The 71,900-nt window shown below is 44.6% G+C and overlaps 2 protein-coding genes, 1 non-coding gene and 3 pseudogenes across 4 annotated transcripts; 1 reads left to right on the top strand and 5 right to left on the bottom strand.

The window, feature by feature from the left end:
* Positions 1-22,318: 22,318 nt before the first annotated feature.
* On the bottom strand, positions 22,319-24,363 carry LOC123153910 (vegetative cell wall protein gp1-like; annotated as a pseudogene).
* A 237-nt stretch (positions 24,364-24,600) lies between these two features.
* LOC123153908 (tryptophan decarboxylase 1-like) lies at positions 24,601-28,658 on the bottom strand (annotated as a pseudogene).
* Positions 28,659-34,657: 5,999 nt separating this feature from the next.
* Positions 34,658-41,640, bottom strand: LOC123149797 (ent-copalyl diphosphate synthase 1, chloroplastic). 2 transcript variants are annotated; one of them, XM_044569538.1, is made up of 14 exons: positions 41,289-41,640; positions 40,062-40,166; positions 38,550-38,936; positions 38,258-38,441; positions 37,965-38,179; positions 37,735-37,855; positions 37,513-37,625; positions 37,171-37,397; positions 36,782-36,897; positions 36,595-36,693; positions 36,273-36,515; positions 35,788-35,914; positions 35,447-35,692; positions 34,658-35,029 (listed from the first exon to the last, which is right to left on the bottom strand). In XM_044569538.1, exons 3-14 carry the CDS (start codon positions 38,806-38,808, stop codon positions 34,805-34,807), a joined length of 2,175 nt encoding a protein of 724 aa, XP_044425473.1. In that variant the 5' UTR covers positions 38,809-38,936; positions 40,062-40,166; positions 41,289-41,640; the 3' UTR covers positions 34,658-34,804. The 2 variants fall into 2 exon arrangements, with proteins under 2 accessions (XP_044425473.1, XP_044425472.1); XM_044569537.1 differs by lacking the exon at positions 41,289-41,640 and adding an exon at positions 40,481-41,036.
* A 4,389-nt stretch (positions 41,641-46,029) lies between these two features.
* On the top strand, positions 46,030-50,997 carry LOC123153907 (probable LRR receptor-like serine/threonine-protein kinase At3g47570; annotated as a pseudogene).
* Positions 50,998-59,431: 8,434 nt separating this feature from the next.
* Positions 59,432-59,503, bottom strand: TRNAT-CGU (transfer RNA threonine (anticodon CGU)). Its single transcript has one exon. It is a non-coding gene; the product is annotated as a tRNA-Thr (tRNA).
* Positions 59,504-60,594: 1,091 nt separating this feature from the next.
* On the bottom strand, positions 60,595-62,767 carry LOC543333 (HMG1/2-like protein). The gene is made up of 8 exons (NM_001405788.1): positions 62,589-62,767; positions 62,427-62,480; positions 62,209-62,322; positions 62,020-62,077; positions 61,800-61,844; positions 61,596-61,676; positions 61,372-61,494; positions 60,595-61,136 (listed from the first exon to the last, which is right to left on the bottom strand). Exons 2-8 carry the CDS (start codon positions 62,468-62,470, stop codon positions 61,116-61,118), a joined length of 486 nt encoding a protein of 161 aa, NP_001392717.1. The 5' UTR covers positions 62,471-62,480; positions 62,589-62,767; the 3' UTR covers positions 60,595-61,115.
* Positions 62,768-71,900: the final 9,133 nt, after the last annotated feature.

Raw genomic sequence — 71,900 nt, 5'->3', positions numbered from 1 at the left:
TAGTTTCGCAACTCACGCCACCCGGAACACCACAGTGCAATGGTGTGTCCGAACGTCGTAATCATACTTTACTAGATATGGTGTGATCTATGATGTCTCTTACTGATTTACCACTATCGTTTTGGGGTTATGCTTTAGAGACGGCCGCATTCACGTTAAATAGGGCACCATCAAAATCCGTTGAGACGACGCCTTATGAACTATGGTTTGGCAAGAAACCAAAGTTGTCGTTTCTTAAAGTTTGGGCCGCGATGCTTATGTGAAAAAGCTTCAACCTGATAAGCTCGAACCCAAATCGAGAAATGTGTCTTCATAGGATACCCAAAGGAGACTGTTGGGTACACCTTCTATCACAGATCCGAAGGCAAGACATTCGTTGCTAAGAATGGGTCCTTTCTAGAGAAGGAGTTTTTCTCAAAAGAAGTGAGTGGGAGGAAAGTAGAACTTGATGAGGTAACCATACCTGCTCCCTTATTGGAAAGTAGTTCATCACAGAAACCGGTTCTTGTGACGTCTATACCAATTAGTCAGGAAGTTAATGATGATGATCATGGAACTTTAGATCAAGTTGTTACTGAACCTCGTAGGTCAACCAGAGTAAGATCCGCACCCGAGTGGTACGGTAATCCTATTCTGGAAGTTATGTTACTAGACCATGACGAACCTACGAACTATGAAGAAGCGATGGTGAGCCCAGATTCCGCAAAATGGCTTGAGGCCATGAAATCTGAGATGGGATCCATGTATGAGAACGAAGTGTGGACTTTGGTTGACTTGCCCGTTGATCGGCAAGCTATTGAGAATAAATGGATCTTCAAGAAGAAGACTGACGCTGACGGTAATATTACTGTCTATAAAGCTCGACTTGTTGCGAAAGGTTTTTGACAAGTTCAAGGGATTGACTATGATGAGACCTTCTCACCCGTAGCGATGCTTAAGTCTGTCCGAATCATGTTAGCAATTGCCGCATTTTATGATTATGAAATTTGGCAAATGGATGTAAAAACTGCATTCCTGAATGGATTTTTGGAAGAAGAGTTGTATATGATGCAACCGGAAGGTTTTATCGATCCAAAGGGAGCTAACAAAGTATGCAAGCTCCAGCGATCCATTTATGGACTGGTGCAAGCCTCTCGGAGTTGGAATAAACGATTTGATAGTGTGATCAAAGCATTTGGTTTTATACAGACTTTTGGAGAAGCCTGTATTTACAAGTGAGTGGGAGCTCTGTAGCATTTCTGATATTATATGTGGATGACATATTGCTAATTGGAAATGATATAGAATTTCTGGATAGCATAAAGGGATACTTGAATAAGAGTTTTTCAATGAAAGACCTCGGTGAAGCTGTTTATATATTGGGCATTAAGATCTATCAAGGCGCTTAATTGGACTTTCACAAAGCACATACCTTGACAAAGTTTTGAAGAAGTTCAAAATGGATCAAGAAAAGAAAGGGTTCTTGCCAGTGTTACAAGGTGTGAAGTTGAGTAAGACTCAATGCCCGACCACTGTAGAAGATAGAGAGAAAATGAAAGATGTTCTCTATGCTTCAGCCATAGGCTCTATCATGTATGCAATGCTGTGTACCAGACCTGATGTGTGCCTTGCGATAAGTCTAGCAGGGAGGTACCAAAGTAATCCAGGAGTGGATCACTGGACAGCGGTCAAAGAACATCCTGAAATACCTGAAAAGCACTAAGGACATGTTTCTCGTTTATGTGGAGGTGACAAAGAGCTCATCATAAATGGTTACATTGATGCAAGCTTTGACACTGATCCGGATGATTCTAAATCGCAAACCGGATACGTGTTTACATTCAACGGTGGAGCTGTCAGTTGGTGCAGTTCTAAACAAAGCATCATGGCGGGATCTACGTGTGAAGCGGAATACATAGCTGCTTCGGAAGCAGCAAATGAAGGAGTCTGGATGAAGGAGTTCATATCCGATCTAGGTGTCATACCTAGTGCATCGGGTCCAATGAAAATCTTTTGTGACAATACTGGTGCAATTGCCTTGGTGAAGGAATCCAGATTTCACAAGAGAACCAAGCACATCAAGAGACGCTTCAATTCCATCCGGGACCTAGTCCAGGTGGGAGACATAGAAATTTGCAAGATACATACGGATCTGAATGTTGCAGACCCATTGACTAAGCCTCTTCCACGGGCAAAACATGATCAGCACCAAGACTCCATGGGTGTTAGAATCATTACTGTGTAATCTAGATTATTGACTCTAGTGCAAGTGGGAGACTAAAGGAAATGTGCCCTAGAGGCAATAATAAAGTTAGTATTTATTTCCTTATATCATGATAAATGTTTATTATTCATGCTAGAATTGTATTAACCGGAAACATAATACATGTGTGAATACATAAACAAACAAAGTGTCACTAGTATGCCTCTACTTGACTAGCTCGTTAATCAAAGATGGTTGTGTTTCCTAACCATAGACATGAGTTGTCATTTGATTAACGGGATCACATCATTAGAAGAATGATTTGATTGACTTGACCCATTCCGTTAGCTTAGCACTTGATCGTTTAGTTTGTTGCTATTGCTTTCTTCATGACCTATACATGTTCCTATGACTAAGAGATTATGCAACTCCCATTTACCGAAGGAACACTTTGGGTGCTACCAAACGTCACAACGTAACTGGGTGATTATAAAGGTGCTCTAGAGGTGTCTCCGAAGGTAATTGTTGGGTTGGCGTATTTCGAGATTAGGATTTGTCACTCCGATTGTCGGAGAGGTATCTCTGGGCCCACTCGGTAATGCACATCACTTAAGCCTTGCAAGCATTGCAACTAATGAGTTAGTTGCGGAATGATGTATTGCGGAACTAGTAAAGAGACTTGCCGGTAACGAGATTGAACTAGGTATTGAGATACCGATGATCGAATCTCGGGCAAGTAACATACCGATGACAAAGGGAACAACGTATGTTGTTATGCGGTCTGACCGATAAAAGATCTTCGTAGAATATGTGGGAGCCAATATGAGCATCTAGGTTCCTCTATTGGTTATTGACCGGAGACGTGTCTCGGTCATGTCTACATAGTTCTCGAACCCGTAGGGTCCGCACGCTTAAAGTTTTGATGACGGTTATATTATGAGTTTATGAGTTTTGATGTACCGAAGGTTGTTCGGAGTCTCGGATGTGATCACGAACATGACGAGGAGTCTCAAAATGGTCGAGACATGAAGATTGATATATTGGAAGCCTATATTTGGATATCGGAAGTGTTCCGGGTGAAATCGGGATTTTACCGGAGTATCGAGGGGTTACCCGGAACCCCCCCCCCCCCCCCCCCCCCCCCGAGGGATTAATGGGCCTTAGTGGAGAAGAGGAGAGGCGGCCAGGGCAGGGCCGCGCGCCCCTCCCCCCCCCCCTAATCCGAATAGGACAAGGAGAGGGGGCGGCGCCCCCCCCCCCTTTCCTTCCTCTCTCCCTCCTCTTTCCCCCTTCTCCTAATCCAACAAGGAAGGGAGGGAGTCCTACTCCCAGTAGGAGTAGGACTCCTCCTAGCGCGCCTCCTCCTAGCCGGCCGCACCTCCCCCCCTTGCTCCTTTATATACGGGGGTAGGGGGCACCCTAGAGACACAACAATTGATTTGATCTTTTAGCCGTGTGCGGTGCCCCCCTCCACCATAGTCCACCTCGATAATACTGTAGCGGTGCTTAGGAGAAGCCCTGCGTCGGTAGAACATCATCATCGTCACCACACCGTCGTGCTGACAAAACTCTCCCTAAACATTCGGCTGGATCGGAGTTCGAGGGACGTCATCGAGCTGAATGTATGCTGAACTCGGAGGTGGCATGCGTTCGGTACTTGATCGGTCGGATCGTGAAGACGTACGACTACATCAACCGCGTTGTGCTAATGCTTCCGCTTTTGGTCTACGAGGGTACGTGGACAACACTCCCCCCTCTCGTTGCTATGCATCACCATGATCTTGCGTGTGTGTAGGAAATTTTTTGAAATTACTACATTCCCCAACAGTTGGATGATCCATGACAACATAATTTATCTCAGATGTAAGAAAACATAACCCATTACATTGTCTTCCTTGTCCAACATCAACTTTAGCATGTCATACTTTAATGAGTGCTCACAATCATAAAAGATGTCCAAGTTAGTATATTTATATGTGAACCTCTCTTTCTTTATTACTTCCTATTCATTGCAACGATGACCAAAACTATGTTTGTCAACTCTCAACAACTTTTATTCATCATACTCTCTATATGTAAGCTCATTACTTTCCATAAGATCCATATGATCTCTTTGTTTCTTTTTATTTCTTCTCTTATTTTATTCCCTCAAGATCATAACAAAATAATAAAGCTCTTGACTCAACACTAATCTTTATTATATATATAGCTCATGGACTCGATTACATAGAAGGATCATAAAGCAAAACTCACAACTAGATCATACTAAAACTTTATTCTACTAGATCAAGGTATTATCAAAAGGATCGAACTAAAACAAATGGTAAAGATAAAAGTTGTGATGGTGATACGATACCGGGGCACTCCCCCAAGCTTGGCAGTTGCCAAGGGAGTGCCCATACCCATGTGATTATGTCTCCTTTTTCGGGGGTGGTGATGTGATATTCTTGGCGATGATGCCCCTCAGGATACGATTCTCTTCCTCGAGCTTATTGACTTGCTGCTTGAGGTTCATTATTTCCTTACGGAGCTTGCCAGTGATGGGTAAAGCTCCTTTCACCCAAGGATGTTGCATAGCTGCGGGAGAACAAGTGACACTCATTTTCATATTTTCATAAGAAAGAAATCTAGCATTGGAAGGGATGACCGAGTTTGGAATAGCTGAGCTCTGTAGTTCACCCATCGTGAATCCTGCCCGGAAACGAGAAGTAACTTCTTGGTCCTCCTCCATGGCAGCTATCCTTTTCAAGTCAGCTTCCATCTCTTCCTCCGTTGAGGGCCCAAAGTGATAGGCATCGCTGTTTTCCCCTGGACCTGGTGTCGGATGAGACACCCGACTCTCCCCGACTGACTCTTGAGAAGACATCTTGCGCTAATCTGTGGCAGAAACAGCTCGAAACAAGAACTGGGGATAATTGTGTGATACGGAGGTCAAAACCTTCGGGAGATTATATAATGAATTTTTACAGACTAAAAGAAGTATCGTGCAAGAAAACGGAGTCCGGAGAGCACACGAGGTGCCCACGAGGCAGGGGGCACGCCTAGGGGGTAGGGCGTGCCCTCCACCCTCGTGGAAGCCCTGTGTCCTTTCCGGTCTACTTTTTATTTTCCTATTTTCTTAAATATTCCAAAACGAAGAAATATTGCCATTAGAATGGTTTTGGAGTCGGTTTACTTACCGTACCACGTACCTATTCCTTTTCGGAGTCTGAAACGTTCCGGAAAGTGTCCCTTATGTATTCCTCCGGGGTTACGGTTTCAATAATATTAGTTTCAACATTTATAGGATTACCTGAGATATAATGTTTGATTCTTTGGCCGTTCACCACCCTCAGAGTTGTGCCTTCAAAGTTGTTGATTTTTATGGCACCGAAAGGATAGACCTCCTCGATAACGTAAGGACCTTCCCATTTAGAGAGAAGTTTGCCTACAAAAAATCTTAAACGAGAGTTGTATAGCAATACATAATCACCTACATTAAACTCACGCTTTTGTATCCTTTTATCATGCTATCATTTAACTTTTTCTTTAAACAGCTTGGCATTTTCATAAGCCTGGGTTCTCCATTCATCAAGTGAGCTAATGTCAAAAAGCCTCTTCTCACCAGCAAATTTGAAGTCATAGTTGAGCTCTTTAATAGCCCAATATGCCTTATGTTCTAATTCAAGAGGTAAGTGACATGCTTTACCATAAACTATTTTATACGGAGACATACCCATAGGATTTTTTATGCAGTTGTATAAGCCCATAATGCATCATCAAGTTTCTTGGACCAATTCTTTTTAGATCTATTACAGTCTTTTGCAAAATTAATTTGAGCACTCTATTACTTAATTCTACTTGACCACTAGAGTGTGGGTGATAAGGAGATGCAATTCTATGATTAACATCATACTTAGTAAGCATTTTACGAAGCACCATGAATAAAATGTGAACCACCATCAGTCATTAAATATCTAGGGACTCCAAACCTAGGAAAAATAACTTCTTTAAGCATCTTAATAGAGGTGTTATGATCAGCACTACTAGTTGGAATAGCTTCTACCCACTTAGTAACGTAATCAACAGCAACTAAAATATGTGTATACCCATTAGAGGAAGGAAAAGGTCCCATATAATCAAAGCCCCAAACACCAAATGGTTCAATAACAAGTGAATAATTCATAGGCATTTCTTGACGTCTACTAATAGTACCAATTCTTTGACATTCATCACAAGACAAGACAAATTTACAGGCATCCTTGAAGAGAGTGGGCCAATAAAAACCGGATTGCAATACCTTATGTGCAGTTCTATCTCTAGCATGGTGTCCTCCATAAGCCTCGGAGTGACACTTGCATAGGATCTGTTCCTGTTCATGCTCTGGTACACAACGTCTAATAATACCATCTACTCCTTTATAAAGATGTGGGTCATCCCAAAAGTAATGTCTCAAATCATAGAAGAACTTTTTCTTTTGCTGGTATGTGAAACTAGGTGGTATAAATTTAGCAACAATGTAATTAGCATAATCAGCATACCAAAGCAGTTCGAGAAGCATTTATGGCATTTAATTGTTCATCGGGAAAGCTATCATCAATAGGTAGTGGGTCATCAAGAACATTTTCTAACCTAGACAAGTTGTCTGCAACGGGGTTCTCGGCTCCCTTTCTATCAATAATATGCAAATCAAATTCTTTTAGCAAGAGAACCCATCTAATAAGTCTAGGTTTAGCATCTTAATTTCTTTTTGATAAGATATTTAATAGCAGCATGATCAGTGTGAATAGTTACTTTAGAATCAACAATATAAGGTCTGAACTTATCACAAGCAAATACAACTGCTAAAATTCTTTTTCAGTAGTAGCATAATTTATCTGGGCATTGTCTAGAGTTTTACTAGCATATTGAATAACATTTAATTTCTTATCAACTCTTTGCCCAAGAACAGCACCTACAGCATAATCACTAGCATCACACATAATTTCAAATGGTAAATTCCAATCAGGTGGCTGAACAATAGGTAAATTCCACCCTCGTGTCCTCGTCCGAGAAGATGGCTTATGATTTTTTTCCCATCGAAAGACTCCATATAGCAAAAGATGTCCACCGGAGGGCCACCAGGGGGCCCACGAGGTAGGGGGCGCACCCAGGGGGGTAGGGTGCTCCCCCCACCCTCGTGGGCAGGGTGTGGCCCCCCTGGTTAAGTTCTTGCTCTCAGTATTTTTTATATATTTGGAAAACATCTTCCGTGAAGTTTCAGGACTTTTGGAGCTGTGCAGAATAGCTCTCTAATATGTGCTCCTTTTCCAGCTCAGAATCCCAGCTGCCGGCATTCTCCTTCTTTATGTAAACCTTGTAAAATAAGAGAGAATAGGCATAAGTATTGTGACATAATGTGTAATAAAAGCCCATAATGCAATAAATATCGATATAAAAGCATGATGCAAAATGGACGTATCAACTCCCCCAAGCTTAGACCTCGCTTGTCCTCAAGCGAAAGCCGAAATCGAAAAATATGTCCACATGTTTAGAGATAGAGGTGTCGATAAAAATAAAATACGGACATGAGGGCATCATGATCATTCTTAGAACAACAACTTATATAATTCTTGTCATATGATTTCTTATGCTAGAGTAATAATTTCAATCACAATTCCAAGTATGAATCGTAAACTTCATTGAAAACTAGCAAACTATAATCTCGGTCATTGGAGCAATTGCAATTTATCATAACGTAGGAAAGAGACAATATATAAGAGCTTTTCAGCAAGTCCACATACTCAACTATCATATAGTCTTTCACAATTGCTGACACTCACGCAATACTTATGGGTATGGAGTTTTAATCGAACACAGAGAAAGATAGGGGCTTATAGCTTTGCCTCCCAACATTTTACCTCAAGGGTAATGTTAACAATAATAGTTCATGAAAACTCACATCCAATTAGCCATATATACCAGGATCTTTCCAACATACTGTGCTTGGCAAAGGATAAAATGTAAAAAGGAAGGGTGAAGATCACCATGACTCTTATGCAAGGTAGGAGATAAAAGTAAAAGATAGGCCCTTCGCAGAGGGAAGCAGAGGTTGTCATGCGCTTTTATGATTGGATGCACAAAATCTTAATGCAAAAGAACGTCACTTTATATTGCCACTTGTGATCTGGACCTTTATTATACAGTCTGTCGCTTTTATTTCTTCCATATCACACGATCGTATGAAGTTTATTTTCTCCCACACTAATAAGTCATACATATTTAGAGAGCAATTTTTATTGCTTTGCACCGATGACAACTTACTTGGAGGATCTTACTCAATCCATAGGTAGGTATGTTGGACTCTCATGGCAAAACTGGTTTAAGGGTATTTGGATACACAAGTAGTATCTCTACTTGGTGCGATGAATTTGGCTAGCATGAGAGGGAAAGGCAAGCTTAACCATGTTGAATGATCCATGACAATATAATTTATCTCATATGTAAGAAAACATAACCCATTATGGTGTCTTACTTGTCCAACGTCAACTCTTTAGCATGTCATATTTTAATGAGTGCTCACAATCATAAAAGATCTCCAAGATAGTATATTTATATGTGAAGACCTCTCTTTCTTTATTACTTCCTATTAATTGCAACTATGACCAAAACTATGTTTGTCAACTCTCAACAACTTTTATTCATCATACTTTTTCTATGTGAGCTCATTACTCTCTATGAGATCCATATGATCTCTTTGTTTCTTTTTATTTCTTTCTCTTTTCTTTTATTCACTTAGGATCATGGCAAAATAATCAAGCCCTTGACTCAACACTAATCTTTATTATATATAGCTCACAGACTCGATTACATATAAGGATCATAAAGCAAAACTCACAACTAGATCATACTAAGAACTTTTATTCTACTAGATCAAGATATTACCAAAAGGATCGAACTAAGAAAAACAGTAAAGATAAAAGTGCTGGTGATATGATACCGGGGAACTCCCCCAAGCTTGGCAGTTGCCAAGGGGAATGCCCATACCAGATACTCAATTCTTCTTTGTTGGTGGAGAAGGTGATGGTTTTGTTGATGGCGTAGGCTTGTCGTCCTTCTTCCAAGGCATAGGCTCACCATCATAGAAGGATGATCGAGTCTCCTGAAACCTCAAATCTGCAGCCAAACTCATCCTCTTGAATCTATATTCATACTCACAGTTTTGATTTTGCAGGTCATAGATCTGGGCTTGGAGGTGCTTGTTTTTCTCATGAAGCTTGAAGATGGCCTCCCCAATGTCCTTGACGTCCAGCTTGTGGTTGTTGGTGAACTCCGTGATCAGAATGTGATTGGAATCGAGTCCACGCTCCACCATCTCTTGACACTTGAAAACTTCTTGCTCCAATGCCTTGAGCCTTGCCTCCGTGCTTCCGGTCTTCCTTGGTCCCTCAACATCGCGGATGTGCAACAACCCCTCGCACATCTCAATGGTTTGAGGGTGTTGCAGCACCTCCGCGAGGTAGGGGTTGATGACCTTCTCGAAGAACTGGTCCTTGGGGGCACTTGAAGATGACATGACGACCTAGATCTGTCAGAAAAACAGCTCGAAACAAAGACATGATATTTTTGCGTGATACGGGAGTCAAAACCTCCGGGAGATTATATAATGAATTTTTACCGACCAAAATACGTGTCGTATAAGAAAACGGAGTCCAGAAAGCGCACGAGGTTCCCACGAGGTAGGGGGCGCGCCCAGGGGGGTAGGGCGCGCCCTCCACCCTCGTGGAGCCCTCGTGTCCTTCCCGGACTGCTTCTTATTTTTCTATTTTTCTAAATATTCCAAAACGGAGAAATATTGCCTTAAAACTATTTTGGAGTCGGTTTACTTACCGTACCACATACCTATTCCTTTTTGGAGTCTAAAACATTCTGGAAAGTGTCCCTTATGTATTCCTCCGGGGTTACGGTTTCAATAACATTGGTTTCAACATTTATGGGATTACCTGAGATATAATGTTTGATTCTTTGACCGTTCACCACCTTCGGATTTGTGCCTTCAAAGTTGTTGATTTTTACGGCACCGGAACGATAGACCTCCTCGATAACGTAAGGACCTTCCCATTTAGAAGGAAGTTTTCCTGCAAAAAATCTTAAACGAGAGTTGTATAGCAATACATAATCACCTACATTAAACTCACGCTTTTGTATTCTTTTATCATGCCATCTTTTAACTTTTTCTTTAAACAACTTGGCATTTTCGTAGGCTTGGGTTCTCCATTTATCGAGTGAGCTAATATCAAATAACCTCTTCTCACCGGCAAGTTTAAAATCATAATTGAGCTCTTTAATAGCCCAATATGCCTTGTGTTCTAGTTCGAGAGGTAAGTGACATGCTTTTCCATAAACCATTTTATACGGAGACATGCCCATAGGATTTTTATATGAAGTTCTATAGGCCCATAATGCATGATCAAGTTTCTTGGACCAATTCTTTCTAGACCTATTGAAAGTCTTTTGCAAAATTAATTTGAGCTCTCTATTACTCAATTCTACTTGACCACTAGACTATGGGTGATAAGGAGATGCAATTCTATGATTAACATCATATTTAGCAAGCATTTTACGGAAAGCACCATGAATAAAATGTGAACCACCATCAGTCATTAAATATATAGGGACTCCAAATCTTGGAAAAATAACTTCTTTAAGCATTTTAATAGAAGTATTATGATCAGCACTACTAGTTGGAATAGCTTCTACCCACTTAGTAACGTAATCAACAGCAACTAAAATATGTGTATATCCATTAGAGGCAGGAAAAGGTCCCATATAGTCAAAGCCCCAAACATCAAATGGTTTAATAACGAGTGAATAGTTCATAGGCATTTCTTGACGTCTACTAATATTACCAATTCTTTGACATTCATCACAAGATAAGAGAAACTTACTGGCATCTCTGAAGAGAGTAGGCCAATAAAAACCAGATTGCAATACCTTATGCAGTTCTATCTCCAGCATGGTGTCCTCCATAAGCTTCGAAGTGACACTTGCGTAGGATCTGTTCCTGTTCATGCTCAGGTACACAACGTCTAATAAAACCATCTACTCCTTCTTTATAAAGATATGGGTCATCCCAAAAGTAATGCCTCAAATCATATAAGAATGTTTTCTTTTGCTGGTATGTGAAACTAGCTGGTATGAATTTGGCAACAATGTAATTAGCATAATCAGCATACCATGGAGCAGTATGAGAAGCATTTATGACATTTAATTGCTCATCAGGAAAGCTATCATCAATAGGTAGTGGGTCATCAAGCACATTTTCCAACCTAGACAAGTTGTCTGCAACAGGGTTCTCAGCTCCCTTTCTATCAATAATATGCAAATCAAATTCTTGTAGCAAGAGAACCCATCTAATAAGTCTAGGTTTAGCATCTTTCTTTTCCATAAGATATGTAATAGCAGCATGATCAGTGTGAATAGTTACTTTAGAATCAACAATATAAGGCCTGAACTTATCACAAGCAAATACAACTGCTAAGAATTCTTTTTCAGTAGTAGCATAATTTCTTTGTGCATTGCCTAGGGTTTTACTAGCATATTGAATAACATTTGATTTCTTATCAACCCTTTGCCCTAGAACAGCACCTACAGCATAATCACTAGCATCACACATAATTTCAAAGGGTAAATTCCAATCAGGTGGCTGAAAAATAGGTGCAGAGATCAATGCTTTCTTAAGTATTTCAAATGCTTCTACACAATCATCATCAAAGACAAATGGTATATCTTTTTGTAATAAATTAGTCAGAGGCCGAGAAATTTTTGAGAAGTCCTTAATGAACCTCCTATAAAATCCGGCGTGACCAAGAAAACTTCTTATACCTTTGATGTCCTTGGGACATGGCATCTTTTCAATAGCATCAACCTTGGCTTTATCAACCTCAATACCTCTTTCAGAAACTTTATGCCCCAAGACAATACCTTCATTAACCATAAAGTGGCACTTTTCCCAATTCAAGACAAGATTAGTTTCTTCACATCTCTGCAAAACTCGATCAAGGTTTCTGAAGCAATCATCAAAAGAAGATCCATAGATGGAAAAATCGTCCATGAAAACCTCACAAATCTTTTCACATAAGTCAGAGAATATAGCCATCATGCATCTTTGAAGGGTAGCAGGTGCATTACATAAACCAAAAGGCATACATCTATAAGCAAAAGTACCAAAAGGGCATGTAAAAGTAGTCTTTGATTGATCTTTGGCTGACACTGGTATTTGAGAGAAACCAGAATAACCATCTAGAAAGCAAAAATGTGTATGTTTGGATAATCTTTCTAGCATCTGATCGATAAAAGGTAAGGGGAAATGATCTTTTTTAGTAGCTTTATTTAATTTGCGGAAATCAATTACCATCCTATAACCTGTAATAATTCTTTGCGGGATCAACTCATCTTTGTCATTAGGAACGACAGTAATGCCTCCCTTCTTAGGGACACAATGGACAGGACTTACCCACTGACTATCAGCAACGGGATAAATTATACCTGCCTCAAGAAGCTTTAGTATTTCTGCCCAGGTTGAAGCGTTACAATTGCCGGTCATGACCTACTCAGGCTGCTGAAGTTTCAGATAGTATGACCTGCACCTTTTCATCCACGGTACAGCCAGCTAGGAAATCCCGTGCCAGAAAGCCCAAATCTTCAGTTGTTCAGGTTGCCTCTGGCTTTTCTGACAGAAGGATGACCAGGAGTGTAGCCAAATCTAAAGGTTTTAAACCTATATCTCCTCTGTCACCCAAGCCCAAACCCCTCAGGCGGCCCAGAGCAAAGAAGTTGAAGGCTGACAACCAAGCTTCCACTCCAAATAGTCAGGCCCAAGCAGAGAATGATGCTACCCAGGACCAGGCTCCCCCCTCCAACTCCAATTGCCACACTTCAGATGATTGGAGCAGCTCTTGGTGTCCCTACTGAGAAGATGATTGTGGAGAAGCTTATGGCTTCTTCAGATACTGCCCCCAAGCCTGCAGTTTCTCATGACGATTAAGCCTTTTATTTGTTATACAGGGAGGCATGTCCCTTGTCATGCCAGTTGTCTGAACCTTATTTCTCTTTTGTCTGTTACCTGCACTTTGGTCTGCACTTTGGTCCGTGTGGATGGTTTTATCTATGGGCTTTTGTTTCACTGTTATGCAGTGAGCTATTACCTCTGCCTCATTTTATTGTTTCCTGATGAATGCACAACAAACTAGAGATTGGAGGGTTCTTTGTTGGAATGTGAGAAGTTTAAACTCTGAAGATAGGCAGAGAAGCGTTAGAGCAAAAATTGAGGAAAGCGAATGCTCTATCATTTGTTGGCAAGAAACTAAATGTGATTTCTTCTATCAGCGTACGATTAGAAAGTTTTGCCAGAGAAGATTTGATAACTTTGTTTATTCACCCTCTATTGGTGCCTCTAGTGGAATCCTTGTGATGTGGTGCTCTAACATGTTCACTGGCACTTTAGTGGATATTAAGCCGTTTGGTATCATAGTCTCCTTCATATCTGCCCATAATGCAAGTCGATGGACCTTGGTCAATGTTTATGAGCCTTGTCAAGGGTAGCATAGAGATGATTTTGTTCAGTGGATGTATGATCTAGATATTCCAATAGATGATAAGTGGCTCCTTGTGGGGGATTTTAACTTCATTAGATCTCCTGAGAACAGAAACTTGCCAGAGGAGATATAAATGATATTTTCCTCTTCAACGAGGTCATTGGCCACCTTGGTCTCCTTGAGTTGCCATTAAAAGGAAGATCATACACATGGTCTAATATGCAAGAAAATCGGTTGCTGGAACAACTGGACTGGTTCTTCACTTCCTCCACTTGGATTAATGACTATCCTAACATGATGGTCCTTCCTCTAGTACAAACAGCGTGGGATCATGTACCTTGTGTAGTCTCCATTACAACAACTATTCCCAAGTCAAAGATCTTTCGGTTTGAAAACTATTGGGTGGATTTGCCTGGTTTCTATGACTGTGTGGAACAATCTTGGAATGCTCCAACAAAAAGAACAAATTCTGCAACTCGCTTGACTGAAAAATTCAAGAGACTTCGAAATGCTCTTAAACACTGGTATATCAGCCTGTCTAAACTTAAGAAGGCCATTCAAGCTTGTAACAAGGTGGTCATCTTTTTTGATAATCTGGAAGAGTTAAGGCCTTTAACAAGACCTGAATTTAATTTCAGGAAAATTGTTAAACTTCACATCGAGGAAATACTCCACCTGCAGTTTCTATACTAGAAACAGAGATGTACCATTCGGTGGATAAAAGTTGGGGAGGAAAACTCTCAGTTTTCAGGAAATACTCCACCTGCAGTTTCTATACTAGAAACAGAGATGTACCATTCGGTGGATAAAAGTTGGGGAGGAAAACTCTCAGTTTTCTAAGCAATGGCGACTGAACGTTTAAGGAGGAAATCAATTTCCTCTCTGCAGAATGAAAATGGTGATGTTGTCTCTGATCACCAACAGATGGCTGGCATGTTATGGGGCACTTTCAAGGATAGAATGGGTGTCTCTGAGGGGACTGATATGAAGTTTGACCTAGCCTCATTGATTAAAAAAGTGGATGATCTGGATAATTTGTCTGCTCCATTTTCTGAGGAGGAAATAAATGAGGTTCTTAAGTCTCTGCCTACTGATAGGGCCCCTGGCCCTGATGGTTTTACCAGTTTGTTTGTCAAACGGTGCTGGCACATCATTAAGGATGATTTTTTGCAGCTATTCCGAGATTTCTATGATGGAAAGGTCACTATTAGCAGCATCAATGGGTCTTTAATCACCTTAATTCCGAAGAAACTATCACCTGAGAGTCCTAATGATTTTAGGCCTATTTCCTTGACAAATACTTGTCTAAAGTTTCTGACTAAACTGCTGGCTAATAGATTGTAGAAGGTTATCCTAAAGTGCATTCATAAAAACCAATATTGGTTCCTTAAGTGCAGGTCTATCCAAGATTGTATTGCTTGGACTCTGGATTATATCCATCAGTGTCACAAGTCCAAGAAGCCTATCTTGATTCTTAAGCTGGATTTTGCCAAAGCCTTTGATACTGTTGAGCATGACCTAATACTCAAACTCCTGCATCACAAAGGTTTTGATAACAAGTGGATTGGTTGGATTAGAGAGCTTCTATCCTCTGGTACTTCTTCTGTCATTCTAAATGGTGTGCCTGGAAAACAATTTACCTGCAAAAGGGGAGTAAGGTAGGGTGATCCACTGTCACCCCTCTTGTTTGTTCTCGCAGCCGATCTGCTACAAACTTTGGTAAACAATATGCTCAGAAATGGAGTGATCTCCCTGCCTATTGAAACTCATGATCCTGATTTCCCTATAGTGCAATATGCTGACGACACTCTCCTCATTGTGCCTGCTGTGGATTCGCAACTATTAGCTCTCAAGGAGATGTTGCAAGATTTCCATGCCTCCACAGGTCTTGGGGTAAACTTCCATAAATCATGCATATTGCCTATTAATGTGGATGAGGCAGAAACTGCCAGGTTAGCTTCTGTTTTTGGCTGCCAAGTTGGGACCCTTCCCGTTACCTACCTGGGGCTCCCTGTGGGAACGACTAAACCCAGAATCCAAGATTTATTTCCCGTGGTTGATAGAGTTGAAAGAAGGTTGTCTGCCAGTTCCAGCCTTCTCAATCAGGGTGCTAGGTTGCAATTACTACAATCAGTGATGTCCTCTTTGCCCATCTATTTTATTTGTAGTTTATGTTTGCCAGCTGGTATTATAAAGCAATTAGAAAGGATTATGAGGCAGTGCTTATGGAGAGGAAATTCTGATACTCCTAGGCAATCACTTGCAGCTTGGCCTCTTGTTTGCAGACCCAAAGATAAAGGTGGCATGGGGATAGTAAATCTAACCATCCAAAATAGAGCTCTCCTTTCCAAGCACCTTTCCAAGTTTTATAACAAAGCAGATATCCCTTGGGTTTCTCTCATTTGGAATACCTACTATGATGGTGTTGTTCCTCATGGCACAGTTTTATGTGGTTCTTATTGGTGGAGAGACATACTCAAGCTCAATGAAGTTTTCAGACTTCATTCTGAGGTTACCATCAACATGGGGGACTCTGTTCTTTTTTGGTTTGATGCTTGGGTGTTCCTAGGCTCATCTGTTCCCCTCAGAGAGAGATTTCCTAGGTTGTTCTCTTTTGCCATTGATGACAAGGTGTCTGTACAAGAGGTGATAAACACAACTGATATGTCTGAACTATTTCATCTGCCCTTGTCACTAGAAGCACTGGATGAGATGATCACTGTCCAGTCTGGACTCCTTGGCCTTCATGCTGATGAAGGGATTCCTGATTCGTGGTCCTGGACACCTGGCAAAGGTATTTTCTCTGCCAAAAGTTATTATACAGTGATGCATGCTCATATGGCCACTGATACTCCAGCCAAATGGATTTGGGAAAGTAAGGCAACAATGAAGATAAAGGTGTTTGCCTGGTTCATGTTAAATGATAGGCTCAATACCAGAGATATGCTAGTGAGGAGGCACTGGCGATCACCTCAGGATGACAACACATGCCCATTATGCTTTGCCCATGCTCATGAGGATAGAGATCATCTTTTCTTCACTTGTCAATTTAGCACAAGAGTATGGAACTACTTGAACATCCAATGGTTAGCTGGTTTAACCCCAACTCGGTGTTTACTTGCTGCAAGGAAGAGCTTTGGGCAACCTTTCTTCAGGGAGGTCGCTTATCTAGCAGCTTGGAATATTTGGCTCATCAGAAATGGCAGAATTTTCAGATATGAAAGGCCAACTTTTGCTGCTTGGAAGAGAAACTTCACTCATGATGTTACTCTGCACTCTCATAGATTCAAGCCTAGTCTAAAGCCATTGCTGTTAGCTTGGGTCAATTCATTGCCCTAGTTGGTTGTATGTATCCATGTATATATTTCTGTAATTGTGTAAATAGCTCAATAGGTAAGTAGTCCTCTACCTCTATAGTTAGCTTTCTTTTCAGAACCTCTTTGTTTGTTTGGTGGTTGAGTTTTAATAAAGTGTTGTGGGGCTGTTGCCTCACAGTTTCCCGTCAAAAAAATGGGATAGATTATACCTGCCTCAAGGAGCTTTAGTATTTCTTTTCTTACCACTTCTTTCATTTTAGGATTTAGCCGTCGTTGATGATCACGAACTGGTTTAGCATCTTCTTCCAAATTTATTTTATGTTGACATGGAGTGGGACTAATGCCCTTAAGATCATCAAGAGCATACCCAATAGCAGCACGGTGCTTCTTCAGAGTTTTCAATAATCTCTCTTCCTCATGCTCTGAAAGGTTAGCACTAATAATAACAGGATATATCTTTTTCTCATCAAGATAAGCATATTTAAGAGTATCAGGCAACGGTTTAAGCTCAAACACGGGATCACCCTTGGGTGGAGGAGGATCCCCTAGGATTTCAACAAGCAAATTGTGTTTCAGAATAGGTTCCTGTTTAAAGAATACTTCATCTATTTCCCTTCTTTCATTCATAAACATATCATTTTCATGGTCTAGCAAATATTGTTCTAAAGGATCACTAGGAGGTACGGCAATAGAAGCAAGACCAATAATTTCATCCTTACTAGGTAATTCTTCGTCACGGTGTTGTCTACTAAATTTAGAGAAATTAAATTCATGAGACATATCATCTAAAACGATAGTAACAACATCCTTTTTGCAATCTATCTTAGCATTAACAGTGTTTAAGAAGGGTCTACCAAATATAATGGGACAAAAGCTATCTTGTGGGGAACCAAGAACAAGAAAATCAGTAGGATATTTAGTTTTCCCACACAAGACTTCAACATCTCTAACAATTCCCATTGGTGAAATAGTATTTCTATTGGCAAGTTTAACTGTGACATCAATATCTTCTAACTCAACAGGTGCAATATCATGCATAATTTCTCTATATAGGTCAATAGGCATTACACTAGCACTGCCACCCATATCACATAAGCCATGATAACAATGATCTCCTATTTTAACAGAAATAACAGGCATGCCTACCACAGGTCTAGGTTTATCTTTAGCACAAGGTTTATGTAACATCCCAAATTTTCAATTTGGAATGTTATACATTAGACCATCATTGCATATCATTATTTATTTTCTTTTGGTTTTGATCCTAGAAATTCTACGCAACTCAAGGACCCACGGAGAGAGTTGGGGATTTCGTTATTTTCATATTTGAGTTTTCTCAAATTTTGAGAATAGCATCATTTGATTTTAATTATTTTATCATCAATTATTTCTATTACAAAAATATGAGAGAGGGAATAAAATGACTTTCCCAAAATAAAGAAATATTGAGGATCTAATAATAAAATCAAATAAGATTTTATTTCGGAGTTTTTCGTTATTTTATTTGAATTTAGGAAAAATGTGCGTTTTTCAAAATTGCATTTAGGCCCCAAATAAATGTTCACATTGTGCGGCTTGATTTTAGAAGCCCGGGAAATTTTATTTCGGGATTTTTGGAGTCCGTTTAGTATTTCTTTTATTTGTTTTTCTGCGCGGAATTTAAAAAAACGCATCCGACCTGGACACCAGGCCCGTCCGGGCTTTATAAGCCGGGGAGCCCAGCCCGGGGTCTCCCCCAAACCCTAGCGCGCCGCCCCAGCCCCGCCCTAGCGCCGCCGCCGCCGCCGACCGCCGACCGCCGCCGGAGCCCCGCCGCCGCCGCCGGATCTCTCGCCGGAGTTGCCGGGTAGATTTTTTTTTATAGACGCCGGGTTTTTTTCCGAAAAACCATTCGGTTTTGCTGACGGTTTTGTTCGTTTTTTTCTTAGTTTCGGTTTTTTTAAATAGATCGGTTTTTCCGATTTATTTAAATAGCGAGCATTCGTTTGTTCGTTCGTTCTAGCGAACGTTCGTCGTTTTTCTTTTTCTCGGATTAAATCCGCGATTTTTCTGGTCGCGATTCCTGATCCGATTTTCGTTTTAGTATAAATTTTCGCTCGTTTATCGGAATGAGGCAATTCAAGCGCCTGGAGTTTCGTCTCAAAACCCTCTATCCGTTTAACCAACTTAAACAAGTTTTTGCCACTGTAAAAATTGCCCTAGATCCAGAATAGTAAATGAAGCCTGTTTCTTTTGCCGTTTGACTTTCGTTGCTTCGTTTGATTTGATTCCTTTTGCAAACCGGAGTTCTTAAGTTGAACCTTCTGGTTAGATCTCTTATTTGAGTTTTACCTGTGCATTAGATGAGTACTTATTGTATGCTTGTTTGTTTGTCTGCGATAGAATACCCGGAGTGCGCCGCTTGTTACTTCGAATCTCTAGGTTTCGCAGATCATCAGCAAGGCAAGTAACACTTTGATCATACCTCCTACTACCCAGTTTTATTGCATTAGATCAATCCTCAAACATTACATGATTAGGATCTAATTAAATTGTGGGATGGGAAGTCGTTGAGGTAGTACCTATTACCTGTTGTATTATCAAACCTTTGGGAGTTACTTCTACGTTTGCCTATTATGCCATGCTATGCTAGTAGACGTGGATTGAGTGAGTGATATCCATGACAGATGTGAGTTTGTTAATTTAATGGTTTATCTAAGGTGGCAACTTAAACACACATCTGGGTGGATTGAGGTACCTGGGTATTCAAGGATTGCATGTTTTTCTTTATGGACCGCCACCTAGGCCCAAAGGGATCATGAGATTTTTCATACTAGAAACTTCCGTGTGCAGCCACAAGCTATTATGGGCTCTAGCATAGTTGATTAAGTCGTGCGAACTCTTACAGGGTAGACTAGCAGATGTAGGGGAAAGTAGGTGTAACGGTCTATCCATCGTAAGGTGCTAGCGCTTCTGAAAGACTGTGTCTCGGTCATCCGTCTTCTCAAACACCATGTAGTGCGAGAAACCAAACGGAGGCGATCGAGTCTTGTGGGGAAAAGGGCGCAAACCTTTGCAGAGTGTATAAACTAATCATGGTTAGGCGTGTCCCCGGTTATGGACATCTTGAGTATCTAGTACTTGGATTATCATGTGAATCTCAACATGTTACTCTAAAATTTAATTTTGTTGGGTTTTGTTAATTATGATGCTTAATTGGGATTGAGAATGCTGTCAACCATTCTCAATGTTTAACAACTACCATGATAGTTAAATAAAATTTATTCCTTTGCAGTAGGGAAAAATTGGCTTTACGCAAAACTGTAACCATAGAGCTTTCCACCAGCCAAATATGCATATAGTATAGCTGTTTCATTCCATTACTCTCTATGTGTTACTTTTCCAGCATATTCCATGTGGTGACCCGTTTTCGGGCTGCAATGTTAATGTTGCAGACTTTTCAGACGACGATTAAGGAGTTTTAGGGTCGTGGTTCTATACTCAGTGATGCCGTTGGAGTTGATGGACTCACTTATCTTCCAAGCCTTCCGTTGTTATCGTTATTAGATGGCCTTAAGCCATATTTATTGTAATAAGTTCTCTATTGAGACACTCGATGTAATAAGTGTGTGATTGCTACTCTGTTATAAATCCTCCGAGTACTGTGTGGTGTCAGCATTACTGATCCAGGGATGACACCTGAGCACAAAGATCAGACTGTTTGAGGTCTGGTCGCTACAATTTAGCAATTCTAGCAGTTTCATCACAGAAATAAATAACATGCCATGCATTGGACTTGGAAAAATTGCCCCAAGGCATGGCAAGGAATGTATAGTGGCAAGTCCCGTGATGCAACAATTGTTCTAGAGGCCGTAGCATCCGAGAATTTATGGATTTGGCATTGCTTTTTTGGTATGCCGGGCACTCTCAATGATATCAATATGTTGTGATGGTCTCATTTGTTTGCTAGGCTTGCTAGTGGTGATGCTCCTGCTTGCAACTACACTATCAATGGGCATGAATACACAAAGGGATACTATCTTGCAGATGGTATATACCCTCCTTGATGCACATTTTTCAAGAGCATCAAAGAACCCAAAACTAAAAAACAATGTGAATTTGCAAGAGTGCAAGAGGCAGCCCGAAAAGACATTGAAAGAGCATTCGGTGTTTTGCAATCTAGGTTTGTCATTGTCCGTGGTCCTGCTCATTTTTGGGATGAGAAAACCTTGAAATATATCATGGCATGTTGTGTTATCCTGCACAATATGATTCTTGAAGATGAGAGAGGAATGAACTTGGAATTCTTCTATGACAATGTGGGTAGCCGTGTCAAACCAGCTAGAGACCCTAACCGCATTAGAGCTTTTCTTCAGACATACAAGAAGATTAAAAATGTAAACACACACGTTCAACTTCAGCAGGATCTCATTGAGCACCATTGGCAAAAGGCTAGACAGTGACTAATTTTTGTATTCATTTGTATTTGTATTCATGACAAGTTTTGTATTGCATTATTTAAGTTTGCTACGGTGATTTGAATAATTATTTGTAATGTGGATGATTATTGTATTATGTTTGATTTGAATAATTTAGTTTTTTTTACGTTTGTTTTAATATGTTGGATTTGATATTTGCGGGCTGATGAGATGCGAGATGTAGCAGCGCAAAGAGCAGATCCCGCAAAGCCGACGCGTAAAAATCATATTCCGCAAATATACTTTTATGCGGGTTCGTTTGAGGGGTCTGCATCTGTGATCGTCCATGCCAGCCCGCAAAGGCCATTTTGCGCGAACTGCAAATGCGTTTTGCGGGTCGGCGGGATGCGGGGTCTGCTAGAGTTGCTCTAACTATCTGCTTTCAATACTTCACACAAATAGATAAAAAATTATACGTTTCTTATCAGAAAATGAAATATTACGCCACCATATGTGTGGAGTGTGTTGTAGTGCTCCACAGAATATTTCTCATGACCCTTGAAAACTTTTAAGGATAGAGCGATTCACCCAAAACAATTTCCATGAAATTCCTTTTGTTGTGGTGGCAAATATAATGCTTAGAGCATCTCCAATAGATGATGTATATTTTGGTGATCCAAACCGGTGATGTAAAAATTTACATCACCAAAAAAATGTTTTTTACATCTCCGAAAAAGGCTTAACTCCAACAGATGGTCCAAAACGGAGATGTAAAAGAGAAACTCCAACAGATGGTCCAAAACGAAGATGTAAAATTCTGAAAACGACCAACTACTACTTCATCTCAACATAGTTTAAACATCAAATTCAAACATAGTTAAAACATAGGTGACATAAATTTAAACTAGCAGAACTACTCGTTGTCCGAGGGCATCCAGTACGACTCTTCGGAGTCATCCGAGAGCCCCCAGAACTCCTCGTCCTCCGACGATGATGGAGGATGGGGATCACCGTCGAGGGGCCGGCCTCGTCCTCCTTCTTCACCTCCTCCTCCTCCTCCTCCTCCTCCTTCTTCGTCTTCTCCTTGACATCACGCTTCTAGTAGAACTCATGTTCGGCCTGGGCATACTCGGGATGCTCCCGCGCAAACCGAGCCATCGCCGCCTCGTCGCTCTCACAGGGAGTGACAACAACCGCCAGTCTCTTCTTCTTCTTTTTCTTCGGCATCTCCTCCATACGGATGCCCTGCAGCACGAGCCACTCTGCCACCGCCTAGGTCTCGATTGCCGGGAAGTTGAGGTCCGTCTTCAGTCGTCCGACACACCACACCGCCACATCGTAGGCACGCGCAACCTCGTCGGAGGTGGGATACGTGCCGAGCCACCAACGCCGTGCGGCGTCGGAGAACTCCACTCCGGAGTTCCCAGAGGGCTTCACCCTCACGCGAAGAAACCCAACTTGCCCTTCGGCATCTTCTTCGACGCCATCGTGTGGCGTCGTCGGCCGGAGTGAGTCAGGGCGGCGGCAGATGGAGAGAGGTCGGGGCGGCGGCCGGGCGGGGAGCGGGCGGTGGCATGCGGTGTGGGGCGGAGGCGGACGGAGCGGGGCGGCAGCGTGCAGTGCTGGCAAAGGCGGGCGGCGGCAGTGAGCGGTGCGGACGGGGGCGGGCAGAGGCCAGAGGCGGGCAGGGCTGGGGCGGGTCTAAGGCGGACGGGTCCGGGGCGGGGCGAAGGCGGACGGGGCCAGGGCAGCGCGGTGCGGCGACGGCCCGATCCACTCGTACGACGGCGGGCGGTGGTCCAGGCGGGGTGGAATCGGCGGCGGTGGTAGGGACGGGGTCGGATCTATGGCGGGGCGGCGTCGAGGAGCTGCGGCGGGGCGGCAGCGGGCGGGTGGGAGGAAGAAGGGGGGAAATAAACTGAAGGGCGGTTGGGCGTTGGTGCGCGGCCACGGTTTTTACATCTCCTGTCTCTGGGAATGTAAATTTGCACCGCGAGGTGTTGTATTTTACGTCTCGTGGAGGCGGAAATGTAAAAATATTTACATATGGACCATAGAGATATTTTTTGCCTTAGAAGATTCAAAAGTTGGTTATTTTTACATATGGACCGTCTATTGGAGATGCTCTTAGTCCTGAAAATATTACACTGGAGAATATTATTTTGTGTATAGTCGAACACTTAAATAACCGATTGAGGGAATTTGAGAGGATGGAGAAGATGAGGGCACAATAGGGAAATGGATGGAGAGAGAGAGAAAGAAGAGTGTTGGAGATGAGAGACAGAGTGAGAAAGAGGGTCTTTACATCAAAAAAGGTCGACAATGATGCATAAACATAATTAGTATGAGGGTAAAGTATATATTATACACAATTGATGTTAAACTATTGTTATATACAAAAATCCCGTAGCAACGCACGGGTGTTCTACTAATACACCTATTGCATGCATTCTTCAGTGGAACTCTTAGAATGTACTCGAGCTTCCTTCGAGCGTACTCAAAAAAATTTGTCCAAATTAATCTAGGTTTAAGGCTTTCAATGGAAACTAGTTATTTTCTTGTATAGAAAATTATTTCGCCTCATATATAAAGATATTTTATGCCTGATTGAAGAACAACACACCATGAAGCAAATTAATATACTACTTTTTCATCTATCTATCTTGTGGGACGACAGTGTACCTCAAGGCTTAAATGACTGTTAGGCTGACCTAGCGCATCCCATAGCCGATGTACTCCCTAACAGGGGTTTTCCTAGGCGTGTGGAGTTTTGGATCTCTAAGTGACCTTGCCAACTACATGTCTTGTGCATTGCACTGCCAATGAGGCTCCTCTCACAAGTCTTGCATACCACACTCAGCATCAGTGACACACGGTGACGTGTTCGTGTACGAATAGTGCGACTTAGTCATAGCTAGAATAACAACTGGCTTGAAATAGCAAAACACTATTGTGAAACTGGAATTCATATCTTGCATTCATGTGAATTGTGTCCTTTTACTGCCATGTAAAGTTTCACTCACAAAGAAGAACCACAATCAAAATAAAAGGCAAAAGTAAAAAATTATTAAAATGTAAGGTGTACAATATAGTTTTGCGTTTGGTTGAATTCATTTTCCCCTCTCAAATTCTCTACAAGCACACACCACTCATTTCATCATCATCTTGTTTGTTGTGCACTTGATGGCCTTGGTGACATCACTATGGATGTGCTCCTGGAGCTTGGCGGGGCCGTAGGTGCGCATGACCATCCACAACTTGAGCCCGCGGAAGCGGAGACCCATGCCGACCTGCATGTCCTTGAAATCGGTGACCTCGGCGGAGTCAATGGCATCATTCTTTAGGTACTCTGGATTGGTCTCCATGGAGTCACTTAGAGCATCTTCAACAGGCGTCGGTCGCGCCGCACGCAAAAAACAGATATGCCGCGCGCGCATCGGCTGGTTTGCCGCGACTCGCCGGTGCATTGCATATGGCATTTTTCAACACAAAATGATGAACATTTTCAACACAATAAAAATTTCACACAAACAAGTTGATGAAGTTCATGCCCACAAGTTTAAAATCATGCCCACAAGTTCATCCAACCAAGTTTAAAATGCAAATCAAGTTCAATACACAAAGGAAAGACACATCATTCCTCGTCCTCGTCCTCGTCTTCGTCCTCGTCCTCATCTTCGGAAGACGATTCTTCCACCTCCGAAAATGAATCTTCCTCCCTCTCCTCATCGCGCACCGCATCACGTGAAGCTCCAACGGTGTTGGCAAGATCTTCAACGGCATCTTCATGGGAATGTGTGCGAGGAGGCTCATCGAAAGACATTCCGCCCATGGCGGCCGGAGGTGCACCCATGCCTCCCATGAGAGAAGCAAAACTCATGCCTCCCATCGTGGCCATAGCGTCGGGGGGTGCTCCAAAGCCATCCATGCCTCCCATTGCACCTAAACCGCCCACGGTACCTCCGAAACCACCCATGGCGCCGAGGCCACCGCTACCCATGGCGCCGAGGCCGCCGCCACCCATGGCGCCGATGCCACCGCCACCCATTGCGCCGAGGCCACCGCCACCCATTGCACGAACCATGGCTCTTTTTTGGATCAAGACTTCTTATTGGGCAAGATTGACATACTCCTTTTGCGCCGCATTGAGGTTAGTTGTGTCCAAGAAGAACAAGTGCTTCTCCCATTCCAACAATCTAGTTCGCTCCTCATTGCTCACCTTCCTCTCCTCCAAAGCCACCTTCCTCTCCTCGGCCGCCACCCTCCTCTCCTCGGCCGCCAACCTCCTCTCCTCAGTCGTGGCATCTTGGGTCCTTGCCATTTTCCTCACCTCGTTGGCTTCTTTTCTTGCCTTCACAATAGTTTCCATAGCATTTTTGAGCTCATCATCTTCTTTTCTCTTCTTCTTTTCGGTTTTGTCTTTCTTGCACCCATCCGGCCGCTTTGGCTTCGAGTATGAAACCGAGTTGGGTATGGGGCTTCTCTTGCCGTCATCACTTGATGCATCATCCTCATCATCATCATCATCATCCAACTTAATTGTTCGCTTCCGTTTGTCGCTCAAATGCAAATCATCCAAATCTTCACGCTTCTTCCATTTCTCATCATCCTTCAACACATCATAGCAATGAGGCAAAGTAAATACCCTTACTTTCTTGATCTTCCCCTTCTTGGTTTTCCTCTCCTCTTCTTTGAATAAGTTTTGCGCAATGTTGTACTACATGAAAACAAAGCAAGTTAGCACCAACAACAAGCAAAACAAAGCAAGTTTAGCACCAACATGTAAGATGAAATGGCACTTACTCTATCATCCTCATTTGTGCCACTTGGGTTCAACTTGTCAACCACCTTTTGACAGGCCGCCCACCTTTGACAATCCGAGTTGATTGTCGACCATCGGGACCTAAGTGATCGGTTGGAGCGGTCAATTTCACTCACGTTGCGAGCATCAAAGTGTTCCTTCATCCGGTTCCAATAAGCATCTCTACTTTGATCACCTCCAACGGATGGATCCCTCGACACTTGCAACCAAGTATTGCATAGTAAGATGTCATCGGTGTTGGTGTAATTGCCCGCTCTTCCTTTCGGTGCGTCGACAATGCCCTCACCCTCCTCGTCCACCTCGAACTCATGGTCTTCAAAATGCATGTCATTGGTTTGAGACCAATGCGAATTGTTGGAGCCAACACCCATCGTTGACATGTATGCATCATCATTGAGACTACAAATTTTTTTGCACAATGCAAATAAGCTATCTATATGTGACGAATGCATTCAAAAAATAACAAAAAAATGAAAAGTTAGAATTTTTTTACCTTGGAGGCATTTCGTCGAACATGTTGTGCGCGCCGGCCGCCGGCTCAACGAGTGAGCTTGCCGGCGCTTCGGCAGCCGCCGCGCCCGTCGCACGCCCCGCAAGCTTCTTCCTCTTCGCCTTGGAGGTGCCGGAGCCGTCCGCCGCCTTGTTTTTCTTCGCCGATGTCTTGCCCTTCTTTGGCCGCGCCGCATTGGGGAGCTTTGAGGAGGAGGGGGCGGCGGCTCGGGCCGGCGTCGGCGCGACGCCACCCGCCGCCGAGGTCATCCGTGGCGGCATGAAGAGGCCGCGCGCGAGGCCGCTCGTCGGAGGAGCTCCGGCAGAGGCGAGGCCAACGCCACCCGGGCTAGGGTTTGTGGCGGCGGCGGGGGGGGGCGCGCTATAGGACGGGGTGAGCGTGGTGCCGGCGCGTGCATCCATGGGTGCGGGTCGCCGGCGCCGGCGCGCGCGGGGCTTTGGAGGGGGAGAAGAAGAGCGCAGCGCGAGCGTCGTGTGTGCCGCGCGCGGAAGCGGGCGCCGCAAATACACCGCGCGAGGTACCGCTTCCTAGCGCGCGCCCAACTGCTTATACCGCGCGCGCGGTTATTGCGCGCCCGCTGGAGCCATCCGCCGGGTTGCGCGCGCGCTAAAACGGAGAATTTTGCGGCGCGGCGCCTGTTTAGCGCGCTTGTTGGAGATGCTCTTAGGCGGCGAGCGTCGCGGACGTAAAGGCAGATGCAATCAAGGCAGGTAAGAAGCCACTTGTGTGGACTGACGCTAATGGAGTCCACACGCTCGACGCCGTCGCGGTGGTGGCGGAACTCTGGGCATACGCGGGCACTACCGGCGTAGGTGGCGTTGACATGGACCCACGCGCTGAACAATGCGGCCACTTTGGCGATAGCGCTCACCAGGTCGACAGCGTTGGTGGACGTGGTGCCCACCGTGGTACAGACATATGTTGGCACAAGACCAGCATCGGCGTCAGCTTGCATTGCCTCGAACAGCCTGGCTGGGTCAAGCTCATAGTGGTTCTCCAACATGGTAGGGATGGAGCGGATGTTTGGCGGGGTCAAACCCGGCGAGGCGACAAACCTTGAAGAAGGTGGAGTGGGTCTAGTCGGTGGCTTAGACTGTCAGACGTGGCAAGCCGGAGACGCCGACAGAACCACTCCGATGTAGAGCGGCATCACGGGCGGCAACAAGGGTGACTAGCATAGCTTCGCTGGTGGTGCCGAGGATGACACCACCGCCGGTGCCACGGCTTCCAGTGCTGGTGCGGTTTATGAATGTAGCCGACAGGCGAAGAAGCTGCGCGAGCCAGTCAAGTGCGAGAACCTCCATCTCGGTTGCCGTGGGAGCGGCTTGCCACGTGAAGCCGACAGTGTTCATGGCAGAGGCAATGAGATCACCGGCGATGGCGGCGGCACTGTTGGTGGCGGGGAAGAACCGGAAGAAGTTTGGGAGGAGACGGCATAAGTTCCTCCTGCGACAACAAACACGATTCAAATTATCAATGAAATTTGACAAAATATGAGTGGGTTTTTGTAATCGCAAAATTCCTGACCAAACCAAACCCAAACTAATTTTAAATCAAAATTTTAAAAGGACACAAATATCATAGTAAGTTAATTTTGACAGAAGAGCGACGTGCATGCCAAAGCGTCCGTTCCGCTGGAAAAAAATTGTTACCGAAAGTTTAAACCTTGCCTGCAGGTTGCCCGGCTTGACGCCCGGGAGGACCGGCATGGACTCGACGTTGGCGTAGTAGTCGGAGATGAAATCGACGGCTTTGTAGAGGTAGGGGCGGACATCCACGGGATCAAGTGGCTGAAACGCTGGCTTGTCGCCGCGGAGGGCCAACGCAGAGACGGCGGTGGCAGCGACGCCGGCGATGTCCACGGAGCTGCCCATTTTCAGGCCGACCGATGAGAGAAAAGAAAGGGAGCTACGTACTAGGTGCGTGCTTAGTCGGTTTCCTGGGTTGGGTTGAGTTGCCGCTTCCCATATAGACAGGAGCTAGGATCAGGATTCAGGAGCAGATCGGTAGATTTTTTTTTCGGTGTTTTTTTCACCATCTTATCTCTCACCATCACCATTATCACCAAATCTAATTAAAAACGGAGATTTTGTTTTATGCTTATTTTGGCACGTGCTGATTCAATTCAATCACGTAAATAATAGTAGCTAATTAAAAATTTAGAAATCACGTGAGATCACCTTTCTAAAAAAACATATTTTTTTCCTCGATAACCTTCCAAAACAAAATATGATATTCCTTAATATGTTGTCATTTGTTGTTATCGTTATCTCTAATATTAAATGGCAATCACAACTTTCCTAATACGATAAAAATAACATATATTTTTCTTATCTTATCAAATCATTTTTTTATCTTACCAAATTAATCGCATATATCTCTACTACTAGTAACCGTGCATGTGTAACCATTGAAATGAATTTCGTCATTCAATGTTTGGGAGTTCTCGGGGACAAATTTTACTGTCCATGGGTGATTTGTACGCTCCATTTTTATTGACGACATGGGAGGGAGGGGGGGGGATCAATGATAAATAGTGTCGGGCAAAATACTTCACAAAAGGTCTAGGAATGTTCCAAAGCTAACTCGAAGAATGACAACATAGTGACTGCTCCACGGGTAGCTTATTTCTTTACGAAATGGGAATCAATAAGCTAGTGAGGGATGAAAAAAATATGGATATCTGGACCCAACATTGTCGACATATGCATATGCTCATTCTTGGTCGACGTAATCTTCTTTCTTTGAAATTATTCCCTTGTTTGTGTTGTGCGACGAACAACGAGGACACACATACCCGTCCGGAGGGTGGGTTGGCCATCTTTTCGTTTCCAAGTGGTTTTCTTTGTCTTTTTTTTGCCTTTTGTCCAGGTAACCTGCTGTAGCAAGCATTCGCCAGTAGGGAAGCATTCTTCGTTAAGCTTACCGGGAGTTTCTCCTTTCTCACAAAACAATTTTGTTATATTATTTTTAAAAATAAAAATTAATCAAATTAAAAAATGTTTGGATTTAAAAAGATGTTCAAATTTTTAATATAAAAAACAAATTGGAAAAAATGTTCCAAAATTCTCAAAAACTCATGATTTTTTTAGAGTCTATATTTAAAAATTCTTGTAGAATTTAAAAAGAATAGTGAATTTAGAGAATTATTGTGCATTAAAAATGTAATGGAATTAAAGAAAATGTTCATACATTCAAAATGTTCCTGAATTAAAATGTTGATCACGAATTTTTAAATTCCCACCAATTTAAAATTTTGTTCAAGAATTTTTTTAATGGAATTTGAAAAAAATCATGGAATTTAAAAAAACTCGCAATTTTTTTGCAAAATTTAAAAAAAACTTGAATTTAAGAAAATGTTTGTGGAGTAAAAAAATACATTCACAAATTTATAAATGTCTGTTACTAAAAACTTTCTCATTTAAGTTCTAAAATATAAAAAATACTCGTGAATTGGAAATTGTTTCCAAATTTAAAAACTTTTTATTGAATTTAAAAATTTTCCCGAAACAAAAAAAAGATAAAAAAAGTATGAATAGAAAAGATAAAAGAAAAGAAAAGAAATCAAATAAAACAATTGCACAAGAAAGCCCCAAGTGGGATGACCCATTAGGTGGGGACGGGTGCGTGATGTCTCTTACCCCGCCCTATGCATGGACTGTTTTTTAAGGGTTAAAACACTTTATTAAACTATTATAGAGTTTGAAATACAAGCAATGGATGGCGCGGCCTTAGCCAGATCATGTGCCTCAGAATTAGCTTCTCTCATTTCATGCTCAATCCTGGTTTCTTTAAGGTCTTCAATCTTTGGTTTGATTTCTTCAATAATCATGGTGCTAGAGCCACAATATTGTTCCTTCAAATGTTTCACGGTTGCCATGCAATATGTCGCCGCTTGAACTTTTCTCAAATACATATCAGAGGGGAAATTCAGGCACTCGCTCCATGACATTTCATAATCTCATGTACAGTTAATTTCAACAAAACCATAATCGAAGCACTAGATATGTTCCCTGCTCGTGACGACACAGTGTAGCAATGGCACCCTTTTCTTGATTCTTGGAAACGGGCACATCACTGTTCATCCTAGAGAAATTTTGTGAGGTTGGCTTCCAACGTTTTATCCTTTGCAAATGTCTAGATGGATTCACATTCTTGGCATGCTAAGGTAACAAAGCAAGGTCGCCAAATATTTCTGGATAAAGCACAATGTTGATAGTGAGGATTGGAACTAGTGTTCATGTATCGTTTTGCGTCACGGCCACCAAATAGCTCATAAGCTAACCAAAGCTTTAGTGAAATCACCAGCATTTGATGACTCTCTGAGATCAAGCAACAACAACCTTGCATCTGACTGTTTGCATGCAATCAAGTGCTCAACTAGATCTTCGTCAAGAAGGGACCAGACACACTTTGCCCGGTTACAATCTATTAGAGTATGTCGCCACGTATCTTGTGCACCATTGCATATCAAGCAAACATCAATGTCCAACATATTCCTCTTGAGTCTGACATGACCAGTAGGGATAGAATTCCATGGTAACCTCTAAGAAAAATATTCAACAACTTCCAAAACTTTGATATTCCAAAGCAATTTCCATTGCCTTGGTTTGCGCCTTGGTCTCACAATGTCGCTCATCCCTCAAGCCAGTCCAGCCTCCTCCTTTTTGTATCACCAGCGGCCGGCAAGTACATCATACAAAAAATGCCACTACGTTAGTAATGTCATGCCTAGCTATCAATGATATTCCAAGAGCTGAGGGAGATGTTGAAAATGACTTTGTATCAGGTTCCTACATATGCTCTAACAATCGCTCCGTGTTCCATGTTCTAGTCACGCTATTTAAGATCTAAGATAATATCCAGTGGGTTAACCAAGCAGGATGCAGCGCTCTGAGTAGATTATCCTATGGTGGCCAATTGTCATCCCAAAATAGAGTAGATAGAATGGTTGTTTCCAACTGAAAACTTAAAAGGGGTGTACATGGCTAGTTGTTCTAAACCCTCCAGGTTGCTTCCATTCACCAAAACATTAAATGAAATTATCAAGACATAATTTGTTATCTTAGAAACCCAGCTTGGTTTAAAAACCATTTTCAACAGAGCGGATTCAAGGTAGGTCCACTCTACTCAATAGTATGCCTTCATCATTGCTGCTTCTAAGTATGCTTCACTCGAGACCGAGTGTAGCCTTGCCTCAAGCGATGCGCTAGAGGGTTGGCCCATTAGCACTCTACTTCACTCATTAGTTTGTTCTGCTCTTTTTATTCTTTTTTATATTTTCGAATATTCTAAATATATATATTCCAGACATTATACTGCTGAAATTTTAAAAAATCTTCACCATGCAATTAGAAAAAAATTGTAATCCAGTGTAAAAAACACGTCGATCATTTTTTTGAAGTTGATTCAAAAAATGTTCGTGACATTTAAGAAATGTTCACGCATCTAAAAAATTTTCCATGACATCTTATTAAAATTTTCATGAAGATGTAATTTTTTTGTGTGATTTCTGAAAAACAATTGTGTACCTTGCAAAAAAATACTCGTGTCATTCAAATCAGTTCACGCATTTTAAAATATGTTGCATGACATTGTTAAAATATGCTCATGAAATAGAAAAAATTTCTTGTGTAATTTAAAAAATATTCATCACGTATAAAAATGGTCATGAAATTTAAAAATTGTTCTAGCACTTAATAAATGTTTGCATGTTTTATAAAATGTTAATGAATTTTTCGAAAAAAAACTTCAATGTGTGTTTAAAAATGTGCACCGTGTATAAAAAATATTTGATTTCTATACAACAAACGTTCAATGTGTATTCAGAAAAACATGACATGTATTTTGAAAAAGCAAATGATAGATAAAAACACATCTTAAAGGGAAAAAAGCACGTAGAACCTTCTCCAAACCAGCCAAAACGGGGCGGAAGGTTCCACGACCGGTTTCCGAAAACTGCTTCTTAGGTCGGCCCAGTTTAGCGCTCTCGTGTAGACGAGGCTACTGTATGTATCACAGTAAGCGATATATAACTTTTGCGCTTCATGATATCTACCTATTCGTGTGTTGGTAAAAATTATGTTTCATGATCCTAGTTCCCGCAGGGTGGATAACTTTTAAAATTAACTTTCATGGCATTTTAAAAAAAATGTTCATGAAATGTAAAACATTGTTCACATGATTTTTAAAAACATTAGTAACATATATAAATTGTTCTAACACTTAACTAGTGTTTGCATGTTTTGAGAAAAAAATGTTCATAACTTTTTACAAAATGGTCAACATGTGCTTGAAAAAATTTCTATGTGCACTTAAGTGATGTCCAATGTGTATTTTACAAGTTTTCAACATGCATCCGATAAATAATCAACATGTATTTAGAAACTTTTCAATGTATATTTTAAAAATGTTCGATTTGTATACAAAAAATATTCTATGTATATTTAGAAAATGTGAGATGTATTTTCAAAAAAAGAAAAAGAAAAAAATGATAGAGAAAAAGACATAAAAGATAAAAAAACAAAGAAAAATACCAGTATAACTTTCTCCAAACCGGGCCGGAACCGGGTGGAAGGTTCGAGAAACCATTTTCTCGAAACCGCTTCTTGGGCCGGCCCACTGTAGTGCTCCATATAGGCGAGGCTATCATATGTATCACAGTAAGCGATATATAGCTTTTGCACTTAATCATATCCACCCTCCGATAGCCCAACAGACTCACTACCATACACGCAAATCAATCAGTCTACACTTCCAAGAAAAGAGACAACGTTTCCATTTCACTCAACCTTCGACCACCTTCATCCCACGCTTAGAACGCCAAGAAAACCGGGGAAATCGGTCCGTTACAACCCACGCATGCAGGTCCATCCTTCCCTCTAACAACGGGTTTATTTCTTCAAGGTTAATCAAGTCTTCGTTTTTTTAAGAGAAAGGGAGAGGGGTTGGTGGTGGAGGAGGAATTATTTAATGGTAAATGAAATCGACAATACAGTCTAATGTACATGAGTATTCTAAAGGTATATGTGGTGTTAAACCATTAAAATGTGGTGCCCCGTTACAACGCACAGACAATTAGCTAGTTAGTATTAAAGGGGAGTTTGTACGTCCCACCAGGGCCCCATAGATTGAAGTATTTTTTTCACGATTCTCTATTTCCTTTTACCAACTACAACGTCATCCAGTTTGATCACATCTTCTTTCTTTCTTAGTATGCACTCACGTGTTTTCCCAGCAGATCCACTGCCATAAAAAATTAAATCAATCACCAACCAAAAATTGTCTCCAACAGTAAATCAAATTTACAATACCATCTAATGTACATGAGTTTTCTATATATTATACATAATCGATGTTAATCCAACACGGGCAATTAGTTAGTTCATTTAGCTGGAGCTCGATCCCCTCAAAAACAAAAATGGAGTGTGATGTGCGTCAAGGGTGCATCCTACAGTTGGGGTTGCATCCTCTGATCAAGAGATAATCAAACACGAACTGCAACATATACAACCTAACAATTAATCCAACTTGACAATTTTCCTTCCCACTAGCACTCCTTGCAGCATTATTTCCATGTACAGCACACACTGTTTTTGAGTCAAGCAACTAGTCTTCGACTCGAGTCGCAACTGCCAAGTTGACTCAAGATGTCGACTCGACTAGTTGGATCAGTCGAGCGACTCGATCGACCAGTCACGACTAGTCGTGGTTTTTTAGTCGAACGACTATAATTTATTTATTAGAGACTATTAATAAGTATATCATATACTATGGTAATTTTATTGATGGTCAGGTTTGTATTACAGACTATTAATAAGTATCCCCTTAGTTTCTAAATATAAGACTTTTAGAGATTCCAATATGGACTACATACCGAGCAAAATGAGTGAATCTACACTCTAAAATATGTATATGTACAACCCCAGAATGACTAGTCGACTCAAAAACATTGACAGTACATACAGATCCCACCTCCACTCATTCCTACCATTGCAGGACAATTTATTCTTTCTTTCCTTCAAAACACATGTTCAAAAATGACCTTGGAGACATGTCCATCGAATACATGGGGAGGGCAGTTAGCGGCGTAGTAACAGCTCCTCACGACGCTCAACAAGGTACGCTTTGGCTCACTGCTCGCTCCATCGCCGTGCGCCCGGAGGACGTTCTGGGTGAGTTGCTGCATACCCGCCTCAATTTTCTCGTCCAGGTGGCTCATTGTCGCCTCGCTCCTTTTGGTGTCCTGTAAATAAATTGCATAGTTAGTTTGACAGATGTCAGATGTGTGGCTCTGTTTCTAACGAAAACGTGTTGATTCACAGTTGGTATGTACATGGGAATATTGCTTGCATGGAGCAGATACAAAAAAAAAAGACGATAAATTCTAGCGCCGAATTAAAATAAGTTATTATAAGCTAATTTACAAGCCAAAACTAGCATGAGATCCCTAATGTTTTGGAGCTTGCTTCAGAGCATGCTTCAGTTTACACATGTGGGCTATTCATTGCACGCAAGTAACCAAGAAAGGGTGAGAATACTTCAGTGATCTGTCATTGTGTTCAGTTCTTCAAATGGGAAAAACACCATCAACCATGTACGTATCACAAAGTTCACTAGAAAATATGGCAAAAAATATATTATTTGAGCGTAAAAGAACTACCTCAGAAAGTAACATCTTGTGGTGAAGGTTGTCACAAATAGAGGACGCAAGTTGAATAAACCAAAAACCATCCATGGTGTTTATCATCGATGATGCTTCACCACTTCGTCCACCGCAAATCTCAATAATTTTCACTAGAAGCAAACATGTTTGTTTATCGTGAACCATGCATGGCCCTGCTTGAACAACACCTGAAATGCAGGTGTCATCCTCTCTGTTTTTCTGTTGCATCATCCACTCGATCCACTAGAGGTCCAAAGAAATATATTAGAATGTTTACCAAGAGAACATTCTGGCAATTAATAACTCTAATAAAAGGTGCAATTGGTCGTTCAACTTACAGCACAGCGTAACAAATTGTTGATGTACGTTGGTCCTTCACCAACAGGTAGTGCCTCTTGTGCCAATAAATCAATAAGCTGCTCAAGTGCCCCCACAAGAATGTCCTCTTTTGCATCTCCTTTACGCCTGGATGGACAAATTGTGTCATGTGAACCATATTAAAAAAAGTGAAAAGACATTATAAATGGAAGTCCATGTTTTCATAAAGACATTAAATAGTAGTGTTTAAAGATTACATCATCTCTTGTAAGCAAAAAATGAAGCTACATATGCAAGTTTGAAGGTCTTAATTTCTAGATAGTGGATGTTATGTTTGCATCACAATTGTCCACCTGTGGAAATCATCTACCAAATTACTAGTATTAGTTTGCCATTTTTCTTATCAAAAGAACAATTGGTCAAAGGGATCCAGTTAAGCATGTAAATACTTATCATTTGGTGCGATGGTTTAGATTGAGTAGTGATGCTCAGTTAATGTGCTTACCATGATATATTACTATTTCCTTCATAGATACCACCATGCATAAACCGTTCCATCATTTCATTACCCAAAAAATTGCTACGAAGGTATTTAGTAATAATGTTGGCCAGCACTGACACCTTGGCCCATGCAAGTCGCTCGATGGCACGGCTTGGCTCGAAAATGCAAGCGGCGGCTAGAAAATAAACTCTCAAAACATCCCTTAAAGTCGCCCCAAAAATTTCGAGCCCATTCTCAGTAAACCACCTAAATACATAGAAAGACATGTTATGCAGGAAAAAAATTAGACGTAATTAGCAAAATGTTATGTGAGATTAATGCGTACTTTTGTAGGCCATGCCACTCTAGCTGATGTTGGACTTGGCAGCGATTGAAATCACGCTTTGCCAACTCAAGATAGGTGTTGTTGTTCACAAGTGGCATCCTGCCAAAACCATTCAGCATATCAACTCTGGGATCTTTCCTCAACGAGTATGAAATTAACCAATTGTTGGAATTCAACCATTTTTTACCTGTAGAGTGTCTTTCCAATCCAGACATCATTATCACCACCATATTGATCTAGGTAGACTCTTGCTTCTACATGCGGTAAGCTTGCATACCATGGGAAGTCCAGTGTATATTTTACCTATAATCATACATAAAGGTATTTATATTCTTGTTCGTATCCAGATAAGGTTATTTTGTTTCACAATAATAAGATAATAATTTTTTTTAATATGCTAACAAGAGAGTGTTTAAAATAGTCATATTGTATATGGAAATATCAAGTACAATTCTTTAAGGGTTTCAAAAAAAATTAACTATCAAGTGTCGTCAGCAATCAAGCCAAAGATTGTGAGAGTTATGTTTACTTCCTAGTCCATCTAAACCGATTGATTGGCAGGATGGATGTGTTTACCTCGCCTGGTAGATCCTTAGCAATGATCCATTTGTCTCGAATCGTGCCATGGGCTTCCCTTTCTCTAAGGAACTCATATGAGAATCTCCCTGCACGCTGCAACAAGTCCTCTCCGGGGAACCTTACCTGAGAGGCCCTGTTCAGGTTGTACATCCCAGTGACTGCTTGCGTTGACTGCCCGACGAAACAGAAGAACTCCCCGTCCTTCTCAAACTTCTCAAATACACCTGTGAATGAATCAAAATGTCAGTTTTGTTTGTGACATGAAATAATTATTATTACTCTGCAGAGTATGTACAGCACGATACAATATTTGAGTTTGCAGGGAAAAGGGGGTCATACTCGGGGAGACATTGTATCCATGTAGCCGCAGCAGCCGGAATGCCATGGATGTGTCATCCACGTCTATTACAGTGGAGTTCCTCGCCCAGCCAATCCCCTCATCAGTCCAGTGCCTAAAGAGTGAGTATAGAGGTTAGAAGAAACTTTCCTCATGAAGCGACCAAAAGTTTAAGATTACCATGCTATTGTTAACAACACACAGTTATGAAGGAGAAATTAAACCTATGAACATAGTCCAAGCACTGTTTGATTTCTTGCTTGAAATAGCGCGAGATTCCAAGACGCTCCAATCGATCGACGGCCCAGATGCGCTCAAAGAGATCGACCGGGTAAACATTGGGAACTGAAATGTGCCAATCAAGATGAACAATGCACACAGGATCAGGAATTACCCAAAAAAAGAACTCAATCCCATCCAATATTAGTGTAGTTAATGGTCATGGATCTCTTACCTCCTCCGTTGAATTTCTTGACGATTCTGTCGATGTATTCGAAGCATTTCGGGTCACCAGTTTGCATGAGAGCATAGGCTGTAGCCGAGGGAGAATAGAGGAAGGACCCATCAGTAGACTGGAGCCTGAGGATTTTCTGCCAGTCCACCACAGGCATCCCTTCAAGGGAATGCAGGATCGACGTTGGAATCCTGTGCATCATCTCCACCGGAATCCTACGAAGTAATTAATAATTAACTAGGAAAACTGTGAAGTAATCTGCATCTCTGGCATGAAAGGGGATATAGGGGTACCTCTTGAGCTTCACTTCTCTGTTGGCATATATGCGCTGCAGAGCATGGTCGTCATACGGGAACCCAATGCCCAAGCTCTTGGCCACCTCCAGGAGAGAAGGGAACGCGATCTCAAAGCCAATGGGCATCAACTCTAGGTCTTCCTCAGCTAGCCTCCACACGTTCTCCTCTAGAAAAGAGAGCCCTGAAAAGAAAACCAGGATGCATCATGCATAGATTTAGTTGAAAGACCTTGCTTCATTTGGTACTTTAGCAGAACAGTTGCGTGTATCAGTTTGTAGATTTGCAATACCTCTCCTGCATTTATCAGGGCCAAGAGACCACTTTGTGAGAGCCACGAGACAGGCAAGGGTGTTAATGACCCTGTCATAGGCGGAGAACAGGGCAGCGTCTCCCCAGGAGCCGTCTGGGAGCTGGTTGTCAAGAATCCACCGGAGGGTGGTGGGAAACTGGGGGCTGTCACTGTCATCCAGACTCGGCACCAGAGCGACCCAGGCGGTGTCGTATACCGAGACGTTGATCTCGCCGTCACTCATTGACCCCAGCATCATCCTCACTTGGTCGACCAGTGCCTGCTCGAACTCTGTCCCGGGAATCACACAGTAGTCGTCGAGTTCACATGGTTCCTCAGTCCGTTCTAGAATCTGAATATCGTTTCTGACAAGGTTCGTTTGCAACCCTGCAGTTACGTCGAAACACACAAATGATTAAATGTATCCAGCGTAAGACATCACATTCATTTTGAATTAACTAGAATAATAATGCCTCCATGTGCATTAACATGTTACCAAATTTCAGCTCCAGGTCCAGTTTACATGATTGTAAATTAAATTCAAGCTATACAGACTGAGATTGGGTTAAGTTCACCTAGGATTTTATTAGCTGATCTGCTGATGAAAGAACGATGGCAGTGACACTGACGGTAACGAGAACAATAGTAGGTCGAGAATCTTTCTATCATCAGACTTGACTTTAAACTGCAGAAGCATTCTTTTGTATAATTGATGCTTTGGGATCTGGTAAGAAAGCTACATCATTGTGCTAAAGTGAACTTCATATAGGTTCGGGTTCCTTCTCTTCTTGATGCCAAAAAAATAGTCGTTGATGAACCGTTGTCTCGCCTACTAGTTAACGTGTTGTGTGCTCCAAAAGAAAAAATCTTAATCCTAGCCTTCTCTCTAGTATACCCTTTTCTCATGTTTCTGTGCACTCTATCAGTATAAGTGCGACTCCTCTTGGCGACAAATGGCATGTCGTGTCGTTTTGTAAAAAGGACCTAGAGACGTTGACAGATCATTTGTTCTTGTCTCACCTACTAATTAATGTGTTGTGTGTTCCGAAAATCCGGATCCTATCAACTCCTGATTCGTTGACTGATCATTTGTTCATGTCTCGCCTGCTAATTATGTGTGCTATAATTGGTATAGCACGTACCAACTCACCAGAGGCCATTCGTTCCTTGGGTAAATGAGTAGCAGCATGTGTAATTGAGCTCCAAATATGTTAATTATGTGACGTGTACTCGCTAAAGAGGAACATAATAAAAAGGACTAAAAAAATATATGTACTAATTAGCTGCCTACAGATTGGAGTACATAGGCTGGCATGATGGCAGATAGCAAAACAACAGACAGTAGAAACGGGAGATGGCCAGCTGAGATTAATTAGTAAATTAGTAATGTTATGATACTTTCCCAGTGCTAGCTAACAGTAGACAGTGACACTAAAGCGAGCGATGGAGAGAACAGAAGCATAAAACAAACACAAGGTCACTGGGTCGCAGACCGAGTCAAGGCAACAATACCATTAGCACTGGATACTTTGGTGGCCTGCGCAATCTGGAGAGCGACACGCGAGCCGGCGGTTTCCACAAGGGCAGCATCTCCTTTGCCGTGGAAACGGCATGGACCTGATTGTTCAAAGAGAAAGCGATCAGAATCAATCTCACGACAAGAGCCTATGTCGGTTTCGTTCAAATTCAACACAGCATCCCGACATTTGCCTGCGGTGGACAGGGCGAAACGGTCACGAGCTGCAGGCATCACAATTCGCGTGTGTTAATGACAGACAGGAACTCCTGCAGCCGTATCCCCGCAGACGTGGCCGGCACACGAAGAACCGCTAGATCCACATAATTAATCGCGGTACACACGAAACATCATACGACAGGGAAACCAGCGCCTTGTGCCAAAAGCACGATAGAAAGCGACGTCAATTGAGCACCTTTGACGACGAGAGCACGCGGCCGCAATCCATGGCCGTAGCCCAATGGCAGCCATGCCGGCGGCAAGAGGTGTGGCTGCATGCTGGATTCTGCACTGCACGTTCCTCAGTCCGCAATGAACAGCACTCCTCCAATTAATCCCTCAGAGCGCCGAGTGTTAAGAATGATGACGAGTTGTCGATAATGATGATGACGATGATTGGTGATAAAGCAAAGAAGGGGTAAGGGTGGCAGCTAAGGAATGAGCGAAGAACGGCACGGGGTTACTCAGGAGGGACATGTATGTGTGCCGTGCAATGTGATTGCAATGCATATATAAAAGGATACATACTACCTCCGTTCCAAAATAGATGACTCAACTTTGTACTATCTATTTTGGAACGGGGGGAGTAGATACTAGAACACAAAGGAAAAGGGGGAGACGAGTGTGGGAGAAGGGAATGATTCCTGCGCGGCAAAGGCCTCTGGTGGTGGACAAAAAAGCTTTGCGGAACGGGTGGTGTGAGGGCGAGGGTGAGATGCTCCGCCCCATCACGCCAAGATGCCACCCCATAGCCGGCCCGGGAAGGGAGCCAGATCCTTTTTCTTCACTCTTTAGCCGGTAACTGATCCGCTTCAGTTCCTCTGAATTCTGCCGTTCCGGAGCGGAATGGGAAAAAGGGACGCGCGTGGATGATCTGCGCGCGTACGTGTTGCTTCCTTGCTGATTATGTTCGGTGGCGGCACGAGACGGAACGAGGAACAAACACATGGCATGAGCTATGGCTAATCTGCGTGCGGGGCGGGGGTAGGTTGTGTGTGTGCTACCTTGGGCGTGCCTGGCCGCGCGGACGCTCGGAGGAAGCCGCGCCGCCGGCGGAGATCAGCTGCGGCCGCCCGGCGGAGGCAGGGGACGCCGCCCCCGAGGCCGGCGGCGAGGGCGGCCTCGGGGTCGCCGTCGCGCGTGGGGCGGCGGGCGGGCGGCCGCGCCACGGGCTCCCGCCATCAGTGCTGGAGCGCCTCGGCGCCGGGGGAGGCGGCGGGCGGGGGATCGATGGATCGGGACGGGGAGGGGACGGAGGGAAAAGCTCTGTTTTTTCGACCGCAGCCGCGCCGCTCGCCAGGGTGGACCCCGCGTCGTGCCATCCCTCCCCGAAACTCGGCGCTAGTTTCCTCTTTTCCTTTGTTGCGAGCCGCCGGATTTCGGGTTTGGGCGGCGGCGCGTGGCGTTTTGGCCATTGTCCGCCACGGCTCGCCTATTTTTAGGCCAATTCCATCGCGCGACTCTAAACGGACGTCCGGTTTGACCGGATTTTATCCCTGGGTTCGCCCACGTCCGTGTTTGTTCGATGGGTTGTGGATGCGCCCAACGCGCGGCCACACCCTAAAACCTGTCCGGGATGGACGTGAATAAAAATAATTTAAAAACTTAATTGAAATGACTAAAAAGGTAAATAAATGCAGTTAAAAAAACATAAAACATATATAGGGGTTACGGCCACAAAACGGCCCAGTTCAGTCTACTTAAACGGCCCAGTTCATAATTAACATAAAACCAAAAAAACGCCTCCCGCGTGCACGCTCCTGCCGCGCCCGTCGATGCCATGGCCGTCGCCGCCTTCACTGGCCGCCGGTGTCGTCGTCGTCGCTGACGAGGTCGATGTATTCCGGCGGCGTCCACAGGTGGGCCAGCGGTCCGTGGTGCACGGGGGCGGCGGGCTGCAAGGTGGCCGATGGTGCCTGCACCACTTCCTCCCGAGGCGAGGCCTCCCGCTCCGGCGACCGCGGCGGCGTGAGGCACCAGTTCACGGCCCCCAGGGCAGCCGCCATCTGCTCAGCGGAGCACGACCAGCTCCACCCCTGGCCCATCAGGTCAGGGTGCAACGCGGCCACCGGCGGCTCCTCGGGGATGGCGACGTCGCCGGCCGCGGAGAGGGCCATCGTCGCCTCGAGGTCCGCCCAGTGGCGCTCATCGTGCGTGTGCATGGAGTCCTCCAGCACACGCGCCATGAGCCGGGCCTCCTCCTCCACCGTCATGCGAGGAGGTGGGGGTGGCGATGGAGATGGCGACGGCGACGGCTTGGGCGTCAGGCCGCGGACCCGCGCGCCTGGGGAGCCGCTCAGGGCTCACGCGGCCGCCGCGGCCCCGTCGACGTGCCGGCGAAGAACGACGCCCGTCGCACGTCGTGCTTATCGCGGAACCACGTGTTCCCCAATGTCGAGTCGGGGGCGTACCTCTCGTCGTGGTAGAGGTCGTCCGGGAGAAGGCGGCGGCGGCGCTCGATCTCCTAGCGGCGCGCACGGCCGCTCTGCGGGACGGGCGGGATCGGCATGCGGTCGGCCGACAGATGCCAGTTATTGGGGAGGTGGGCGTCACTCCAGGGCAGCGGCGTCCTCGTCTCCCAATAACGGCGGCAGACGGCCGCCTCGATATAGTGTCGGTCGCGCGAGCCGGCGGCGGGCGCGATGAAGAAGGCGGGCGGCGCGGGGGCCCGACATGGTGGCGATGGCGACGCGGGCTCTTCTTTCTTCACCGAGCCGCGGCGGCGTCCCGACGAGGAACCGGCCTCGCGGTCGTGCTTGCCTTTGCGGCCGTAATTCCAGAGGCCCATGGCTGCAGGCGGCCGGACGGCGAGTTCTTGGCTAGGATTTGGATTCGGCGTTGTCGGGTTTCGAGAAGGCCGCGGGCAGGGATGAAATTGGGCCCGGGGCAACTGGGGCTATAGCCCCAGGCGTAGCCCAACTAGTACCTATAGCCTTAGTAAATTTTGTTCAGAATTTTAACCTTTTAAAGGCCCAGCCCCAGGCATGTATACCCATCCGCAGGCTTCAGCCCATAGATCTCCAAGTTTCTCAGCCCACTAAGCTCTCCAACTGTTTCTCAAAAGGAAAAGCTCTCTACCTGCTCGGCTGCACCTAAGATTGAAAACCAATCGGTGAAAGCAAATGAATCGCCGAGCGATTCGATCAGCTCGGCTGACCAAGCCCTCGCTCATGGCTGCGCCGTCTAATTTTTGTTCCAGTTCAGATCTGCTTTGCCATCTACTGCTCTATTCCCAGCCTTACACTACCAAACCGGCTGGAAAGGTAATTTCTGCCACGTGTGATCTAATTTTCTTCCTTATTTTTTATGTATCAGTATAAATCAATTATTTAATAATGTCAAATTGTGTAACGTCAATCAATTATATTATCAACGGGAATTATAAACCAAAGATCAAGTGGACTTGAGCAATTACATCTTTTTCAAGCAACGTCCAACCAGTCTACATCTAAGCATTGACGATATAAAGATCATACTATGCTATCACAAAATGAGGAAATGCAAGGGGCTACTACATGTCTACGTCATGCACTTCGTGATAATGGTATATTATATTCTTATTTGGTAAAATTTTGTATTAAGAATTTGACTTAGTAAGTGTACTGATTCCAAATACTCAGTTTTATATTTACTACTTTACGTCTTCATTAATTTGGTACCTACATTTGCAATGATGCATCCTTGTAAATTGTTTATATGTTTTATCAAATTTGCTCTTACAACATTAGAATACATATTTCATGCTTATAGCATTGAATTTGTATGTGTGGCATTTGGCGTTATTTATAGCAGCTTAGTTTTAGCCCTAGGCTTTCGGAAATCCTGGTTCCGCCTCTGGCCGCGGGGTGGCGTGGGGCAGTGTGGACGACGGCCCGTCCAAGCCTCCCACTTAAAGAAGGACGGCGACCGTTCGACGTGCAGATGACAGGTGGGGTCGCCCGCTCGTGCGCATTGATGTGGGCGGGTGGGAGGTAGGTGGCCGCCTGCCACGAGACCCCGACGCGGACGAGGCGCGCGTCCGTTTGGTGTCCGTCGCGACCCAAACCCGGCGTAAGTTTGTGCTTGAAATGGGTCGGCCCGGACACAAAATGAACAAGATGGGTCCGGGCCGTCGCGCGCTGGGCCGCATCCTTTGTCTGTTTTACCCCAAACAGATGGGGCCGGACAAGATAGGGTCGCACGGTGGAGTTGGCCTTACGACATGTATGGAAAGGTTTTGGGGGGTCGGGGGTCTAATTTTGAAAGTTGGTTGCGGCGTTTTTTGAAATTTCAAAAGGTTTGGAGGCATTGTTTTCTAAAAATTGGCGGACCGATCCGATTCCCCCCCCCCCCACCATCCGATTCCCCCCCCCCCCACCCACCCAAAAGTCGGAGGTGTTTTTTTCCCGATTAGTTGAAAGCTAGAGGGTTTAAATGTTGTGCCATCTCAGTATCTTGGAGGTGCTCATAAGGGTAGAGTGTGCGTGTGTGTTCATAAATATGAGTGTATGTACGTCTATGCGAGCATCTGTGATGGTATAGTGTTAAAAACAGTGTGCTCGCGTGTTCTTCCTTGAGTCGATGGAATTCGTTCGGAGAGAAACCACACGGGAGCGCACCATTGCCATGGGTCTTCAAAGAAACTGTTGGACGCGTGACATCAATGATCTAACTTCGTCACAATCTTTTCAATTCCTTCTGATCCGCCATGTTGAATTAAGGAAGAAGATGTGCAATGATGGAAATGGTCTGAAAATAAAAATGGCAAAGCAGCTCTTCGTCGCGGTTGGGTGATCTGGTCAAGACTTCATGGGTGCCACCCAAATTCAAACTATTCGACTGGATGGCGGCACTTACAAATCGATGTTGGAATCGAATCCACTAGGGAGGTGTTTGGTAGTCTACATGTACCTCAGCCAGGCCCGCTGGATGCCGTTTTGGGCCGTTTGGATGCTTGCCATGCTGGGAATCTTGGTTTGCACAGAAATTGTTTGCGTTTTCGAAAAGTATTCACAACTTGAAAAATTGCTCATGTTTACAAATAATGTTCACTATTTTGAAAAATGTTCGTATTTTCAAAAAATTAAGTATTTAATAAAACATTCCAAAAATCCAAAATTGTTAGAAATTCAGCTTTTGTTCGCTTTTTTTTGAAGAAAAAATTGAAAATTGAAAAAAAAATGTGATTTTAAATACGTTCATAATTACAAAAAATGTTCATGGTATTCTAAAAAAAATCATTTTTCTAAAAAAATGCCCGCCGCACTCCGCCACATGCACAGTAGGAACATTTTCCTTATAATCGTTTTACATTTTTCGAATACATGATTGACATTTTTCAAATACACGAATATCAATGCTTAGATGTCGGATGGCTAAAAGGCCGACTTAAATATAAGAAGAAAAATAATAGTTTTTTTTTGGAAATCAACAAAGCCTTATTACTTGCTCTTTTTTTCTTTGGTAAATAGCATAAACCTACCACAACTCGGGCTAGGTTTCCAAAAAACTACCGCCTTTAAAATTTTCTTTATAACTCCCACTTTCGAGGGTTGGTTGTTTCAAAAGACCCAAGTCGCCAATCATTACGTCTTGAACGGATTTATGACAAGACAGGCCCACCCGTCGGGGCCACGTCGGCAGCCGACAGACGGCGCCCGTGCTCACGGACGTTAGAGGCTGACGTTCTGACCGGGTCAAAATGACTCGAGACGGCTAACTCCCTCTCCCTCACTCTCCAACTCGTTCTCCTCTCTTTACTCGACCATGTCGTTGCCTTTCTCGTCGCCGGTGAACATGTCGTCGTGGAAGGATGCGGAAGAGAGCAGTGACAACGACATCAACATGGGCGACGACTTCATGGACATGGACTACTTTGTAAGATTGGCTCCTCTCTGAATAGTTAGGGTTAGGGTTCTTGGATTTGGGGATTTTTTTTCTTGTTTTGAGCTTTGCTGCACAGATTACATGGAATATGTCGTTGATCTAGCTTGCAATGTACGCAGGAGACACCAGACATCATTCCTGAGCCGCTTTACAACGGTGTTGTTGTGGATGATGTGCCGAATCGCATGTTGTAGAAGCAAAGGCCGAAGAAATGTCTGGCTTTTGAAGGAGTTGATACTGGAAAGAGATTCATTGGATGCAATGTGCAGGTGAGTTACCAGTAGATGTCCATTATTTAGCTTAGTTGAAATGGCTAGGTTGAGACTCTGTTATCTTGGTAATTGTCTCTGAGATATATCTTAAATTTGAGAGTAGAGTGGAGCAGATTGCCTGCACAACTGAGAGTCTGTTGTGTTATTTGCTTAAGGTCCTTCAGGTTGACTACGCGCTACGGAAAGGCACGTGAGAAGGGAAGGATGCCACACTCGTGGATGGTCATCGGCGACAGCCAAAAGCGTCTTCATTTAAGGCGCCTTCGCTTGTAGTTTACACACTTAATCCTGTTGCATGCGTAGCCGTCGGATCAATCCTGATCAAACGCTCACGCTGGCCACAAGTCCCTTTAACAAGGGTCTTGTTTCAGAAGAAGAAAAAAAAGGTTCAGTGATGAAGTTTTTTTTCAGCAACAGGGTCTTATTTCAGAAGAAAAAAAGTGGTCTGATGGTGAAGATCTTTTCTTTTGCAACAGGGATCTTGCTTCATAAATATATCCCCGATTGCAGAAAGTGTCGAAGGAGCACACATCATTAGAGCTTGAGAGGCCAAGAATTGCAACATAACCCGCGTTTTAGAAACATAGCTCCGGTTGCAGCAACCGCCAGAGGAGTCTCCGGTGTGAGCGCTCGTCGCGATCGTGCTGGAGTAAAAAAAAAGACTTTACCTTATACCTACTTGTCTAGAAACGATACGGGTAAACCTCAAAAAAAAAAGGAACGCTAGGGGTTTGAAGTAATAAATATAAAAAAGAAAGCAAATACTCCCTCCGTTCCCAAATATTTGTCTTTCTAAAGATTGCAACAAGTGGCTACGTACGGAGCAAAATGAGTGAATCTACACTCTAAAATATGTTTACATACATCCGTATGTTTAATCCATTTAAAATGCCTAGAAAGACAAATATTAAGGAACGGAGGGAGTAGTGTGCTACTGGGTGGCAGCCGTGTAGGGCCGGAGGGGGCCACGCCTCATGTTTATGTCGTTCACTCGTACTAACCGCCGACAGATGCCCGTGAGTTACCGTCCCTACCACCATCTCAACCGGAGCCGGGCCATCTTCTGACTGACGATGTATACGGCGTGAGCCGAGCGCACATCTTTTTAGGTCACTGTTGCTTCGGATAAGGAGCTCGCTCCAATCCAGAGAGGCCTGTTGTTTATCCTCTTTCTCAATTAAAAAAAAAGAAAAAAGAAAAAAAACTTGCTCCAATGGACCAAGTTTGACTTCCTCCTTGACCAAACAATCGGCTAGTGCAGCTTATGATTTCGGAGCGAAAAGAAATGGTCTACATGATTTATCTGCTCTGCAGTAAATTAGGCAGATTAATAATAACCATACATAATGTATGTAAGAGTACACAGTTCCACTATACGGTATGTTGAACGGCCTCAAGCTTACATTCATTCTACCATTCTCGGTGTCATCGGCGATGTGGCCTCATCTTCTACTGCTTCTGCTGCCCTACGCATTCCACTCGGCATCAGCAACAACACTCGACGACAAGCCCGACGTGGATGCCTTGCTGGCCTTCAAGGCGAGCCTGAGCGACCAGCGAGGCGCGCTGGCTGCGTGGAACACACGACCGCTGCTCTCTGCTCCTGGCCAGGTGTCACCTGCAGCCTTAAGCATAAGCACAGGGTGGCAGCGCTTAACCTCACCTCGGGGGGCCTCGCCGGCAAAATCGCTCCATCGGTCGGAAACCTCACGTTCCTGAAGATCCTAGACCTCAGCCAGAACAAATTCAACGGCGAAATGCCTTCGTCGATCGGCTATTTTTCTCGTTTACGGCACATTGATTTGTCCGGCAACTCATTTCATGGTGATGTGAACAACGCTGGCTTGAACAACTGCACCGGTCTTGAAGCTATCAATCTTGACTTCAACCTCTTCACCGGGAACATCCCTGCCTGGCTTGCAGGGCTGTCAAAGCTCAAGATCATACATCTGGAGAGGTAAACTGCCCTCATCAACCTTTCATCAAAGCCTCACACACGTCTCCCTCGGACTTAACCATTTATCAGGTACCATCCCTACAGCTCTCTTCAACCTTTCATCTCTAGTTGGATTTAGTGTGGCAGCCAATGAGTTGGATGGTAAACTGCCCTCTGACTTGGGGGATCACATCCCGCACCTCATGGGCCTGTTCCTCGGGTTGAACAGCTTTACAGGAAGCCTTCCAGCTTCTCTTGTCAATGCAACTCAGATAAGGTTTCTCGACATCTCCTTCAACAACATCACCGGAACAGTTCCTCCTGAGATTGGAATGCTCTGCCCAGAAGTCCTCAATTTTAAGAGTAATCAGCTAATGGCAACCACTGCTCAGGACTGGGAGTTTATGACATTCCTCACAAACTGCACACGCCTCAGGTTCCTTAGCATCCAGGCCAACATGCTAGGTGGCATGCTGCCAAGCTCAGTTGGCAACCTATCAGCACATCTCCAACAATTTATTTTTGGATTTAATAAAATTTCTGGCAAATTACCATTTGGAATAAGCAATCTTGTCGGACTAAATGTGTTGGACTTCCCTCACAACCAACTTACTGGTGTCTTGCCTGACAGCATCGGAAGGCTAAATTTGCTTCAGCAATTGTATTTCAATAATAATCAATTTTCAGGGTCCATGCCATCCTCCCTCGGGAACTTGACACGGCTACTAGTTCTTTCAGCCGGTAGCAATAAGTTTAAGGGGGCCCTTCCAACAGGCCTAGGGAACCTCCAGGAGATAACTGAAGCAGACTTTTCAAACAATAAGTTTTCAGGTACATTGCCAAAAGAGATATTTAACCTATCAACCCTATCAAATACACTGGATTTGTCAAACAACTTTTTGGTTGGTTCTCTTCCACCTGAAGTTGGCAGTCTGACAAAGCTTACATACATGTATGTATCCATGAACAACTTATCAGGACCACTACCTGATACACTTAGCTATTGCCAAAGCTTGATAGAGCTCAAGTTGGACCAAAACTACTTCAATAGTACCATTCCCTCGTCTATCAGCAAAATGCAGGGCTTGACATTTCTAAATCTTTCCAAGAATGCACTCTCTGGTGTGGTTCCTCAAGAGTTAGGACTCATGGACGGTATTCAAGAATTGTATCTTGCACACAACTACTTGTCTGGTCATATCCCTGAGAGCTTGCAAAACATGGCATCATTGTATCGGTTAGACTTGTCCTTCAATAATCTGGATGGCAAAGTTCCATCGCAGGGTGTGTTCAGTAATGTGACTGGATTTTTGTTTGAAGGGAATTCGAGGCTTTGTGGTTGTAACTCAGAATTACGGTTGCCCCCATGCCCGCCGCTGGAATCAATGGAACACAAGAAGAAACGCCATTTCATTATCGCAATAGCTATCCCAATTGTTGGCGCAATTCTATGCTTGAGTGTGATGCTTGTGTTCTTCACAAGGAGAAAGGAAACAAAAGCTCAATCCACATCCACAAGTGGATTCCAATTGATGGGTGACAATTATCCAAGAGTTACTTATGTTGAACTGGCCCAGGGAACAGGTGGCTTTGCCACAGCCAATTTGATTGGTAGAGGAATGCATGGATCAGTGTATAAGTGTCATTTATTGCTGAACAACATGATGACCACCGTAGCGGTGAAGGTTTTTGATCTCCAACAGACTGGTTGTTCCAAAAGCTTTTTAGCTGAGTGTGAGGCACTTAGTAAGGTTCGCCATCGTAATTTGATCAGTGTCATAACTTGCTGCTCAAGCTCTGACTCAAGCCAAAACGACTTCAAAGCTCTTGTGTTCGAGTTCATGCCCAATGGGAACCTGGACAGCTGGTTACATCCGGATGTACATGATGCATCACGGCAACTGCAAGGATTGACATTGATGCAGAGATTAAATATTGCAGTCGATATTGCGGATGCACTAGATTATTTACACAACAACTGGGAACCGCCAATAGTTCACTGTGACCTGAAGCCAAGCAACATTCTTCTCAATGAGGATTTAGTTGCTCATGTTGGAAACTTTGGCCTTGCAAAGATTCTTTCCGAACCAGCAGCCGAGCAACTGATTAACTCAAAGAGCTCGAATGGAATAAGAGGAACAATTGGCTACGTCGCTCCAGGTAGCTTTAATTTTCTCTAACATTAAATCAAACAGTCCACAGCATAAATTTAGCAGGTATGCAAAATCATACCTTTTTATGTATGCAAATGTAGAATATGGTGAAGGCGGTCAAGTTTCTTCACGTGGGGACGTATACAGCTTTGGGTGTGCCATCCTCGAGTTGTTTATAGGCAAGGCACCTACTCATGACATGTTCAGGGACGGGTTGACCTTGCAAAAACATGCCAAGGATGCATTTCCAGGGATGCTGATGCAGATCGTCGATCCAGTCCTACTGTCCATTGAAGAAGCTAGTGCCAGTAGTTTGCTGGATGGAAGCAACACAATGGAACATACCAGCAATGCCATGTTCTCTGTCATAGAGGTTGCCCTGTCATGCAGCAAGCATGCACCCACCAAGAGAATGTGCATAGGAGATGCAGCTGCTGCGATTCACAGGATAAGGGATAGCTATGTTAGAATAACACAAAAGGAGTAACAAGGTCGGCAGTATATAACGCAAGACCTTATGCTGAAACATCCAGGTCATGTACACTTAATTGGCTTCATGGAGGTTATATGTTTGGCATTCTAAGCTTGGTTTTGGTTTGTTCGTTTCTGGCTCGTCATGTTTGCCTAGCTTGTTGATCTGTCCTTTCCACCTTATGTGTCAAGTTCCGTATTAAGAACTGGTAAATTACGTACTGGTTGTCTTCAAGCTAATCAGACTCCTTAGTGGAGCTAACATTCTCCTTCAAAGCACCCTCGGGTGTACCCATAGGACAGGGTAATAATGCCGGTTGGTCTACCTAATCTTCTGTAGTCCCATGTTGACCATTTCTAGTACAGTCATCAAACATAAAATTCAGCATAGATTCACTGACACGGGCAATACAAATTTACATTTCATAAGTTGATACACTGCTCTCGTTGTTTAGTCCTCCAACTTGTACGTCTTAAAGAGCACCACAGCATCTTGATCCAACTCAAACCCAGAAGTTTGTTATGAGAACACATCATACAGAGTTGTGAGTACCCGCAATGAGATGTATTGTCACGTAAATATCTGGTGATTGCTGATTAGTTTGCCCCTCATTGTCATGCATATATGGTTTGATATCTATGCAACAAGCAAAAGCCTTACTCTGCACATAGAACTGATACCTTGGCAATATATTTAGAATTTAGATAACTTGAATGATTTTCAGATAAATGTTTAAGCATTCAGGTTCGTGTCAGATCAACACCAAATGTGGGCACAGGTGACAGCAAACCATCACATGCTAATCAACAGCAAGTTTGTTTTGTAATTTGGTATATGCAGTAAACCAACAATAAAGATAAAAGTCTCTTGACCAGTAATATAGGTAGAAGTTGACTCAATTGAAAGCTAAACATTGACGATACAAACTAACAGAACCAGACTCCTTTATGAGAAAATGGTAAAAAGGACACAGCATTTTCCGCAAGACCTCCCATGTTTCATGAATGGAACAAACTCGATCCACTTCATCCAATTTTTCGCTCTCTGGATCTGCTAAGAAGAAATCTAAAACCCTTGAGCACAAGCCCGGGGAAGGATATGCCATAATCTAGAGAATGGTCCCGTCGACTCGGAACTCCAAGGCCTACACTCTAATTAAACTTGCAATTGGTTATATATTTTCAGGTGTCCTGCTAGCACTACAACCTCTAATGTAACATCCAGTCCTCACAAATTCACCGCTATGAGTGCTAATGTGTATCTGCAAGATCCCAGATATGCTACAAGTCAAACATTGTCCAGGAAACATTTCATGGGGCAGCCTGCTTTATCAACAAATTAAATTTGCAATTTGTTGTTATTTCAAGTGTCCTGCTGTGCTAGCACTAGAAGAGTAGAAGTCTAGAATCTCTTATGTTTATGTAACCGTCCAGTCTTCATAAATTCATTGATGTGAGCACTAATGTGTGTCTGCAAGATCCCAGCTGCTATGATTCTACTGTATGGCAACACATACAGGGACAAGCAGGCATAGCAGTTTCACTCGAGCTAAGTACACTAGCTAGCTAGTCCAGAGATACAATACAACCAACCGTGGTTGCTAGTCCAGAAATACAATACACTGACACCGAGACTGGTACACTCTTACCCGCTTTCGGTGGCGGCGCCTCCAGCCCGTCCGTGCTGCGACGGCGGGGGATCCCGGCCGGCTGCATATGAAGCTCGGAGCGGCGGCGGTGGCGGCCGGCGTGGCTTAGATCCATCTGGGAAGAGGAGCAATGCTCTGCTCTACCGTGGTGGATTCGTCGTGCCGACTAATTTGAGTATTCTGCCCTGGACCATGGGGTGGAGGCCCACCCGTAAGCCTAGTGCACCCGTCCGAACTTTTTAACTCATCATCAAATCGAGGTCCTGGAGCTAATTTTTCTAGAGCATCTACCGCCAGACGCACCGAACTCCCTCCATAGAAAGAAGGCGATTCAAACGGACGCCTTAAACCGGCCCTAAAAGCTCGGGGCTGATGGATAGACCTCATATCCAATTCAAATCTGGGGCGACTATGGAGAAGCCCGGGCAGGAATGGAGCCAGGATTTAGTCATTAGGGGGCGAGAAAGATAATGGGTGTGGCTAGATCTTAGTCGACTGAGATTTAACCAAGTCTCAGTCAAGTGACATAACATGCAAGAGAGAGAAAACGAAGAAATTTTTGCTCAGATTTCAATGTAAATCTTATGAATATAGCATCAACTGAGACTTAACGAAGTCTTAGTCGACTGAGACTTAGCAAGACTGAAAGATAATAATCATTTCAGAGACACAACACAAAAAATATAGTCTCAACAGTAGAACTGATATGAATGAAAACCTATGCTTGGTAATAACATGAGTTCAAATTATCAGCTGCTAACAATGTACTTCTTTCATTTTTATTTAGTCCACGTATTATCTTTGGTCAAAGTCAAGCTTTATTTAGTCCGCGTATTAGATTTGATCAAAGTCAAGCATTAGGCAAACTTTTTATTTATGCCCAAGCTTTGATAAAGTTTCTAAACAAAAATATGAACATATACAATAACAAATCAATAATATTAAATTTATTATTAAATGTACTTTCACATCATATAGATTTGTTATGGTAATGTTTATATTGTTTTCTATAAATTTGGGCAAACTTTACAAAGTTTGACTTCAGTCAACTCTAATATATGCAGAGTAAATAAAAACGGAGGGAGTACTCATATTCTTCTCAACAAAAAGAACAGTGTACTCCTACATAAAAAAATCTAATTAACAATGTACATCATGATTTGCTCACTGCAGCATTGGGCTTCCCTGTGGCTAGGACATTGTTGGGCTCTGCTAGCAACTTATGCATGCTGCAGCCCACTTACGACCTCTTTTTTTTTCTTTTTGTACAAAACCTGCTCGAGCAGTCAGACAACCCTTAAAAAAAGGTGCAGTCAGACAAACAGCTGACGCACGACGTCGCCGACCAGCTCGTCGAAGATGGCGCGCTCGATCTTCCTCCCGACGGCGCAGGCGTCCCCGCACAGCGCCTCCGGCACCCACGGCGACCTCCCGACGTCGCGCTCCGCCGTGCCCTCCGCCGTCGCCCGCGCCACGTGCCGCCACACTTCGTCTTCCAGCTCCCTCCCTCGCGGCCCCGACGACGACGGCGCGCCATTGTTGCACTCGACGACCCACCGGCGCAGACACGACGGCGAAGAAGACGAGACGGCAGGTCTCGCGCCCGCCAGCAGCGCCTCGTTGGCCAGGTCGAAGAGCAGCCTGCGGCGGTCCGCCGCTCCGAGTTCTTCCTCCTCTCCTGCGCCGTCGTCGCGGCGCCGGAGGCGGCGGTAGTAGTACCCGTCCTCGACCTCCTCGAAGACGTCGTCAGAGATGACGATCGAGTCCGTCCTCGCGGCCGTCGCGTCGTCGTCGTCGTCGTCGAACAGCCCCGCGGCGACGAGCACCTCCCTGACGTACGCCGTGTCAGGGTCCTCGCTCTCGGCCGCGGCGTCGGCCTTCCACTCCCACGGCGACTCGCCGCCGCCCACGGACGCCTCGATTTCCGACGAACACCTGGGACTCCACCTCGGACTCGATTCTGCAAACGAAGAATCAGCAAAACGCATTGCTGCAGCAGAGAGATCATATGGAATGCAGCAAAAAATTTGGTAAATTTCTTCAGACTTTTGCCGTACCTGGGAGGAACGTGCAGTTGAGATCGCCGGAGAAATGGCGCCCGCCGCTGACCTCCAACGGCGACACCGGGCTAGGAGGCGCCAGTCCGGCGAGGAAATTCTGACAGGGAGACGCCGGAGAGGAAGGCTTCTTCCTGGACAGATGCATCAGCAGCAGCTTCCCTGCTCCTCCGCCCAGGCAGAGACCCTGCCTCAGGCTGGCCACCGTCCCTCTGAAAATGCTGAAGCTTCTGCTCCGGCCCACCATCTTCTCCGCGCCTACAGACGACGCGTCCGAAGAACACCCCGCCGCCGGGGCAGAGAACGACCGGAGCAGCGCCCGCGGCGACGCGGCGACGAAGTCGATGCCTTCGTCGTCGTGCAGCTTCGCCGGACTCCGCCGCGGGTCACGGTCAGTGCCCTGCCGGTCGTTCACGCCAGCGCCTGCCCGCAACGGTGACCACCTGCTGCCCCTCGGCGCTCTGCCCGTGGTCTTCGTCGGCGACATGGCCTCGGTCCTCGCCATGACGCTCCTCAGCATCCTGTGCTCCGGGGACGGTGACGCCGCGGCGCCGTCGCGCCGGCCGCGGTCGCCTCGGAAGACGCGGAAGGACTCCAGCCGGCTCAGCCTCTTGCCGACGGCCTCCCTGATCTGCCTCGCCGTGTCTTGCGCCGTTCGCTCCGGGCCGTCGCCGACGGTTCCCCAGCCTCTCCTCTCCTTCGCGACCACGTCGCCTGCGCCGTCGGTCTTGGCTTTCGTTTCGGCCTTGAGCCTCTCCGCCCTCTCCTTCACCTCCCGGAGGAAGTCCTCCATGTCCATGCCGCCGTCCCGCACCGCCTTCCATGACGGCGTCGGAACGGCGTTCCGATGATCACCGGCGGCACCGAGAGCAGCACTGGTCGTCGGCCTGAGGATCGCTATCCGTGTCGCCGGCATGCCGCGCGATTTGTCCGGCGTGCCGCTCGTTTGGTCATGCTCGTCATGTTCTTCAGACACTGCAGCCTCCATGGCCGCTGCAGCTTCTGAACCACGCTGCTGCTGCTGCTCTGCTTCAAATTTCTTCAGGGTAGATACAACCGCCACCTGAATGTCTTCTTCTTCCTCCTCCGCGCTGCTCTGGCGGCCGCCATAGCCGTACCTGGCCAGCTTCTCCCGGCGCAGGTTCTCCTGCGCGATCCTCTGGATGCACCTCCCGTCCAACAGCCCGGCCACCCGACCACCGCTCCTCCTCCCCGACGTCACTACCCCCTCCTCCTCCTCCGTCCCCATTGGCGGCGTGGCCGTGGAGGCCAGCTGCCAGGAAGCCCGGAAGTCCTCCTTGATCTTCTCCAGCAGCTCCTCCTGCGGATGCTCGCGGCGGCGACGATCACACCTTGCCCTCCTCCGCCGCGGCTTCATCTTGTTGAGGCAGTACCTGTAGTAGTCCCCGCCGATGCGCCGGCCGTGGTGGGCGCCGAGCGGGCCGCACTTGGGCTGCTCGGCCTGGGACGACGACGGTTTCAACAGGCTGATGGTCGTGGTACTGGTTCCTCCCGCGGCTTGGACGATCGTCGTCGCCGTCGTGTGGCGCTGGTCCTCCATGCCCATGAGGCGGGCGATGACGCTCGGCTGGCCGAGCATCGATCGATCGGATTCTTGGGACGGCGGGCGTCGCGACCGTGCTGGCTGCTGATCGAGGTTCGAGGAGGAGGAGGATTGGGGTTTCTGGTTCAGCTCGATCGCCTGCTGTGTCAACAATGGCACCAAATGGATTTCTCGGAGGGAGGAGTCGTCCCGCGCACGACCAAACATTTTAGATTGGTGGGACGGCAGGCAACAAAAGCTAAGAGAACCGAAGCTTGGTGAGCCGGCTGGACGTTCACGACGACAGTTTGATCCTGGCACGTCCATCGCTTTGCATTTCATTTCATTTCACGTCCACTCACCAGCATCGACTTGGAGTTCTTATGTCCGAGTCAAAACCATTCGATCGAATCTTGACGCCGCAGCTTTTGCACGAATCTCAATGCTTGGATGCAGTGCCGGAGTTTGGGACACATCTTAGGAGGGGCAAATAGGCTGAGGGGGGGGGGGCAACCAACATCTGGTTTGGGCTAGATTTCTATCAATCTATGGGAAATTTACTCATGATAATATGAACAAATCTCCTAGGCGGGGGGGGGGGGGGGGGGGGGGGGGCGCGATGGCCCAGGTTGATCTCCACTAAGCTCCGCCACTGCTTGGATGCTGGATGGCTCAAGTGATGGTTCGGGCATAAGAAAACAAAAACCTTTTTTATTTTTGCAAATCAACAAGCCTTATTATTTACTCTTTCTTGAGAAAAAAAATCTTATGATATATTAAAGCTTTATTGCTTGCTCGTCGTGATTACATTCACGTCTCGAAAACCAGCTAAGAAAATATTGAAGACACCCTACATTTAGCAAGACCATATTAATTATTATTTTTGCCATGACAAATCTGCGCTGCAAAGGAAAATATTGATTATTGCAAAACAAAGATACCAGTGTATCCTTTCCGTACTTATGGTTACTGGCGCAAATCAACAAAAGCTAAGAAAGAAAGCCATTATCCCGACTCTAAATTATTAGTAAAAAACAGAAAGTTCGGAATAGAGCACAAGGTGTTTGAGAGAAACAGCAAGAATAAAACAAAAATAAAGAATAAAATAAAGAACATCACATGCATCGTAAACGGGGCATGTAGACCAAGGGTGAAGAAGATTTTTTTTTTGGAAAAGGAGGATAACCCCCGACCTCTGCATACACCCATAAAGGTGAAACAGATGTAGTGCCAAAGAATGGATGTCAGCCAACTATATCAAAAGAAGTACTCACCTACTTCAAGGAGTGATGATGTACCACCATCTATCGCCCAGGTGGAATCTCGGTCCCCTTGCCCTGGCATGAAGGGTGCCGACCCATCAGGTGACAAAGAAGCTCACTTGAGAGGTTGAATGAACACCATAACTGGACCAAGGCATACATCTGCCACAAATGTAGCTCAAAAAGAGAACGGTATTGTTGTGGTCCACGAACCAATCACACGATGGTCAGTTGATATAGACCCAAGGGTCTAAGCACAAGCCTTTGAGGAGGGAACGACGTAGAGGCATCGAAAACATCCACTTAAGCAACCAGGCCATGGCTTTTCATGCCCGAAACCCGAGTGATGGAGGCACGACCCAATGACAATGCCTTCATGGAAAGAAGTGACGCTCTTCATGCCCAAAACCTGATTGATAGAGGCACGGCCCAATGACAATGCCTCCATGGAAGGAAGTGGCTCTTTTCGCGCTCAAGGCCCGAGTGATAAAGGCACGATCCCATAACGATGCTCCCATGGAAGGAAGTGGCACTCAAAAAGGTCATCATCGCCTGCACCGACATTTATGCCTAGGCTTCATTGCCACCTTTAACTGAAGCTCACGCTTCTTACTCATACAAAAATACATCATTGTGGCCAAATTAAGTTTTTTTTTGTTTGGAACATGTGAAGGATTCAGAAGGACTGAGAGTTGCTCTATATATTATAAACAAAAAACACATACAACTCACACGAGGACCCAACTGAAAACTAAATTTTCAACTATGTCCAACATGTTTACAAGAAGAGCCCCGCAAATAAAGCATAGATTGCAATTGAGTTATCTTGCAACACTGAGCTCCAACTCTGAATAGCCTTGCCGACGTCGGAGAGAATATCACTTGGGCCAACAAGGTCGTCACCGCTGCAGTACCAGATCTCACGAGAAGTGACAGCTGTGGACGGAGAACCATAGCTCACCTACCACCCTTTTGACGTGCAGGTCAGGAGAAGAAGCAAAGGTCGTGGCCATCTTGCAGAAGACCATCATCATCTGGCACCGCTGTCAGGGCCACTTATTTTTGTGGCTTTTTGAGCTTCTAGAATAAGCTTTCTCCTACCGAGCTTATTATAGAAGCCCAACCAAAAATATATTTTTTAAATCTACTAGTCAAATCGTAATTAGTAAGCTTTTGAAAAAGTTGATTGGGCTTTTAGGTTTAGATTAATTTGGATAGGAGGCGGCTTATTTCAGCTTATTTTAGAAGACCGTTGTGAGGATATAACTTGTATCTGATCTCAGATCTGTGGCTAATTCACCATGAGGTATGCACAAGCTCACGCACGCCACACACTAGCCATGGCCGAAGCCACCAACTCCTTTCCCAATCCACACGCAAAGCACACACACCGCGTATATCAGCGTACACCCTTAACGGGCCCGGTCTGGGCCTGCAAGCCACTGGGGAAGTCGTCGATCGCGAGTGGGCCGCGAGGCTGCTGGCCCACGAGTTGAGTCCTCGTCACCTCGCGCTTCTGGATGACTGGCTTTGTCCTTGTGGGCGCTGACTACCGTAAAAGAACTGCCCCAAGTGGCGGGACTCAAAGCTTCCCAAATGCATACACCGCCGATGACGAGCCTAATCATGATGCGTGAAGACAGACGGGAGAAGAAAGATCCGTCCTGAAGAACGTGGAGCTTATCGGGCGAATTTTGCCACATCCGTGAGCGCCCGCTTTCGTCCTGCATGGGACAGCAAGCAAGCAAGCAGCCCATATAGTAGGATGTAAAATTAAGCAGTACTCCCAGCAACGAAACTATTCCATTAATCATTCTTTAAAGTCAATGACCTAAAAGTGGAGTGTTACGGCAGACGCTGAAACAATTTATACAATGCAAGAAAGAAAAAAACGAAACATAAAAAAAACAAGAAAAAAACGAAACATAAAAAAAATGGAAGCCCCCGGTGAGGATCGAACTCACGACCTTTCCCTTACGAAGGGAACGCACTACCACTATGCTACGGAGGCCCACTGTGCTCTTCACTCCTCTGACACGTCCTTAATTTAATCACCCCGATTAACCCCTCCAGCACCAATCCGCCCGCCCCGCCCACCGCAACGGTTAACCGCTGACAGACACGTCCGACGCACTCACCGGAGCGAGCGAGTTCGAATTTGAAACCACGGGACAGATCCAGCAGCAGCACTGTATAGTCATCGACAACAAAAATCAAAATGCAAAGCCTCACGTACAGAACGTGGTACTCCCCGCAGGCTCGTAAATGCGGCCGGACAGGCATGTCGGCCCGGGCCCAGATTCAGAGGCTCGCATTCATGGATGCCTGCCTCCAGCAGCAGACATACGGGCAGCGGCAACGGCTCCTCCTCCATACATTCATTTCCAGCCTATACAAATATCTTCCTTCACTCACGAACGAGCGGCATTCCGCCATTGTTTTCAACGCAGAGAGCTTGGATGGGTTGGGATGGCATCTGCCCTTTGGGGGAGGCGACGCACGGTTGACGGTCGTACGAGCCACGCAACACGGCCACGACGTCGGCCAGCACTGGATGGAGAATTCGCCTTCGCGGCGGCGAATCCTTGCAAGTTGTCGAAAATGCGGTCCGATTCCTTCCGGTGGTCTCTCTGGTATGCTACTGCCAATGATTGGCTGCTAAAGGGGAGAAATGCCAAGAAGCGATAGCGATAGAAATGCAAAGAGTGGCAGGTACTGCCACTGAACAACAACATGCCAACACCAATCTCCTGATGAGCGCATGCCTAATCCAACTCCAACGTCTTGAGAGTTTTGACACTGGAATACAGAACCACGACGGAAGTACTTCGTTCTTTCGGGTTGCAAGGATCTGTGGTCCGAGTCCAGTGGCCGATCGATGATTTTTATTTTTATTTTTCGGGAATACTGAACCACGACGGAACCACGACATGTATTCCACCCAGCTAGTCCATGTCAAAACGAGATGACATGCATCTTAAATCCATCATAAGATTTTTATTTTTCATTCGAGTTCATTATAATCTATATGAAAAGTGGAAGACAAGGAGAATGCGTTCATAGGAATTTAATTTTTCCTATAGAATACCACCTCCTTACCAAAATGATGTTCAATACTAAGACATTTCAAAACAAGAATACCACTCGCACAGCAGCATGGCACTGCAGCACAGGGCATACACGGCAAAAGGGCAGCAGCAATCACAGAACCAACCAAGCAAGCAAGCATAAGGAACAAATCATACACGCGAATGCATGGCAGGGGAGGACAACAGCTTAATCTAACATTACCCAGACTGATATTATCACAATGTTAGCCGGTGACAATGGACGGAAAGAGTAACCATCTAGGTACAAGCAGGGGCACCCCGCGGAAGAGGACATACACCCTCCACCACTAGGGCATCCCCGCCGGCGGCGGCGCCAACAGGGAGCGCTATCCGTTATAGCAGGACAATGACAGGAAAAAGGTAAAACAACATCACGATGTGAAGTGAAACTTGGGATAATTCTAGTGGAGATGGATAGGCTCCTTATGACACCACCGCACACAGCTCAGGTCCGTTCTCGCACAGCAGCTCCCGACTTGTCCGCCGGAGCAGCCTTGACAAGATGCGTCTTCTTCACTCGTCATCGTCCTCGTCCTGCAATGTTCAGTACAGGCTTATGTTCAGAACATGCACTACAACAGATCTTACTTAACAGGTGGTTGTTCTAATTGCCTACTACAGCCTCAGGCCTTCAACTCAATACCATCAATCTACACTTACAATCTACAGCTAAGGAATAATGCAGCATTCTGGTCAAGCAATAAGCATGCCTAGCAAGTACCATAAGCTAATTCAAGAGACAGTATACAGGATGTTGTGTAGTTTATACCTCATCGCTGCCCTCATCGTCATCGTCGTCATTGATCTCCGACTTGGACTTGTCAGATTCCTCCTCATCTTCCTCCTCTACCTCCTTGGCCGCAGCCTTCTTTGGGGCAGCAGCAGCAGCGCTCTGAACAAACAAACCACAGAGCAAAGATTAGCTCAGTCAAACATCATCAATCAGACAAAGCAGCAAGGTTAAATCGCAGGGTGGGTTCGGCAAGTCACTACCTCGCCCTTGTTGTAGGCAGCAATGGCCTTGTTGTACTCGCCCTTGAGCTTGTTGGCCTTGGCCACATAGGGGGCCTTTTCCTGCAAAGCAAACCCACAGAAGTTGCGTGTCAGCATACACATCGACAGACAAATCGGGCAACATGTCGGCCAAACCTAACAAGCTAGGGTTAATCAGAAGCAGGGTCAGGTACAAAAGCTTACCGATTCGCTCAAGCTCTTCCACCTCTCACCGGCCGCTTTGCCGACCTGAGTGAAAAATCACAGCGGAAGCAACTAATCAGTTCCCAGATCATGATCCAATCTATAGCACCTGATTTTTTTTTCTAGAATTACCAACCTACAGCACCTGGCAGATAAATTTGTACTACATGCTGGTACACAGAGCAAATCGGGAGAGGGGATAAATTTGGATGGAACTTACGGCGGCGACGGACTTGTTCTTGGGGTTCTTCTGCTTGAACTCCTCGCGGAACTCGCCCCTGATAGCAACCAACCAACAAACATCAGGTTCAGAACAAGGGCCGCCCGGGAAGCACGGGGAAACAGCAACGGGAAAACAGAATCTGAGCAGGGTAACAGGAAGAAAGCAAGGGGGATCCGACGGACGTACATGAAGACGAAGAAGGCGGATGGCGCCCTCTTGGGCTTGTTGGGGTCCTTGCCGGCCTTGCCCTTCTTCCCCTTGGCGGCCGGCTTCTCCGCCCCCTTGCTCTTCACCGCCAACCTACACGAGACGAGACCACCACCACAACAGCACAGATCGTCAGAACCCTAACCACGCCAGCAGATCTACCAGAAACACAAGAGGAATCGAATCGGATTTCTTACTTGGCGTCGGCCTTGGCGGCGCCCTTGGATTTGGCCCCCTTCATGGCTGGTTTCCTGCGCCGAAAAACACGAAATCAGCGACGGCACGGGCCGGAATCGGGCGGAGCGGCGAGGAATCGAGGCGATTCGGCGGCGGATCGGGCGCCGGCGAGGGAGGCTCACCTGGGGGGAGGGGGCGGGGGAGAGAGGGCGCTCCTGGTCTGGGTTGGGGAAAGGAGGAGGAGACGCAGACAAGGCTGGGCTGGGCTAACGCTGCGTTGCGCCGAGGGGATAAGAAGCGCTCGCCCGCCCGAGGGCGTATCCGCGATTCCGCCCCATCTCCGAGGGCCCGCCCACAACTCCCAATTCGAATTTTCGGACCGATCGCAACCTTTCCTCACTCCGTCCCGCCTACCCAGCGGTCACCCGCGGGGCCGGGTGCCTGGTGGGGCCGGGATGTCATGTATAGCACGCGGGTGGGTAGAGGGGCGGGCCGCCGCCCAGTACAACCCGCGAGGGGCGTAAACGCGATTATCCCAGACGGGAGGGACCCGGGCGTGAGGGCGCGCGCGCAGGGGCTTGGGCGGGATTTTGGAAATTTGGGGCCGCGCCGATATTTTTGCATGTGCCACGCGCGGGGGGCGCTGGGGCCTAACGCCACGTCACCGATCCGCGAGGTCTGCCGCGGTTGGCCGGCCCGCCGCGACGGAGGAGCGGGGTGGCGCCTGTGCTTTCACCCTGTGCTTCCTATGGCGCACGGCGCGGCCTCGCTCCGGCCGCTGGAGGCGCCGATCCGCCCCGTTCGAACTGCCTCCTTTCGCCGCGCGACGAACGCTGCCGATCCATGCGTGCCTCGGGCATGCTCTCCAACGCATTCTGAGTTTCGTGTGGTTTTGTGTCTGCACTTGGTCACGGTGACGTCACCACGATCAGCCTCATCTTCACCGGAAATGACGTTTTACTGTCGGTTTTTTACGGGTTTACTGCTTTTTTGTTTAGGGAAACGAGTTTACTGCTGGTTTGTTGTGGCCTGGCCTGCCGCCGGATCCATGGGTATGGAGATGGAACCTGTTATGAGTTTTCACAAGATGAATATACTTGTAATTTGTCTCAAAAATAAACATGAATACTCATGGTCAGAGAGTTTCAATCAATTTTTGGTGGACACTGATAGCTAGGAATCGATCGCCTCGGAACGATTCATTCGCTAGAGCGAGCAGCTCCCGGCGGTCACTAACATGTGAACGATGAAAAATTATTATTTGAGATTAATAAAGTTAGTCGTGATGGTCTTCCTCAACAAAAAAAAAAGAAACTTCCATGGGCCATTTCTGATCGTTTGCTGGGGGCGGGCCCGACTGACCCAAGGGGCCGTGTTAACTGTTTTTTATTTAGAAAATGCCATGAATAAAAATATTCTTATAAAACATAGAGAAAAGCCAAATTTTGAAATTACATGCTCTGAATTTATGAAAATATCTAATATCTGAAACTAACCATGGATAGTAAAAATTGTATGTATACTTGGCGTGCTCCTATAGTTTCAGTTGTCGTGTCAACGAAGAAGAAGAAAATGCCATGATCAAAAAATGTCTTTTCTTAATAATAAAAATGGCATGTCTTAATAAATAAAACATGACATGTCTTAACAATAAAAAATGGCATATATCTTTAATAATTAAAATGTCATCTCTTGATAATAATAAAAATCTCATATCTTAATAATAAAAATGCCATGCAAAAAAGAAACTTAATTTGTGAAATAGAAACGGAAAAAAAAATTGCCGTGTGACATAGCTCAAAATTTTATAACGCGTCGCTGATACGTCTCCAACATATCTATAATTTTTTAATGTTCCATGCTATTATATTATCTGTTTTGCATGTTTAATGGGCTTTAATATACCTTTTTATATTATTTTGGGGACTAACCTAATAACCAAAAGCCCAGTGCAAATTGCTTTTTTTTGCCTATTTCAGTGTTTCGCAGAAAAAGAATATCAAACGGAATCCAAACGGAATGAAACCTTCGAGAGAGTTATTTTTGGAACAAACGTGATCCAAGAGACTTGGAGTGGACGTCAAGAAAGAAGCGAGTAGGCCACGAGGCAGGAGGGCGCGCCCAGGGGGTAGGCACGCCCCCCACCCACATGGGCTCCTCGCAGCTCCACCGACGTACTTCTTCCTACTATATATACTCATATACCCCGAAAATATCCAGGAGCACCACGAAACCCTATTTTCATCGCCGCAACCTTCTGTACCCGTGAGGTCCCATCTTGGGGCCTTTTCCGGCGCCCCGCCGGTGGGGGAATCGATCACGGAGGGCTTCTACATCAACACCATAGCCTCTCCGATGATGTGTGAGTAGTTTACCATAGACCTTCGGGTCCATAGTTATTAGCTAGATGGCTTCTTCTCTCTCTTTGGATCTCGATACAAAGTTCTCCTCGATTCTGTTGGGGATCTATTCGATGTAATTCTTTTTGCGGTGTGTTTGTCGAGATCCGATGAATTGTGGCTTTATGATCAAGATTATCTATGAACAATATTTGATTCTTCTCTGAAATCTTTTATGCATGATTTAAATATCTTTGCAAGTCTCTTCAAATTATCAGTTTGGTTTGGCCTAATTGATTGATCTTTCTTGCAATGGGAGAAGTGCTTAGCTTTGGGTTCAATCTTGCGGTGTCCTTTCCGAGTGACAGTAGGGTCAGCAAGGCACGTATTGTATTGTTGCCATCGAGGATAAAAAGATGGGGTTTATATCATATTGCTTGAGTTTATCCCTCTACATCATGTCATCTTGCCTAATGCGTTACTTTATTCTTATGAACTTAATACTCTAGATGCATGCTGGATAGCGGTCGATGTGTGGAGTAATATTAGTAGATGCAGAATCGTTTCGGTCTACTTGTCGCGGACGTGATGCCTATATACATGATCATGCCTAGATATTCTCATAATCATTCGCTTTTCTATCAATTGCTCGACAGTAATTTGTTCACCCACCATAGAATTTGCTATCTTGAGAGAAGCCACTAGTGAAACCTATGGTCCCCGGGTCTATCTTCCATCATATTATTTTCCTATCAACTTGCTATTTCTATTACCGTTTATTTTGCAATCTTTATTTTCCAATCTATATCATAAAAATACCAAAAATATTTATCTTATTATCTGTACCGGATCTCACTTTCGTAAGTGACCGTGAAGGGATTGACAACCCCTTTATCGCGTTGGTTGCGAGGTTCTTGTTTGTTTGTGCAGGTACTAGGCGACTTGCGTGTTACCTCTTACTGGATTGATACCTTGGTTCTCAAAAACTGAGGGAAATAATTATGCTACTTTGCTGTATCACCCTTTCCTCTTCAAGGGAAAACCAACGCATGCTCAAGAGGTAGCAAGAAGGATTTCTGGCGCCGTTGCCGGGGAGGTTGCACCAAGTCAAGTCAAGATTTGATCTACCAACAACTAGCCATTTTTGGCGCCGTCTACGCACAAGTCAAGACATACCAAGTACCCATCATAAACTCTTATCCCTCGCATTACATCATTTGCCATTCGCCTCTCGTTTTCCTCTCCCCCACTTCTAAAACGATTTTCGAAAACCTTTGCCTTTTCTTCGCCTTCTTCCCGTATGTATCTTTGTTTGTGTTTCCATGTGCCTTTTATTTGCTTGCTAAAAATCTATTGATAGGGATCCACATAAAGTGTTCTACTTGGATCATCTTCAATCCTTATGCGCACACGCAAGTTTGGGGATGCTAGTTTTGTTGGGGAACGTAGTAATTTCAAAAATTTCCCTACGCACACGCAAGATCATGGTGATGCATAGCAACGAGAGGGAAGAGTGTTGTCTACGTACCCTCGTAGACCGGCAACGGAAGTGTTGACACAACGTAGAGGAATTAGTCGTACGTCTTCCTGATCCGACCGATCCAAGTACTGAACGTACGGCACCTCCGAGTTCTGCACACGGTCAACTCGATGACGTCCCTCGAACTCCGATCTAGCCGAGTGTTGAGGGAGAGTTTCGTCAGCACGACGGCATGGTGATGATGATGATGTTCTACCGACGCAGGGCTTCGCCTAAGCACCGCTACGATATGATCGAGGTGGATTATGGTGGAGGGGGCACCGCACACGGCTAAGAGATCAAGAGATCAATTGTTGTGTCTATGGGGTGCCCCTAGCCACGTATATAAAGGAGTGGAGGAGGGGGGAGAGGGCCGGCCCCTATGGCGCGCCTGGAGGAGTCCTACTCCCACCGGGAGTAGGATTCCCCCCCTTCCAAGTAGTAGGAGTAGGAGTCAAGGCAAGGGAAGGGAGAAGAGAAGGAAGGAGGGGGCGCAACCCCTCCCCCTAGTCCAATTCGGACTAGGCCTTGGGGGGGCGCCCAACCTCTCCTCTCTCTTTCCCCTAAAGCCCAATAAGGCCCATATACTCCCCGGTGAATTCCCGTAACTCTCCGGTACTCCGAAAAATAACTGAATCACTCGGAACCTTTCCGATGTCCGAATATAGTCGTCCTATATATCGATCTTTACGTCTCGACCATTTTGAGACTCCTCGTCATTTCCCCGATCTCATCCGGGCGAACTCCTTCGGTACATCAAAACATATAAACTCATAATATAACTGTCATCGTAGCGTTAAGCGTGCGGACCCTACGGGTTCGAGAACTATGTAGACATGACCGAGACACGTCTCCGGTCAATAACCAATAGCGGAACCTGGATGCTCATATTGGCTCCTACATATTCTACGAAGATCTTTATCGGTCAGACCGCATAACAACATACGTTGTTCCCTTTGTCATCGGTATGTTACTTGCCCGAGATTCGATCGTCGGTATCTCAATACCTAGTTCAATCTCGTTACCCGCAAGTCTCTTTACTCGTTCCGTAATACATCATCTCGCAACTAACTCATTAGCTGCAATGCTTGCAAGGCTTAGGTGATGTGCATTACCGAGAGGGCCCAGAGATACCTCTCCGACAATCGGAGTGACAAATCCTAATCTCGAAATATGCCAACCCAACAAGTACCTTCGCAGACACCTGTAGAGCACCTTTATAATCACCTAGTTACGTTGTGACGTTTGGTAGCACACAAAGTGTTCCTCCGGTAAACGGGAGTTGCATAATCTCATAGTCATAGGAACATGTATAAGTCATGAAGAAAGCAATAGCAACAAACTAAACGATCAAGTGTTATGCTAACGGAATGGGTCAAGTCAATCACATCATTCTCCTAATGATGTGATCCCGTTAATCAAATGACAACTCATGTCTATGGTTAGGAAACATAACCATCTTTGATCAACGAGCTAGTCAAGTAGAGGCATACTAGTGACACTCTGTTTGTCTATGTATTCACACATGTATTATGTTTCTGGTTAATACAATTATAGCATGAATAATAAACATTTATCATGATATAAGGAAATAAATAATAACTTTATTATTGCCTCTAGGGCATATTTCCTTCAGTCTCCCACTTGCACTAGAGTCAATAATCTAGTTCACATCGCCATTTGATTTAATACCAATAGTTCACATCACCATGTGATTAACACCCATAGTTCACATCGACATGTGACCAACACCCAAAGGGTTTACTAGAGTCAATAATCTAGTTCACATCGCTATGTGATTAACACCCAAAGAGTACTAAGGTGTGATCATGTTTTTCTTGTGAGAGAAGTTTAGTCAACGGGTCTGCCACATTCAGATCCGTAAGTATTTTGCAAATTTCTATGTCAACAATGCTCTGCACGGAGCTACTCTAGCTAATTGCTCCCACTTCAATATGTATCCAGATTGAGATTTAGAGTCATCTGGATCAGTGTCAAAATTTGCATCGACATAACCCTTTACGACGAACCTTTTGTCACTTCCATAATCGAGAAACATGTCCTTATTCCACTAAGGATAATTTTGACCAATGTCCAGTGATCTACTCCTAGATCACTATTGTACTCCTTTGCCAAACTCAGGGCAGGGTATACAATAGGTCTGGTACACAGCATGGCATACTTTATAGAACCTATGGCTGGGGCATAGGGAATGACTTTCATTCTCTCTCTATCTTCTGTCGTGGTCGGGTTTTGAGTCTTACTCAACTTCACACCTTGTAACACAAGCAAGAACTCCTTCTTTGACTGTTCCATTTTGAACTACTTCAAAATCGTGTCAAGGTATGTACTCATTGTAAAACTTATCAAGCATCTTGATCTATCTCTATAGATCTTGATGCTCAATATGTAAGCAGCTTCACTGAGGTCTTTCTTTGAAAAAAAACCTTTCATACACTCCTTTATGCTTTGCAGAATAATTCTACATTATCTCGGATCAACAATATGTCATTCACATATACTTATCAGAAATGTTGTAGTGCTCCCACTCACTTTCTTGTAAATACAGGCTTCACCACAAGTCTGTATAAAACTATATGCTTTGATCAACTTATCAAAGCGTATATTCCAACTCCGAGATGTTTGCACCAGTCCATAGATGGATCGCTGGAGCTTGCATATTTTGTTAGCACCTTTAGGATTGACAAAACTTTCTTGTTGCATCATATACAACTCTTCTTTAATAAATCCATTAAGGAATGTAGTTTTGTTTATCCATTTGCCCGATTTCATAAAATGTGGCAATTGCTAACATGATTCGGATAGACTTAAGCATAGATACGAGTGAGAAACTCTCATCGTAGTCAACACCTTAAACTTGTCGAAAACCTTTTGCGACAATTCTAGCTTTGTAGATAGTAACACTACTATCAGCGTCCGTCTTCCTCTTGAAGATCCATTTAATCTCAATGGCTCGCCGATTAATGGGCAAGTCAATCAAAGTCCATACTTTGTTCTCATACATGGATCTCATCTCAGATTTCATGGCCTCAAGCAATTTCATGGAATCTGGGCTCATCATCGCTTCCTCATAGTTCGTAGGTTCGTCATGGTCAAGTAACATGACCTCCAGAACAGGATTACCGTACCACTCTGGTGCGGATTTCACTCTGGTTTACCTACGAGGTTCGGTAGTAACTTGATCTGAAGTTACATGATCATCATCATTAGCTTCCTCACTAATTGGTGTAGTAGTCACAGGAACAGATTTCTGCGATGAACTACTTTCCAATAAGGGAGCAGGTACAATTACCTCATCAAGTTCTACTTTCCTCCCACTCACTTCTTTCGAGAGAAACTCCTTCTCTAGAAAGGATCCATTCTCAGCAACGAATATGTTGCCTTCAGATCTGTGATAGAAGGTGTACCCAACATTTTCTTTTGGGTATCCTATGAAGATGCACTTCTCCGATTTGGGTTTGAGCTTATCAGGTTGAAACTTTTTCACATAAGCATTGCAACCTCAAACTTTAATAAACGATAGCTTAGGTTTCTTGCCAAACCATAGTTCATACGATGTCGTCTCAACGGATTTAGATGGTGCCCTATTTAACGTGAATGCAGCTGTCTCTAATGCATAACCCCAAAACGATAGTGGTAGATCGGTAAGAGACATCACAGATTGCACCATATCTAATAAAGTACGGTTATGACGTTCGGACACACCATTACACTATGGTGTTCCAGGTGGCGTGAGTAGTGAAACTATTTCACATTGTTTTAACTGAAGGCCAAACTCTTAACTCAAATATTTACCTCTGCGATCATATTGTAGAAACTTTTATTTTCTTGTTACGATGATTATCCACTTCACTCTGAAATTCTTTGAACTTTTCAAATGTTTCAGACTTGTGTTTCATTAAGTAGATATACCCATATTTGCTCAAATCATGTGTGAAGATCAGAAAATAATGATACCTGCCGCGAGCCTCAATATTTATCGGACCACATACATCAGTATGTATGATTTCCAACAAATCTGTTGCTCGCTCCATTGTTCCGGAGAACGGAGTCTTGGTCATCTTGCCCATGAGGCATGGTTCGCAAGCATCAACTGATTCATAATCAAGTGATTCCAAAAGCCCATCAGCATGGAGTTTCTTCATGCGCTTTACACCAATATGACCTAAATGGCAGTGCCACAAATAAGTTGCACTATCATTATTAACTTTGCATCTTTTGGTTTCAATATTATGAATATGTGTATCACTACGATCGAGATCCAACGAACCATTTTCATTGGGTTTGTAACCATATAAGGTTTTATTCATGTAAACAGAACAACAATTTATTCTCTTATTTAAATGAATAACCGTACTGCAATAAACATGATCAAATCATATTCATGCTCAACGCAAACACCAAATAACACTTATTTAGGTTCAACACTAATCCCAAAAGTATAGGGAGTGTGTGATGATGATCATATCAATCTTGGAACCACTTCCAACACACATCATCACTTCACCCTTAACTAGTCTATGTTCATTCTGCAACTCTCGTTTTGAGTTACTACTCTTAGCAACTGAACCAGTATCAAATACCGAGGGGTTGCTACGAACACTAGTAAAATACACATCAATAATCTGTATATCAAATATAGCTTTGTTCACTTTGCCATCCTTCTTATCCGCCAAATACTTGGGGCAGTTCCGCTTCCAGTGACCAGTCCCTTTGCAGTAGAAGCACTTAGTCTCAGGCTTAGGACCAGACTTGGGCTTCTTCACTTGAGCAGCAACTTGCTTGCCATTCTTCTTGAAGTTCCCATTCTTCCCTTTGCCCTTTTCTTGAAACTAGTGGTCTTGTCTACCATCAACACTTGATATTTTTCTTGATTTCTACCTTCGTCGATTTCAGCATTACGAAGAGCTTGGGGATCGTTTCCGTTTATCCCTTGCATATCATAGTTCATCACGAAGTTCTTCTAACTTGGTGATGGTGACTAGAGAATTCTGTCAATCACTATTTTATCTGGAAGATTAACTCCCACTTGATTCAAGCGATTGTAGTACCCAGACAATCTGAGCACATGCTCCCTGCTTGAGCTATTCTCCTCCATCTTTTAGCTATAAAACTTGTTGGAGACTTCATATCTCTCAACTCGGGTATTTGCTTGAAATATTAACTTCAACTCCTGGAACATCTCATATGGTCCATGACGTTCAAAACGTCTTTGAAGTCCCGATTCTAAGCCGTTTAAGCATGGTGCACTAAACTATCAAGTAGTCATCATATTGAGCTAGCCAAATGTTCATAACATCTGCATCTGCTCCTGCAATAGGTTTGTCACCTAGCGGTGCATCAAAGACATAATTTTTCTGTGCAGCAATGAGGATAAACCTCAGATCACGGATCCAATCTGCATCATTGCTACTAACATCTTTCAACTTAGTTTTCTCTAGGAACATATCAAAAATAAAAACAGGGGAGCTAAACGCGAGCTATTGATCTACAACATAGATATGCTAATACTACCAGGACTAAGTTCATGATAAATTAAAGTTCAATTAATCATATTACTTAAGAACTCCCACTTAGATAGACATCCCTCTAATCCTCTAAGTGATCACGTGATC

Source organism: Triticum aestivum, chromosome 7A, assembly GCF_018294505.1.
Source record: "Triticum aestivum cultivar Chinese Spring chromosome 7A, IWGSC CS RefSeq v2.1, whole genome shotgun sequence".
In the NCBI taxonomy this organism is placed as follows: domain Eukaryota; kingdom Viridiplantae; phylum Streptophyta; class Magnoliopsida; order Poales; family Poaceae; genus Triticum; species Triticum aestivum.
Note: the sequence above shows the minus strand (reverse complement) of the source record. Positions and strands in the feature narration are given on the sequence as shown.

Excerpts from the sequence above, each read along its gene's own strand:
- LOC123149797 (XM_044569537.1), bottom strand. The coding sequence starts at position 40,562 with ATGCAGCCACACCTCTTGCCGCCGGCATGGCTGCCATTGGGCTACGGC. Across the intron at positions 40,167-40,480 it reads GCGTGCTCTCGTCGTCAAAG|GTCCATGCCGTTTCCACGGC; the intron begins GTGCTCAATTGA and ends TTGAACAATCAG. Across the intron at positions 37,398-37,512 it reads TGGATACAATGTCTCCCCGA|GTGTATTTGAGAAGTTTGAG; the intron begins GTATGACCCCCT and ends ATTCATTCACAG.
- LOC543333 (NM_001405788.1), bottom strand. The coding sequence starts at position 62,470 with ATGAAGGGGGCCAAATCCAAGGGCGCCGCCAAGGCCGACGCCAA. Across the intron at positions 62,078-62,208 it reads TCCGCCTTCTTCGTCTTCAT|GGGCGAGTTCCGCGAGGAGT; the intron begins GTACGTCCGTCG and ends GGTTGCTATCAG. Across the intron at positions 61,495-61,595 it reads CTGCCTACAACAAGGGCGAG|AGCGCTGCTGCTGCTGCCCC; the intron begins GTAGTGACTTGC and ends TTGTTTGTTCAG.